This window comes from Erigeron canadensis, chromosome 6 (assembly GCF_010389155.1).
Source record: "Erigeron canadensis isolate Cc75 chromosome 6, C_canadensis_v1, whole genome shotgun sequence".
NCBI classification, from domain to species: domain Eukaryota; kingdom Viridiplantae; phylum Streptophyta; class Magnoliopsida; order Asterales; family Asteraceae; genus Erigeron; species Erigeron canadensis.
In genome coordinates, this window is record NC_057766.1 from 41,392,248 (window position 1) to 41,461,587 (window position 69,340).

Here is a 69,340-nt window from a genome sequence, read left to right on the forward strand (position 1 = left end):
TCTTACATACAATAAACATTATTTTTGAGTTATTTACATACAATACACATAACTTTAGTTATTTCCTAATATAAACATTCGTTCAAAGTTTGTTACATTCCAAGATATTTATCCTTAAATAAAAAGAGTTCACAACTTTGCATACTATAAAGTTGTTCTCATGAAAAAGAAAAAAACATATCATGCTGTACTTGTATAACGTTAGAAATTTTTTTAACGGTTTTCAAATATTTGTCGTTTTGCATATATGTTCAAAACTCAAAAGTCAGTTTAAGTTCTAGTTGATTATTATTGTGTTCGGGACCACTCCCTTGTCCCTCTATCATATATTCATATTTGTCTAAAACTCTACCGTCATTTGACAACAACCCAATAACCCAATTTTAAAATCATATACGAGTATTTTTTTTCTTATTTTAATTGTCCTATTTTAACTGGTTTAGTCTTTTTCTTTTAACTTTAATCGTAAATATCTTTGTTTGTGTTATATATATTACTTGATAAAAGTTATATAAATGAAAAGTACATTTAAAACTCAATCAATTTATATATGTTATATTAAGTGTTATATAACACAAACACAAATATTTACGGTCAAAGTTAAAAGAAAATATTCAAAAAGTCAAACTATGACACTTAATATGGGACGGAGGGAGTAATTAGGAGGATTAATCATTTTCTAATTATTATAATTAATTAATAAATTCTATAAGTGAAGGTGAACCACACATTTAAGTTTAATTAGGCATTTCATCTATGCAATTTTAAAAGAAGTTTCTAGCGGTCATCGAGTATAATGGATTTATATAGAGCCAGACCATAGAAATGTATAAATTTAAAATGCCAATACAACACCATCCGAAGCACATCTACTTACTTGCCTACTTGGCGAAGGATCAGACTAGAGAGAGAAAGAGGAGTCCCTGAATATGTAGGCCGAGAGTAAATAAAGACTCATAAGCTAAACGTAATAAATTATATTATATAAATTTATCTTTAAAAATGACAACAAATGTTATCCGTAAATAAAATATAAAGCCCAAAGACAAATAAAATTTCAATAGTTTTAAAACAACATAGAAAAACCTAAAGAAATAACAAATAACAAACAACAAACAACTATGTCATTATTTTTTAAATAACAATAATGATTTATATATCATTTAATAATAATAAATTATTTATATGCATACATATTACAATAAATAATAAACAAAAATAAATACTTGTCATGTCAAATAAATAAAAAGTGAAACAATAAAATATTGAAAAGGCGCTTCTTGATCCATTCCGAGTTTCCGATAAGTAATGATAACTCTTTTTTTAATCTAATAAAAGGTATATACGTGGGCTTTTTATGGGTTAAATTATATGTTTTAGTTTTTAAATAATTGTTAGAGTTTACAATAAGCTTAGATAATTACACACGTATATACATAATAATAAAACTATAAAAAATCGGCCCTCGGCCCGTCAGCCACTTTGGCCACCTTCTAAACCGTCCCTGATTAGATACAACAGGTTTAACCAAGCGCGGAAAAAATTCAGATCGGAGGTTGTTTGATCTAAAGAGGATCAATCCGGTTTTGGGTCCGATCGGCTTGTATGCACAGATGTATGTACAAACATCTTATATGTATTCTGTTGTTTAATAATTTTGGATTTGTCTCTTAGTAATGTGTGGACAATTAAACCTTGTTACAATACAATCAAATAACAATATAACTATCGGCATCTCTAAAAACCAAAAATATGGAAAATGCTTTTTTTTTTCCTGCTTTTAGCACTAACCACAAAATTATGATCAACCTTTGTTTTATATGTTATGCCTTTTTATTTTAGAACCTTGTATACTACTTGTGACAGTTTTACTTGGTGTAGTCAATGTCGTAGCATATACATTTGTTAATTTATTTACTTAATTAATTATAAGGTTTTTGTTTTTTAGAACGGGGTTTAATATTACAAGAAAGTTGATAGACGAAAAAGTGGTGTATTTTTTGGAGGAAAATGCCAAAAAGCCAGAGCAACTGCTGGATAAAGCTAAAATGAATACTCTATTACATTATTAATTAGACCATAAAGTTTGATGGTGATTACACGTCTTTTAAACTTTAATTTTAAATATTAGGAAATCTGGTACGGAGTATCTTATTTAGTTAGCTTTATTTCTATTTTTTCTAGCCATAAGAATTTGATTATATATACAATATTTTTTCACGCCATGTGTAGTGAGTATTGACTATCGACTATTGAGTGATTTGGTTTTGATTATTTTTACATTAATGGGTATCTCTTTTCACCGAGCTTGTGACAACGAAACATAATGTAACATCTTAGTTATCGTCAGGCGAGAAAAGTTGCCTGAAGTTTTATGAAAAAGTGTATATCCTTAATCAGTGGTTAGTGTAAGAAAAGTGGATCGTAGATTTGATTCCTAATTTACAATCAGAGTTACTTCAATTTGTAGAATCCAATTAATTAAGTGCAAGATATAAGTGATAAAATGATATGACTCGGGGAATAAAAGATGTTCAATACGATTTAGGACTATAATCTAATTAATGTCACGTCAGAATCACAATATTTTTCCAATACCTCATGAACACTTATTTTTATCGTTGTTATCATCATATCAATCGCAAACGATCATGGATTCCACTTATCTAATTATATATGAGAATGAAAAGGAAGTGTTGAGATCGCTACCATGGTTTTCCCCGTAACACATCAACCTTCTTGATGTTGCCTCGTATTTCAAAACATGCACTTGATTGTTAATTTATATATTAATAAACTAGGTTTTTAGCTAGTGCGTTGCACGTGATATAGATTTTGTGACCTAAAATAACTCGCTATAAAGTCATAATTTTTATTGAAGAACATGCATGGTTTTTGGTGAAATTCTTGTAACCTAGTGACGATCTAGATAAGAGTTGTTAAATCTGTAGTGAAAGCAGTGTGTTAAGAAGAAACTTATACCTACACACCATATGCTTACAATGATATTCATTATCGTAATCTTCTAAAATATATTTCTTATCACTTTTACATCAATTACAATTACATTAACATACAAGACTATATGTCGCCGCTGCCACCAACAAGAGTCGCCGCTATCGCAACTGTCGTCGTCACCACCAGATCGTAGTTGTCACCATTGTCGCTTCAACGCGTAGCTACCGTGGTAGCTGGTATAAATTTTATAAGCAACTCATGTTAATACAAAGGGGTTAAATCAAGTTATAAATTTAAATAAAAACTCATATTACTTACTATAATAAAGGAGTTGGATGTGAACAATGTTTTTTGTCTTTATCTGTCTTTTCAATATAAATATGAGAATTAGCAATTCTAACAAAATATGGAGTTAGTTGAGTGGTTGCTCTCTATGCCTTGGGGGTGGAGGTCACGGATTCAAACCTTCCCCTTCTTTTATTTTTATTTTTTTGGTTTTTATTTAGTAATAAAGTATTTGCACTTTGGCCCCTCCTTTTTATTATTTCAACCCCTGACTTTATATAAATTTTTTTTAATGTTTTGTGATTTGTAACATTTTTTTTTTACCTTTATTGTATTTAACATTTTTTTTTTAACTTTTTAAAATTTTTAAAAAGCTATATATTTTTTAATTTTCTATTTTTTGGTTTTTTTTTTTTTGTTGCATTTTATATCTTTTATATTCTTTTAAACATTTGGTTTTTATACCTTTTTTACATGTAACATTTGTTTTTTTATAACTTCTTCATTTGGTTTTCGTATTCTTTTTTTTTTCTTTTTTATTTTTTGGTTTAATACATTTCTTTTGTATTTTTAAACTTTTGTTTTCAATACTTTTTGTCGCCTATAAATTTGTGGGTTTTTTTTAACCTCACTCATAAACGTAAACATTATCAAAAACTTATGTCGCCCATCGGGTGGCATGAAATTCCTAGTTATATATAATTAAACAAAATATGTATTTCCATGTTAAAGATTGCCAATGTATTATGCAGTTACCAATTTATCATTAATACTATTGTGTTGAATTCTTATTAACAATGTAATTTATAAAAAAAAAACGCATAAAATAAATGAAACAAACAATAATATATTAAATTTTATATGTTCAAAGCTATCTAAGGTTTATCTTATTATTGTGGAGAATTCTTATTAGCAATTTACTTTATTAAAAAATGTATAAAAGTAACGAAACAAATAATAATATATTAATTTTTTATGTTCCAAGTTATATAAAGGTTATCTTATTGCAACAAATATGTATTGGAAAGTAAAGGAGGAATATCAATAAGAAATTTCATATCTCAAAACATATACAAAATTAAAAATTATGACTATTTTTTAGAAAGAATTGAGCAAAATCTTTTAAAAGACAAAAACTTATATGAGTTTAGAGCATGTCTTTAAGATATATTTATAGTGAATCCTTATTAACTGGTGTATATCATAACATATATATTAATATTAAATATTTTTATTTAAAAATTATTACTATATATTTTTTTTATATAAATTTTAGTATTCTGATTATTGTATATAAATAATATATCTACTTAATAAGTTTTGTGAGATATTACACTGAATATCTAACGTGTTTTGCAAATAAAAAACAAATATATATTATTTATGTTTGACATAAAAGTTAAAGGTGTATCTAATCTTGCTTATGACTTTTTAATTGGCCATTTCATTTGCTCTTTTCTTAAAGTTTTTTTATCAATCGTCATGATATATATAGCATTGTCATATTCTAATTGAAATATTTAACATATGTTTATCTAAAATTTAAGATATTATTTTTAACAGTGAAAAAAAAATTTAATAACCACGTGTAACAATTAATAAAACAAATAAAATAATAATGACATATTATGATCTTGTAATATTCAAATATCATTAAGTATGACATAGTCTACAACTTCGATAAACATATTATGATTCTGTAATATTCAAATATCTCTTAACACGTCACAATAAACAACTTCAATGAACATATTTAAAAAACAGTTCAATATAAAAAGCAAAATTTTAACATACTATTCAAATTTTTATTAGAATAATAATAATAGTCTTTTTAAACCCCAATAAATTATCAAATATTGATAATGTTGTTCGCCCCATTTATATAAATGGGTTCAAAATCTAGTTGATTATTAAAACCTTACTCAACTAAAACCACCCTTCCTACCTCACGATTTTAGTAATCCATACGTGAGTATCATATTTTTAATTAAACTTGTGAATCTACCAATATATATATAATTAGATTATTGTCTCGCGTAATACGCGAGATAACATATTTAATTAGTACAAGTTATCGTTTCATAATATCATACATTGACAACCATATATAAAAGATGTTGAAAAAAGATTAATTAGTATCATGGTGCCAAAGTTGTAAACTAATTAGTATCTTATTGTTAATGTATGTCTTTATATAGAAAAAAAAACATAAAATTTCATGATTTTATGTTTCTATAAACAATTAATAACACTTCAAATTATTGTGTCAAGTGATAGTTTGAAATTCAATATAAACAGATTTGTTTAGCGGAATATAAATAAGAGCTCTATATGGATTTGACTTCTCTTTAATTAGTGTAACTATATTAGTCATTTTTTATAATTTTCACGTAGTTTAATGTTTATATAAATATACATATAAATAAAATTTAACAAAACAAAAGTAGTTAGCATTTGAACCACGCATGTCTGAGATGAAACCCAGTATTATTGAAAACCCTCTTAATTATCCACTCATACAAACTTTGAAAGTGTGATTTATATCCTGATGGATTTCCTTAAGGTTTAAGACCTTGCCAGTAGCTCACCTTTTGAAAGTTTACTTTTTGTGTTTAAAGTTAACCTTTTAAAATTAACTTCACATCAATATATTGAGGTTTCGAAATATGTACTTATAGTTAAATTTTTATAAATTTTCATAATATTTTTTTAAAATCATGGTTGAATTTTATTATTAATATTAATAATATTTGAAACAAATATTGGATTTATGTAACAAATTTAAAAACTAAAATATTTAGGAAATTAAAATCTTAAACTTTTAATATTTACTTTAATTAACATAACTTATGTAAAAGCAAATTATAATACAATAATTAAGATTTGAAAGTTCATAATATAGTCTTATAAGAGACCCTAAATTTCAACTTCTAGATTTATTAGAAAAAACATATAATGAATAACTTATTAAAAAGTGTCAAGTAATAAGTTTTTCAATTTGATAGGATCAACAACATAAGCAAATGTTATTTAAATGAAATAAAATATTTCAGTTGGTTAATAATTATTTAAGAAAATCGTATTTTTGTATATATAAAAGTAAAATTATATTTTCTGTATATTACGCGAGACAATATAAATACGCGAAATAAACACAATAAGTTTTAAGAATAACATAATTATTAATTATAGATAAAACATGTTAAAATACAATTGTATTGTTATGTAAAGTTTTATTTGCATCAAAAATGGCTTTTTCAATTTTTTTTTCTTGTAATATTTTATCAATATATAAAAGGTAATTGTTCTTGCATTGAAATTTAAATATGCGTACGAAATTAAACTAAGTTAATAAAAAATTTAAGGCATGTAATGAAAATGTTGAGTCAAGGATTCGCTGAGAGACTCAGCGAGCTTGTTTATCAGCGAGCTCTCAGCGAGTGACTCATTCAGCGAGCGTATGCATCTGCAAGCACGATCTATCTTCAAGTCTAAAGGATATGTTCGATGACTCACCGTCCAGTATTTGTAAGTCAAATATGAGCGGAAAATTGAAGATAAGAAGGATGGTCCCAAGGACACGTGTTGCAAGATCAAGATGAAGCCATGTGACCTTGTACTATTTCTGTGCAATGGAGTTTCTCTTTCATACCGTTTTTGGAAACAAACAAGATGAAGGAAAGAGACCTCTGCAGATCTGAATGATCCACCAATAGATAGTTGACAACGTTCATGTGTCAACATCTACTAGGGTTGTCATGTGATTCCTTATCTGCCTATAAAAGGAATCACTTGACCTAGCCACCATCTTGTTGGTGTGTTCCACATTCTTTACTTTATTCTCTCTGCATATTTGTTAAGTTTTTGTGTGTTCAAAAACTCAACAAATCTTTTCTTTTTGTTTACTATTGTTGTAAAACAACAATCCATGATTTCACCGTTTAGATTGTAATACATACAACTAAACTGATTCTTTACTTCTCGTCTCAATTCTTGTTATTTCATCTTTACATTTTTGTTTAGTTAATCAAACACAAGTAGTGCATTCGTGGACTGTTAGAAAAATTCAAACTCATTATGTGTTTATAATTATATACCATGTATTCAATCTCTCTATGTAACTAAGAGATGATAGTTTCATAAGTGACATTTTTAGTTTTTTGTCACATTAGATTTTTAAATAGGTGCCATATTTTCCATTTAAATTGTTATATCTATGTTGCCATGTACAATCTTTATCATCAATTTTGATCATAATCATTAATCATAATCCTAATCATTAATATTTAATTTTCCATTTTATATATAAGTACAAAGATTATATATATTATACTACTTTTTTTTAATTAATTCAATGATAATTATCTTTTATCAAATAAGATTGTTTATTATATAATGTTTATTTTTTGAAAAGTATTTATTATATTATATTTAATAATTATATATCATGAGAAAGACTTTTATGATTTAAATATTTATGTTTCATTAGTCTTGCTTTTATACTTAGCGTATATAATATATTCATAAATTATAATTTTATTTTTTTTATCAGTCGTAATCTGATAGTTCTTTATATTACCATAACTATGAATAATAATGTAACTATCAATTATTGTTTTTATATTTTTGTTCTCAATTATCCCGCACAACATACGAGTTTAATCTAGTATCTAGTATATATAGTGAATGACATGCTTTTTCTTTTATTAATAAATTAATAGTTATCTATATTAGTTAAATAATAGTCGGATAATCTAAAAGACCTTTAATGTATATAATATAATTGTAAATGATTTGATAACTTAATAATACGGTTACAATATAAACTCATACATGCATTAGTATATATATTAGTTCATTATGTTTACACATTACACTGATCGATCTAGGGCTTCCTAGGTACATACATACTTTATTAAATATACAAAATTTAATTATTTCAAATACAAGGACTAATATTGTGTTTTCTTAATATTAGTGATTAAATATTAATGGTGGAAACTGTAAATTAGTGATGGAAAACAAAAAAGTGTAAATTATCCAAAGTAGATGGACTAATGTTATGTTTACTTAATATTAAATTTGGTAATGGTACTATTATTTAGATCTAATGGTTGTAATTAAAAGTTTGAACTCATCTAACGGTCCTTGTTTCTCCATAAAAGAATTTAGGACCTTGTTATATATATATTGGTAGACAAGGTGCTAAATTCATCCCTAAACAAACAAGAACCATTGGATGAATTCCATCTTTGATTTAGAACCATTAGATCAAATTTAATTATTTCATCTTTCTTAAATGACAATATTAATACTTATACTTTTTATGATTATACAAAAAATACCTCTTTAAATTTAAATTACACTTTTTGGTTTCCCATCATAAAGTTACACTTTTTACCCATCAATTTTAATCAAGAAATCAAAAATAGTATCTAATATATATATAGCCCTTTTAATTTAATTTACACTTTTTGGTTTTTCATCACAAATTTATACTTTTTACCCAATAATTTAAATCAAGAAATCAAAAATAATAGCTACAATATATATATATATATATAATAGAATAATAGTTAATATTATATATTCAATATATATCCTAACTAGATTAATACTCGCGTGATACGCTAGAAACATATATAATTAATGACATGCCGTTCAAAAAATAATAATTTAGTGACATGTTAAGTTTTTATAATATCATAAGTTGACAAATATTTAACCAGGTAAGAATTAAACCACTAAAAAACACATGAAGCTACATTAGTCGTCGATTAGATTCCATTTAACAGTGACCACACAGTTCGCTTTTAGGCATTAAGTTTGCTTTTGTAAAAAACCTTAGTCATTATTTCTCATATAAATTTGTGCGTTATTTAACCACAGTTTTGAAAAAAGGATACATCATCTATCAGAAGTCTCGCTAAGTAAGGTTTACATTTCTTTGGATTTATTTCACTCATCCGGATATGTCTGCATTTTCATTGCACTTTTGTTTTAACGTTTTGCTCGAATAATTTAGTCATACACTAAAATTGCTAGGCAATTTAATTATCAATCGATATATCGCATGTTGTGTTAATCTAACTTAAAATTATGCATAATATCATTGCATCCTCATTATGTGAGACACATTCGATTACTAGCTCCCTTAAGATGTTATTAGAGAATAGTTGGGAGTGAAAATAAGACAAGATTCTAGAATGATCATTAGCTTAATGGTGACAATCTTGCAACTCGGTTTAGAAGGTTGTATGCCTAGGCACCATCTAAAGAATGTGTCATGTGTAATATTTTTTATGATATAACATGAAAATCCGAATGACATCGAGATATTTGTGATGACATGAATAAGTAATAACTTTTGCGTTGAATCAGTAAGACTTAATGAACAACACAATAAATTTTTGTAAAATTATCAAGGTCAGGAAAACAAATATTAATAAAATGAAATTGAATTTTTATTAATTCGTTAATTATTACTTAAGAAAATTGTATTTTTGATATATACATATATATAAAACTATATTTTCTCGCGTATTACGTGGGACAATAATTTAGTAATTTATATACAGACTCTCAGTTATTTTTATTTATTTCACATATAACCCCCCCCCCCCCCTAGCCAGGGTTAACGACATGACATTTCACCTAACGACTCCTCATATTTAAAACGGCACTAACGGGAATACATACAACATTAAACAGCTTAAATGATAAATATTTATCAACACTTTCAATCACTCTAAATGAGAACACATACTCTTAACTACTCACATAAATGACAAACCTTACTATACTTAATCAACTCAAATATTAATCCACATAAATATATATCGCCACTTAAAGACAAGTCAACTATGACTAACGGTCAAAGTTAACGAAAATAGAATAAATGAGTACGGGATTTTACAACCTTAGTCATTGTTTCTCATATATATTTGTGTGCTATTTAACCATAATTTTGAAAAATAGATACATCATCTATTAGAGGTCTCGCTAAGTAAGATTTTTGTTTCTTTGGATGTCTTCTATTCATCCGGATATGTCTGCATTGTCATTGCACTTCTGTTTTAACGTTTAGCTTGAATAATTTAGTTATACTCTAAAATTTCTAAGCAATTTATTTATCAATCTATATATCGCATGTTGTGTTAATATAACTTGAAATTATGCATAATATCGTTGAAATTATGTTGATTACTATTATAAAAGAATTTAAAGAAAAATATAACGTTTTTATATACAACTATATTATCAATAAATATACATTTACCCAAAAAAATAACATTTTTCCAACCTCTTTTTATTTTTTATTTTCTCCTATTCTAAACTCAATACTAATGTGTTGCCTATAATGGATTCTAACTCGGCAATTCAAAGTATTTAGGATATATTATTTTTCTTTATTTCGATTGATAAAGATCACAATTTTATTTTTTTGTATGGAAGGGGTAAGGGAGGAGGGGGAGGGGGGTCGAACTCGGAAAATGAAATGTAATGGATTGACTGAAAGACAATCGTTAGGTAAAAATGTTGGTGGTTTAGGTTTTGGTGGTATGAAGGCTCAAAATTTAGCATTGATATGTACAAATAGATATGACATGTGTTTCAAAACTTGGATGTCGTGAGGTTTAAAATCATCCATGTGATTCATGGTTCTGAGTTTGCGTTCCTATCTAAAACAAATGGTAATAATATATGGGCAAATATATGTTCCTCATTCTCTGAGGCACACTCGATTGCTAGCCCCTTAAGATGTTATTAAAGATCAGTTGGTAGTGAAAATAAGACAAGATTCTGGAATGATCATTGGCTTAATGGTGACAATATTGCAACTCGGTTTAGAAGGTTGTATGCCTTAACATCATCTAAAGAATGTGTCATGTGTGATATCTTCTATGATATGACATGAAAATTTAAATGACATCGAGATATTTGTAATGACATGGATAAACAATAACTTTTGACATTGAATAATTTATTAAATTAGTAAAACTTAATGAACAACATAATAAATTTTTGTGAAATTATCAAGGTAAAAATACAAATGTTAATAAAGTGAAATTGATTTTTTTAATTCGTTAATTATTATTTAACAAAATTATATTTTTGAGATATATATATAATTAAGTATAAAAATATATTTACTCGCGTTTTACGCGGAACAATAATATAGTTTTATTAACAATTCAGAATATGTACATTAAGATCAAAGAAACTTGGACAGGCCCAAGTGTCATACAGACTCCAAAATATACCAAGACATACCAACTTATCAAACCATACTCAAGCTAATCAATACCAAAGCATACAAAACAAGAGATGAGTCTCACAAAACACAAACTCAAAGTATACTAGAAGAAGACTAAGTAGCTTCATCTTTCACAACTCACTATTCTAATTCGCACGCATACTTCAAGTTTGTGAGAACAGACATGCTCCATCCATTAATCAGTCACAAGACAGTAATTCTCCCATTTCATCTTCCATTGAGCACTTATAATTCTCACATTTTTGGTCTTCCTTACTCTAATGGATAATAATTGATTTCTGACACTATCCTTGATGATATTACAAACAGCCTCCACATTCCTTTCCTTATTTTGAAAAATTCTATAATGTCTTTCCTGCCACATAAAATGTATAGCAGCAACAAAGATAAGTTTATTCACAACACCTCCAATGTTATTCTGACCTTTTATACTTTTAATATCGTGTACAATATCTTGTAACTCAGTATAATCCTACAGCTTCCATCTCAGATTCCTTAACCTATTCCAAATCTCCTCAGTGAACTTGCAGTTGAAGAACAAGTGCTTATGACTCTCATTACCATATTAATGGTAAGTAAATATATGTGGGATTGTGTAGGGGATTATTACTATACTCAATAACAAAAATAGAAGAATTTTTAGGGAAGTTAAGGACATGACGGTAGACAAACGATTTATTATTTGTGGGTTATGAAAGAAATTAACAAAATTCAATATAGATCAATTGGGTTGCATTTATTATTATAGAAAGATAAAAAGTATGTGGTAGACTGGTAGGGGTTCAAGTCCCGTTTCATGCTTAATTTTTTAATTAGTAGAAACTAAGGCGACATGCATATGTGGCAACGAGATTTTTCTTTCGATCGGTGTTTCTATGTCAAATTGACCACAACACAAACTATATATAAAGAATAAGAGAAAATCTAGCAATTCGATGTAAACAGAACAACATAATAGTACGCCGAGATGCTGATGTACACATATCTTATTCGTTTTTAAAGAACAAAACTTTCCTGGATTCTAAAAACATGAAAGATATAGTTAACTATGTGTTTATTGTAGAACTTTTTCTAGAATAAAGTAAAATTCGAAACTATTCAAGGATATGTTGTCATGAGATTTAATCGAGAGGATAAACTATTAAAAGATGTTGTTAGGACATATCTAATGGTGTAGAATGAAAGACTTATTTTGAAGAAAAAGTTTTTAACAAAAAATTACATTATTGGATAAAAGGACTTATCTGATCAATAGGTAATTTTGTAATTTAATATGATTTATTTTCCAATTCATCTTATAAAATTTCATTGAATAGATTCCAATTCATTTTCCAATTCATTTTATAAAATTTCATCAAACTACAATTCCTTTAATAGATTCCAATTCATTAAAAAACATTCTGTGAACTAAACGCCCCCTAAAAGTTACAAAGAACCACCACGAATGATCGCCACCACAACCGTTAATTTCACCACCAATCTCCTCCGTCACCACCACCACCAATCGCCGCCGCCACCACCCCTAATCTTCTCCGCCATCTCTAGCATCACATCGCTACATCATTGGGTATCTTTCTAGTAGAATGAATTTTGAACTTTCGAAATCTATTTTCATATTGTATGGTTGTATGTTCGTTGTTACTAAACTATTATTGTGAAATGACTTTAAAATGCCCACATAATCCAATTTTCTTCTAACGTTCATGATATTTTATGATAATGTCTTCGAATGAAAAATTATTATTATTATTATTATTATTATTGTTATATTATCATTATTATTAATTATTAATATTTAAGTAATAGTGGTTGGTGAAGGTTGACATCATGAGCGTCGGAATTCATTGAATTATAAAATTAGTTGGCAGTATAGTATACTGTAGGGGTGTTGATGAGTTAGGTTATTTAAGTTTCAGGTTATTCAGATTTTGAAGAATTTTAAGTAAGGGTTACTCTGGGTATGGTTTGGATTACCCAAATAAAATGTGATTGAATTTAAGTGCAATTTAAAATGTTTTGTTAGTTAGACAACATTGTAATAATATAATTTCATTTTTAAAAACTTGAATAATTGTGATATTTATATACATTAACAAATTCTTTATATGTTAGAGATCTTGAGTCGAGACATGAGAAAGTAAAAGTAACTCCCAATGCCGTCTTTTACGGGTTTTGGGTCCCAATACCGTCTTCGACGGTGTATGGGGGAGGTTGATATGTAGACAGCCTTACCCCTACCAAAGGTAGAGAGACTGCTTCCAGGTTCTACCATAGGTAGAAAAGGACCTCCAGCCTTGCTGGGCATGAGGATCGAACCCATGACCTCTGTTTCCAGAGACATGAGCTCCAACCACTGATCCAACCCATGAGAAAGACATTTAAAGTATTTTCAGAAATAAAGTCCTCTAAGGCTGGACGGTGCACTAGGCAAGAAGTAGGCATCGAATAGGCACGGGGCACACACCGTCCCGCCTATCCGGCACCAGTGGGGTGGGGAGCAAAATAGAGATCACGCTGCCGATTCCACTGCCCACTTTTATTACCGTTTTTTTACTGTTTAAAATTATCCCCTGGTAGTTTTTTATTATTAGTAATAAACTTCCTTTCGATATATATTATATACTGTGTATATATATATGCTTGTTACAAAATGGTAATTTGAAGAAGAAGCATAAAGTCAAAGCTTAAATGACTCAATTATTGTTTTAGCCCCTAGAGTTTTACATTATTTTTAGACTGGGTTTACATTAGTTTTACATTATTTCCCCTATGCGGTACTAGGGGAAACAAGAGGGACAGGTAGTCAGCGGAAAAGGGGTAGAGAATCTTGGTGGATCAGTGAAGAGGTCCAGACTAAGGTTGCGACAAAACTTAGTTGCTTTAAAGAACTTATCAAGAGCAAGCAAAACGGGACAAATGAGGACTGGTCCTTGGCTAAGCAGAGATACTATGAAGCCAAGAAAGAGGCAAAGAAGATTGTAGCTATAGCAAAAGAAAGAGCGTACGAAGAACTATATAAGAAACTAGACTCCAAGGAAGGCAAAAACGATATATTCAGAATTGCTAAAGCAAGGGAGAGAAAACGTAAGGATTTAGGAGACGTCATCTATATTAAGGATGAAAGCGGACGGAGCATTGTGAAGGTGGAAGACATTAGGATAAGATGGGAAGAGTACTTCGCCAACCTGTTTAATAGGAGAGAGTCGGGGCGAAGTGAAGGAGGAATCGATCACGGTACTCACTCAGACATATGCTTCGACGACGACGATACTCCGAGGATCAGCCAAGAGGAAGTAAGGCTCGCCCTAAAGAAGATGGGGAGAAACAAAGCAACAGGTCCAGACCAAATTCCTATCGAGGCATGGAGATGCTTGGGAGATGTGGGGATAAGCTTGCTGACAAGCCTTTTCAACAAGATTTGGACAAGTGCAAAAATGCCAGAAGAATGGAGACTTAGCGAGGTCATACCTATCTATAAGAACAAGGGGGACGTGCAGAGTTGTAGCAACTATAGGGGCATTAAACTCCTATGTCATACCATGAAGCTATGGGAGAGAGTGATAGAGATGAGGCTTAAAAGGGTTACAAAGGTGGCAGAGAACCAATTCGGTTTTATGCCAGGTAGGTCGACAATGGAGGCTATTCACATCACCAGAAGCCTTTTGGAGAAGTATAGGGAAAGACCAAAAGCGCTACACTGTGCCTTCCTAGATTTGGAAAAGGCATACGATAGTGTACCACGACAGCTGATTTGGAGGACGCTACAAGCAAAAGGGGTTACCGGGAGATACATTAGGGTTATTAGGGATATGTACGATAGGGCGAGGACCGGTGTTCGAACCCTTGTGGGGAACACGGAACTTTTCTCGGTAGATATGGGCTTACACCAGGGTTCGGCGCTTAGCCCATACCTTTTTACGTTGATCTTAGACGAACTGTCCAGGGGCCTACAGGAGGAACTACCGTGGTGTATGATTTTTGCCGATGACATTGCGCTGATAGCGACATCGACGAGGAACTAAACCAGAGGCTAGAGAAATGAAGAGAAGCCCTTGAAGACCATGGTTTGTGCGTGAGCCGAGAGAAGACAAAATACCTTAGGTGTGACTTCGATAACCAGGAGATAAGACAAATTGGGGATGAGGCTATTAGCATTGGGATCAGTGATACACAAATCAGGGCGGGGGATAGGAGAAGACGTGACACATCGAATCCAAGCCGGATGGATGAAGTGGAGAGCAGCTACTGGAGTCATGTGCGACAAGAGGATCCCACTAAAGCTGAAAGGGAAGTTTTATAGAGTGGCTATTAGACCGGCTATGCTATACGGGTCAGAATGTTGGGCGATGACGAAAGCCCAAGCGGCTTGAGTAGAGGTGGCCGAGATGAGGATGTTAAGGTGGACTTGCGGGAAGACCTTAGCAGACAGGATCCCGACGGGAGTTTTTAGAGCACAACTTGAAGTAGGGACCATCATTAACAAGCTAAGAGAAGAGCGCTTGAGATGGTTTGGCCATGTTAAGAGAAGGGATGAAACTGCACCACTAAAGAGAGCGGAGTCTACTCACGTGGACGGCATACGAAGAAGGGGACGACCAAAGATGAGGTGGAAGGATTGATTAGCGAAGGATCTAATAGAACTTGGTCTGTCAGAGGACATGACGTCGGATAGGACGGCATGGAGAACTAGGATTAGAGTAGAATATTAGGTTAGGGTAGGACTTTTGGGCGACCTAGATAGTCTTCTTTTCCCATATTGCCTTGCCAAAGGAGGTTTGTGAGGGTTTGGCCTAGAGAAGTGGCTTAGCTACGCTACAGAGGACTTTGACGTGACAGGAAGAGTGGTAGGTAGATGGAGGTGGAAGTACGGAATTCCGAATGCGTTAGAGGAGCTTCCAGGTAGAGGTAGTGGAATGCGAGGGTAAGGCATATGGGTTTTAGATTAAGTAGACCTTTTATTTAGACTTTGGTTCTCTGTGACCTTTCGTAGGGGTTTTTGGCCTTGAGTCTCGAGAGGCCTAAACCGAGGGGGGAGGTTACTCTTGTGTTTGTTTCCCCCAAAATGGCTGTCGGAGGACATGACCAATGAGAGTTTATCTAGAGGACTAGGGGTTTAGGACTAGTTTAATGGTTTGGAAGAGCAGGTGAGAGGATTAGGATTAGGATAGCTAGGCAGCCTAAGGTCCTTTTTTTCCATAGGTCGTTTAGAAGTAGTTACTGCTTTGGCTCAATCAGGATCTTTTCAGGTTTTGTCATCTCTTATTTATATGTATGTGTGTCTTGGTTGTTTCCCACTACTTGTTCAAGTTACGTAGCAGTTTGCTACTTTTATGTTGTTTAATATGCACAATATGGTTGCTTTCGTATTGGTATTTGTATTGTCAAACATGTTTCTAAGATATCGGTAGGACGCATGATTGATAAACGTTCGACCCGCATAGTAGCCGGACCCAGTGGACAAGTATTTCTGTTTTTCAGATTCTCAGCAGACAGGTATGATTTTCTAAACATTTCTCATTTTCCGTCTTGCACTCCTTTGTGGCCAGAGGTCCCTATGGAAGCAGTCTCTCTACCTTTGTGTAGAGGTAAGACTGTCTACAGCTTACCTCCCCCATACCCCACGCAGGGATTGGGTCATGTTGTTGTTGTTGTTGTTGTTATAAAGTAATCATACAGCTCAACTTTCGTTTTAACCCCTGGAGTTTTAGGCTTATCATGTATTTGGGCTATAAAGTATTTATAAAGTGTTATTAAAAGATACAAATTTTTAGAAATTATATAGGTTAACCGTATTTATAAATTTTTTAATATTAAATATATTATTTTATCATTTATTTTGAATAAAAGTTAAAACAAAAAAATAAATAAACATGGTGGGGAAGAATAGAACGACATTCCTTGCAAGTGGGGAATAATAGACGCCTAAGTGGTGACCGGGAAAGAATAGGAAGACATACCATCCACCCTAATGAAACAGGTTTACATTTTGCAGAGGGGACAGAGTTTTACCCCAATTAAATGTTGTACCTTCGGACAATTTAGTTGGAGGTTTCTCCACCTACTAGGTATTGAGAGTGAGGGGGCTCAATAGCGCGGACCCGGCTAAGACAAAGTAAGTTAGATCCTCTGTTGCGAGCAAATGATCCACACCTTCCAAAAAAAAAAACAAATTCTTTATATCCAAACACTTTTGATTATGCATTTTTCGAATTCTTTCACTTATAGATGATTGTATTATCAAAATAAAAGTCATAAACAAAACAAATACATTACAAACTATATAAAAATAATAAAAACCATTGATATTAAATAAACAAATTTTGACAATATGTAACTTTTCTTATATTCATACTTTTATCATTTGATAGAGTTGTGTATTTTTAAACATTCATTATTATTTAACTACGCACGCTTCTAAATTTATTTATAAATTAAAAGCTAATATTTAAATAATATATATTTTAAACAAATTTGACGTGTTTATATTACTTCGTAGTATATATAAAACAAATAACTTTATTATTTGGGTTATTCGAGTTGACCTAAATTATAAAAATTTTACCCGTAAACCAAACCGATTAAGCTTTGGGTTATTTGGGTTAACTCAAATGACAACCCGTAAACCGAATAACCCAACCCATTTCACCCATACGCATTCAGGTAAGATTGAGTTATTTGGGTTTGGTTATTTTCAACACCTTTACAGTATGGCACACCAAAATTTGTGATAGAATATGTGATAGGAAGAATTTTACATATTTTTCTAAAGTTGCATCACAACTTCGACTTGGGTATAGTCAAGTTCAAGTCTAAGGGGCACAAAGTTTACTTCTTTTAATCGTCTTGCATTTGAGGGGATTAGTTGGGGGTATTCTCATCATCGGGTATTTGAAGTAGACATTTATACTTCGAAATAACTCTCTAGCGCGGATCCGATTAAAATAATGTTTTGTATTTTAAAAATATTTTAGCTGACTCAGCAGCTTGCCTGCATGCTTGAATTTATTTTTTTTTGACTTTTTGATTAGCGGTTTTGCAGCCTTTTTAACATCTTAATGTTTCACATTTTACCTATTAAATTTTAATTTTTTTTTTATCATTGAAGTTTTATCTTTGAGGGTAATTTTTTTTTCTTTAATAGGATTTATAATACCTTAGTTTTTTTACCATTCAAAGTTTTCAGGTTTTTATTTTTTATCTTCTAAAAAGTTTGTAATTATATATTTAGCCGTAAATTTTATTAAAAATTACCAAAATCTTGTGTTTAGGATTTATTGTGTATTGTTTAATTAGATGTTTTTTTTTACTCTGATGGTAACGGTTGACATGTTTATATTTATAATCTGTATTCAAGTTGATATATGAATGACCCGACATAACAATAGTTTCTACGAGTATATTTTAAAAATATTTTGTAAGGAATCATGCTACTATATTATAAAATAAATTTAATTTATATATTTATTGGCTGTAGAGCCCCCCGCCCCTTTTAAATAACTTTCCATATTTATCGGTCCCGATACAAACTCTTCCAACTGTCACCGTCAGATTGCCTTCCTTTCCAATCTCAGCCGTATATTTCCTTTTCTCTCTCTAGCCCCCCATTCGTGGATCTCATCACTTCTCAGTTCTCTCTCTTGTTTTCATCTTTTCTTTCTAAATTTCACTCTTTGTTTTCAACTATTTTTCTTATAAATATATAAAATTTAAAAAAAAAAGCTTCTTAATTTCATCTGGGTTTTTTGTTCCTTCACTAAGTTTTCATATGGGTTTTTTCTTTTCTTATCATATAAATAAAAAAAATCTTATCCTAAAAAAAAAAAGTTTATAGATTTCAACTGGGTTTTCCTTTTATATCCCCAAGCTCAAAATCTTCTTAAAAAGTTTATAAATTTGAACTGTGTTTTGTTTTTTCTTGTTAATCTGAGCTGGGTTTTTGTTTTCACATCATAAAGCATCAAACTTTACAATAAATTTTATAAATTTCTAAACTTTTTTTATATTCAAGAATGGATGATCGGAGCTACATAGCAAACCAAAGAATCCACGGCATGTCCGACGTGGTATTCGAGTGTGTATTAGCATACATACACGACTCACGTGACCGGCAGTCAATATCTTTGGTCTGCCGGCGATTATACGAACTTGAATCACTTACACGTAAGCACGTGACAATAGCTTTATGTTACACAGCTACACCTAAACAACTTTACCGGAGATTCCCTTATTTGGAATCTATAAAACTGAAAGGAAAGCCACGCGCCGCCATGTATAACTTGATACCGGAAGACTGGGGTGGGTTTGCAACGCCGTGGGTGGAGGAGCTTGGGAAGTCATTTAGTTGTTTAAAAGCGATTCACTTTAGAAGAATGATTGTTAAAGATGAAGATCTTGAATTATTGGCGCGTGAGCGTGGTCAACTTCTTCAGATTCTTAAACTTGATAAGTGTTCTGGCTTCTCAACTGATGGCCTTTTGCATATTTGTCGATCTTCCAGGTATATATATATATATATATATATGGGTATACAATATACATGTTTTGGATAAAGTTTGTTAATTGTTACATGTTAAACTTAATCAAAGAATTATGTTTGATTGAAAAAGATTCAATCTTTATACAATTTTTATATGAATCTTATAGTTTTCAATTTTGACTTTTTATTGGGAAATTGTTAGTTTCTTTATTTAGTCTTTACAGGTTTTTCTTGTTCAGGTTTTTAGTGGGTATATGTTTTCCTTTTGAGCTCTTGTAAAGTTGTAACATATGCAAATTTGTTATGAATTTGAAAAGTTTGTTCCATGTGATAGGTTCTTGTTAAACTTTATTAACCTGTTACCTCTGCTAAACTTCATACAGTATATCATATATATTATTGAATCTTATATTATTGATGCATATGGACTATGAATGTTTTTGATCTTAATGATTATGAAGTTTTTCTTGAAATGCACTCAAAGCTGAGGGCTGAATATAATAATAAAACAATAAAACCTGGCATCTTTCTCCATAGTTTTCGTGGGGTTGTGATAGATTAAATTATTTTGTTGCTCTGTTTGTAATACTTTTTCACACACATCCAAAATAGTTTCATAATTATATACTGTCATGTTCAAAGCTTTTATAATTACTAATTACTGCATTTTGTATGGGGTAATAAAGTGTTCGCTTTACAGTGAAATGCTTGTAGTACATTTAACTTTATAGGTTTGATAAATGTTGCTTTCCAAATTCACTTGATATTGATTTTCATACATATTTTATGGTATTATTTAAATTTCTTGAAAGTTGAAGAATTCATATTAGTTATGATGTCAACTATTCGAATGTTTGACTTCCAATGTCCATTGGGCTATTTGATTTCAATGTTTGACCGGTAGAGTATACTATTGCAGGAACCTAAAAATCTTGTTTTTAGAAGAGAGCCAAGTGATAGAGAAGGATGGAGACTGGCTACATGAGCTTGCTATGAACAATACTGTACTCGAAGCGTTAAACTTCTACATGACAGATCTTTCACAAGTTAATTTCAAAGATCTCGAGCTAATTGCTGTAAAATGCAAATCTTTACTATCAGTTAAGATAGGTGATTGTGAAATCTTGGACCTTGTTGATTTTTTCCGCTCTGCTGTTTCCCTTGAAGAATTTAGTGGTGGTTGCTTTAATCATCAATCTGAACAGTATGCTTCTTTGGCATACCCCAAGAAGTTGTGCCGTTTAGGTCTTAATTACATGAGCACAAATGAAATGCCCATTGTGTTTCCTTTCGCATCGCGCCTGAAAAAATTGGATCTCCTTTATGCACTCCTTGACACAGAGGATCATTGTCTCTTGCTCCAACGATGTCCTAATTTGGAAGTTCTTGAGGTACACTCACTGTTCCTGTTTTCTTTTTTGACCTTTTAAGGGGTGTTTGGAATTTTTAAACTGGCTATCTCGTTATTGCGACTTGTTCTGTTTGCATTCGATTTTAATGTTAGCAAGAACAGGTTCTGCTTTGAGTGACATGTGAAAACAGTCTGTTTTGGATAATCAGTTGCAACAAAACCGATTATCATATGGCAAAATAATGTTACGTAGTTACCTCTTATTTTACCTTAAGCTTAGTCTTTTACTCATATTTTACAAGTCTGTCTTCTTTAGTCATTTACCACCTTCCCCGTACCCCTCCTTTGATGCGATTGAGTATTGCTGTTGTCATTTTTGTTCATCTTATCTATTAATTTCTTGATATCACTATGTGCCAAGCAAGCTAACAGTTAATGATCATTACAAGCTTGTACATTTCAAATGAACTACTGTATAATCTAATATTGATGAACAGACAAGAAATGTGATCGGAGACCGGGGAATGGAAGTTCTAGCGCGTTGTTGCAAGAAAATAAAAAGACTTAGAATTGAACGAGGAGCTGATGAACAAGAGATGGAAGATGAAGAAGGTGTTGTTTCTCAAAGAGGATTGACTGCTATAGCAGAAGGCTGTCTTGATTTGGAGTACATTGCTGTGTATGTATCTGATATCACAAATGCAGCTCTAGAATCAGTGGGAATGAACTTGAAAAATCTCTGTGATTTCCGTATGGTTTTACTGGATAAAGAAGAGGTTATTACAGACTTGCCACTTGATAATGGAATCCGATCTTTACTGAGTGGTTGCCATAAACTTAGAAGATTTGCACTCTATCTTAGACCAGGAGGGCTAACTGATGTGGGTTTGACTTATATTGGTCAACACAGCCAGAATATAAGATGGATGCTGCTGGGATACCTTGGGGAGTCTGACACTGGGCTTCTAGGGTTCTCTAGAGGTTGCCCAAGCCTACAAAAACTTGAAGTAAGAGGGTGTTGTTTCAGTGAAAATGCACTCGCTATGGCGGTTCTACAGATGAGGTCTCTAAGGTACTTATGGGTACAAGGGTTTAGAGGGTCTAAAAGTGGTTTTGATCTTTTGGCAATGGCACGCCCGTTTTGGAATATTGAAATAATTTCCCCAAGAAAGGGTAATGGTGAAGGTAGAGAGACAGACCATCCTGCACATATACTTGCATACTACTCTCTTGCTGGACCAAGAACCGATTACCCCCCTTCTGTTATCCCTCTCGACCACATTGCTCAATAAGGTGTACATATATGTATTAAAAAGGTCAACTTTTTTCTTGGAAACATACAAACAGGCTGAGATAAGTTCCATGTTTCTTTTGTTCTTTTGTTTGTTGTATCATGTAGTTCTATTGTTATTGTTAATAATGTTTGGTATTGGTTTCTTTTGTAAGTTTTGGAATTACTGGCATTAAATAATTTTGTTATATTGACAGTTGTACGATTATTGAGTTATTGTCACATAAACTCCATTTATAAATAGTGAGTTCTCGAAGGAATCAAAGTTTGTTCTGCAACTTAAGTTCTTGTTGAATTTCATGGTACTAGAACAAATTCAAAGAATCATGAACCATCTGGATGCTTGAGTGAAGACTTCAATTACCCTAGCAAAACAGGTTTCATTTCGTTTGAATAGATCAAATTCCCAGATTTTGCCATATTCTTACTAGATCTTGATTCTTGCCTAAAGATTCTGCTTTTAGTCTAAGCAATTTACTTCAGATTCTTTCTTTCCCTCAACCTCATTAGTATGCATACAAAGTTATAAACAACAGAACACAATATATATTGAGGCCGAAAATGCTGTTCCTTTGATATTTGTATGCATGTTTTACTAGGATTATATGAGTTCATTAGGACATCTATACTGTAGTCATAATTAGAGATTATTTTTTGGGTAAAAGGCTTTAAGCCTGGTTAATATGATTCGAGATGATGATGTCTCTTCATAAACAGGGTTTGATAGAAGTATGGTCCCATTAAATACAATCTTATGTCATCCATTTAGAAATCCAAATCTTATATGCATCTCCTATGCAGGGTTCCATTTGTTCCAACTTTAATCTCTTTGAGAAGTAAACAATATTTTAATTTGGAGATATATTACTATTATCGTGTAGCAGTCTCTCTACCCTTGAGTAGCCTATCAACCCTTGAGTATCTACATCCCACCTTCACCACACTCCACTCAGTGCGGCATTGGGTATACTTTTGGTTGTATATATAACTGCTTACTGCTTACTGCTTACAAGTTATTTTATTCATGGGAATGTATGATTTGAGAAATAATTATATGGGAGCCATATCCACATATACTTAAAAATAGAACCAAATGGTGGAACTAAGTGCTCTATAATGCAACTTGCATTTGAAAAAATTATTTCATGAAGTGAGAGCCTTTGTCATTCTCCAAAAGAGATTCTCCATTTCTTAGTTATTAATTAAACAAAAAATTCCAAAATACAATAACCAGATAAGAAGAAACTTTTGTCGTCTGTTTATTGACTCATTATGCGTGTGCTGCACTTTCGCATGGTTTTTATATTCTAAAACTTGCTATGAACGAGTCATGAGCTGATATGCATCTGCAGTTATATACCAAGCATGGTGGTGATCTGATCTGGAAATTTGGTATGAGTGTACTATAACTCAGCCACTCAGCCGATGACATGGCAGTCGACCCACATAAAGGGCCCTGGCTCATTTTTTCTATGCATCGCATGCAGTGAACAACAAAAGGGTAATTTTGATGAGTAAAACTTAGCCAATGAGGTTTCACTTATCATTCTACATTTTTCATTATGATCTTGATCAATGATCACAGATAACACTAAAAACCTATGCTTGGAATCCGTTGTCTGGCTCAGAATTAAAACCTGGTGCAACAAACCATTCAGATTTATCGATCGAGACTTTGAGTACATAATAACATCGAGTACAAATGATTAAGATGCTGAATTCAACTACTAGCTCAAATCTTGGCCGCTTAACCCTGTATCTGATACCTTGTTGGTTGTAAATAGAGACCAGAATTGTATACTCGTATATTGATTCCACTGTTTGGTGTGTTGAGTAATGGTGAAGATTTGTCAGTGTGATCACCTGAGAAATTGGGGGCTTGTGGCAGGTGGATGGTAGTGATATCATGAATGCTAGGCCGCCTCTTTTCTTTCCCTTCTGAATGTTGCCTTGCATAGTACTTTTGAGCATGGCTTGCTACTTGTGTCGGTGTTTTTGTCACCACAAAGTTGCGAGAAATATTTCGCCAGTCTCCTTTTCCATGAACCTGAAGACCCATCAAAAATCGCCTGTAATGCATATATACACAAGTTATTATGCATTATTGTTCTGAACTTGACTCTAGAACCAGAAAGGTAATATACATAGAAGTTCACCTGTGCTCTTCTTCAGTCCAGGGTATACCTTTTCGCCTCTCGTGGTCTAAGGATCTTGACCTGAAAAACCTATTCCCAAAAGAATTGAATCCATGATCATGAACCATATCTGATTTATAGGTCAAGTAGCCCGGGTCTTCAACCAAACCAGCCTCTATATTATTAATATCAGCTTTCAATTCTTCATATTGTGCTCTCACTTCAACCTCAGATTTCCCTGGAACAAAAGCAGCCACATTTGACCACCTATCTGGCGTTTCTGTATCGAATATAGCCAGAGCACTTTCAAACCATTTGTTCTGTTCTTCTGTCCATTTTGATCCCTTGTTCTCTTTCATCATATAATTTGAGCTGAAAACATGCAAATATGGAGATGATGTTTCCATAGCTATCGTGTAAATGGAGAAAAAACTATCCAAATAAACAAGAAAAAGTTCAGAATCAAATTATAGGGAATCAGATCATCAGAATAGCATATTTCTAGATTTTTTTGAACATATTCCGTAATCTTGAAATTGACCCATCTATTCAAGAATCATGAGCTTAATACAAATACTTACTTAATAGTATCAAATCATATCATTCAAATATTATGGAGTTTTAAATAATCAAATACCCAGTAACAAAATGGATAACCGACCCATTAGCAGACAGTATACCTTCTTGTAGTAGAATCAACACTGGGATTGATGTGAATCTTGATTATGGGTGAACTGAAATGTGAATTGTGATTGGCTGCAAAGTTGTCAATGGCAGAGTGAATGTGTGATTAGCTTCTATTTATATACAAAGTGTTGGTTAATAGCGTGATTACTGTGATAGCACTTCGAGGGCTTTACTTTACAAAACCTTTAATGATTGCTTTAAAAAGTTAGCAAGATTTGGCAAGACAATGAACCATTTGGCTTTTCATTTCCTGTATTATTATGGCCCTTACAAAGCCCTTTTAGAAGAGAAAGAGAATTCTAAAACTTCTTTTTGTGAACATAGTGGCATATATCTTTCATTTTTGTAATAACATTATACTTTTTCCCATTCACTCATGTTTCTAAACAAACATTATAAGCTTAAGTGAAATAACAAGTACCTTATCAGGGTGTTTAACTTATCACTCCTGTTATTAAGTGTTTGTTTAGCTATATTTAGTAAATGATATGCAACGTAAAGTAAGATTCTTACGCCGATTTTAGCTTTTTTCAGTAGGAAACGAATCAAATTGGAATACAAGGGTGGTCCATGTTGTCGTATTCAAAAATTAACATTTCTATAAACGTATAAAACAAGGGATATTTAGCATGGCGACAACTAAATGACGAAACCCACTTCTTTGGAAGGTCGAAAGGCCAAGCAGAGACAACGATTGGACTTTAAAGCGTTTGTAATAGTATATGTAAGTGGGAACGAAAATTCGAAGAAGGGGCCAAAGCTGTTGAGCCCATGAGCAATTATTTGATGCAAATTAGTGAAAATAAAGTCACAAAAGGAAAAAGGAAAGGGTCAAGTGGAAAGAAGAACGGGTACTACTAATAAAAGTTGCATTTACATTTCTTTTTGTCACAATGAATTATACGTACATGAGATTCATATCGGCTACAAAAAGTGGCAGTCACATTTCAGTACGTATTAGCATAAAAATCATATAAAGTACGTGTGATTAGTTCGTCACTTATTCCAGTTGTGACGGAGGTCTATTCCCTCATTGAATTATTAAAGTTGTGCAAAAATGATTATGCAGTTCATCCACAGATATTTGTTCTACAGGAATAAACTGCGGAAGTTTTAACTATTACTGCTAAGTAGCCGTTAATTTCTGTTATATATCATATTTATAAAAATGACTATATAAATTAGTAACAAGTAGCGCCTGTAGCTCAGTGGATAGAGCGTCTGTTTCCTAAGCAGAAAGTCGTAGGTTCGACCCCTACCTGGCGCGGGTTACAATTTTTTTTTTTTTTCATTTTCATGCCAAAACATATATTTCTAGCAAATAATATTCCATAACTTTTAACAAAAATATTGTTACAAAAATCTTAAAAGTCCGATTTATATATATGATAAAAACTTTTCATTGAATTCTTAGCAACACATGTTTACAAAACAAACTTGAATTATCAAGTTCTAAGCTGCAACTGGCACCTTGAGCCTGGATGACCCATATAGTGTCTCTTCAAACCTGATGATCTCATTTTTAGACCCATAGGCTACTTGAGTCCGGTCATCAAGGTTCACGATAACTTTGTCTAACACGGACTTTGTTCCATCACTGCTGTAACCTCCAGCATTCTCGATCAATAGTCCTAAAGGAGCGACTTCAAATAGAAGCCTTAGCTTGGCTTTTGTAGTTGGTGATATCACATTAGTGAAAACCCCCTTTTCTTTCACAATGATCTGCAAAGAAAATAATATTAGAACACAAAAGATGATCAGAAAAATCAAATAGTTCTTCAATAAATATGCAACTAAGATATCGACCTGGTTAACATCAGGCACCATTCCACCAGTGTATCGCAAAGTGTACTTTTCTTTTACGTAGTAGTTGATCAGCTGCATTCGAAGAACAATGAGTTTTTAGACAAGTTAGTAATAGAAAAAGTAATTTCTATAACTAGTACAGGAAGAAGGGTTCTAAATAAAGACCGTGTCATATTCTGGGTTGTCAAAAGTGGCTCTCAGATTTCCTGGGGAAAACATCTTCCCTTCTGAAATTTCATATGTTTCCTTCACATGTTGCCATTTTCCTAAAGAAAGTTGACATATTTAATGTAAATGTTTGTAAAGAACAAGCATATAAATATTGAAAACAGAACGAAATATTTTATACTCATACCTTCGTCAAGAAGAAGAAACTCATGGGTTCCAGGGAAGCCCTTGATAGCAAGAACATAAGTAGTTCTCGGTCCGTAAATACCCATGGCTGCAGCCACTTGGTCTGCTCCAGTCACCCCGGTTAGCTTATCTCCCGGCCATACTCCAAATATGGTGCCCACAGTGAAATTTGTGTCAACAATGCTGGACCCGTCAAGGGGATCAAAAGCAACACTGAATCCGCCTGCTTGTTCACAATATTTTGTACAATCAAGATACAATATATGCTTACATTTAATGTATCATCTTCAAATTTTCATCCATGACTTACGGATACGACATGATCGCGAATCCAATTACTTATATATCATGCCATGTCATCAAGTCATGTCTAATAAGGTTCATAATATATATTTTAGCGAGTTTTACACATTTACTGTTCAGATATAGACTAGTAGTATATATGAAGGTGTATCGTTTCAACCTTCGACTGGACCACCCATGTCTTGAAGCTCAGGAACTTCTTCAGAGCAAGCATATTTGCAGAAATGAGAGTTCTCCAAGGCCTAATTCAGAACATAAGTTAGATAGCATTCACATTGATCAACAAAAGTTACAATTAATCTATGAGAGTAAGGACAGAAATATAGGCAAGGCTTGAAACTAACATCAAACAAAAGCTTGTCGGCAAGCATGTCTACTGCAAGCTGCTCATCACCGAATGAGTTGACACATGCGGTGCCACCACAAGAAGCAGTTCGGACTTTAAACGCAATGGTTCTGACAGCTTCACTCATGCAAGTCAACAATCTGATCAAACCCTTGTCTGGGGTTGCCTTTTTAAGAAAATCTTCCTAAATAAAAAAGATTACAACACCAATATGATGAGGTCCAATATGTTACACAACGAAAAAGGAAAAGAGTCATGAAAATGTGGAATCTTTCCATCCTAAAAACTCACCAGACTTTCACCGATCTCACATTTGGTTATGAGCGACGAATTTTGTGCCTTTGAAACCTTGAGGGAAGACCTTGGCATTATCCTCAATGCTTCTCCAAATAATGAGCTTGATTTTAAACTCTAAGATTAAGAATAGCGTTAGTTTCAAATTAGATGGATATAAATTAAGCAAAGTTTTTAAATCTTTGTTTCATGGATGAAACAAAGAGATAGTATATCACGTTTCATGACCATAATAACTTGATTTGAAGTTACATAGACGTCAATGCCAGGGCAGAACCCGACTACTCAATTAAACATATATATGGAGTATGTTTGTTTCATTGTTTGTTTGTGTACGTATCAATTTGTGATACTAGCTAGTTAATCATTGGTTGGAAGTATCATAAGTGTATATTTTTAGTTGGTTCGAACCATAAACAAAAGTTAAAACAGATTGATCAAATTATGTTCTCGCTTAGGCAATATACATGGTTTGAAGTACATGTTTTTTGAACCGGCCAGTTCAAACGGTTATCCTCTAAAACCGAACTTAACGAATCAAACTCTCTGGCTGCTAAATCTAAATCGTACGTATAACCATATTATTGCAATGCATTTTTCAGTGTGATTATTTCTTATGATAACATACACTAAAATTTTACCATGTCAACGCACATTTCTGGTCTGTAGATCAGAAAGAATTGGTGTACGAATCATAAACAAAACTCATGATTTGAAGCAAAAGAAAACAAAATGCATGTATCTTTATATTTATATCAAGTATATACCTTGGTGGTGAATGATGGAGAAATGGTCCTTGGAGATGCAAATGAAGAAGTTGTATGTTGAGAAGAAGCAACTCTTGGCATGATTGTCCCACGTGCAAAGCATGCCACCCCTGCTGTCTCCATTTTTGATATGTTCTGTTTTTAGCAGAAGCTGAAGAAAGAAGAAGAAGAAGAAGAATGTGTTTGATTCAATTACTAGTGTTTAAGTGTATGTTTTTGGAAGAATGGGTGCTTCAGCAGATAAGCAGACAACAATGGGATGACACGTGGCATTGAGTTAATGGATAGATATGGTTTGTTGATTGAAAAGTATGGGGGTGAGGTTTATTACTCATCTTTTCAAGATTTATGTGGCTCTCATCTGCATGTCACGATGATCATGTAATATAGAATGATCCTTATTTCAATTTTTTTGGTTATTAAGACTTTTAGTCTAATTAACCAACGATTATTAGTATTAATTTAATGAGATGAGATAGAGGTCATGGTTGTAACTTGAAAGTGTCACACCGGATATAAATTACGTATGATTTTATTTTAATACAAAGTTTTTCATCTTTAATTTGGTCTTATATTCGAGAAATGAAATGTGATCGGTTGAGCCTAAATTAAGACTTTAGTTAATTAAGTACTCATTAATTAAACATGCCTAGAGTTATTTGGATTTTCGTAAACCACATAATTTTTATCCTATACAATATAAAAAAGTGTAAAATAACAACAACAACAATTGTACCCAATCCCTGTGCGGGGTATGAGGGAAGTAAGCTGTAGACAGTCATACCTCTACCCAAAGGTAGAGAGACTGCTTCCATAAGGACCTCCGGCCAAGCATATGTAAAAACCGTAAAAATAGTAAAGTGTTTATACATGTCTGTCGAGAAAATGCCAAGACGATATACATGTCAAAAGTGTAAAAGTTTATAGTTAATTTTTGTCAAAAGTGATGATCCGTATACAGTCGAACCTGCTCGATAAATTAATAACTTCGATAAAATTAATAATTTTTCCGGTTTCAACTTAGGACCAGTATAAAATTGGACCTCAATCAATAAAATAATAAGGTAATAACTTTTTTGAAATCTCAATGTATTTATATTGGTCACAACAAAACTATAAATTAATAATTGTTAAGATCTTTCAAATTTTAAGACTGCTTAATAAAAAGCCACTTATTTTTTTTTTTTTTCTGAACTTCAAATATATATTGAGTTTATCTTTTAAATCTTCCTATTGTACTCAAAAGTTGCGACATTGTTTTTTTTAATTGTTACAAAAAGTTGTGAAGAGTTGTTGTCGTTTCCAATATTTTTTTTTTGTAAAGTTATTGGATCATCCTCAACTTCGTCATTAACCAGATTTTGAATGGTTTCGCCATAATTTCTCTAATGCTTTGAATCTCATAAGCTTCATTATTCACATCAAGATAAATAAGCAAGTGATTCATATCCATTTTGTGTTGATAATGCATAATCGTAATTAAGTTCTCAAGCTCACGAATGTCTTATCCACAACTTACATTGCAAAGCCTCTTTAAATTAAAATAATATTAATTTATCGATATAATAATATCTCGTTAAATTGATAAAGTACTTCGATTTCGATATTATTAATTTATAAAGGTTTCATTGTATCATTATTTTTGGAGAAATTACACTTTTGGTACCTCAAGTTGGCAGCTTTTGCACTTTTAGTCTCTAACTAAAAAAATTGCAGTTTTCATACCTAAAGTTTTGTGTTTTTTTCAGTTTTGGTACCACGTTCATACAGCGTTAAGTGTTGCCGTTAACGCCCTCACGTGACAAACACGTGAGGGGTATTTTAGTCTTTTGGCCCCTTTTTTTTGAGAAAATTACACTTTTGATACCTCAAGTTGTCAATTTTTTTACTTTTGGTACCTCAAGCTGTCAATTGTTTCACTTTTGACAAACATATTTTTATTACACTCTCCAATTTTCATCTCACATATTAGCATTTATCAAACAACACACACTCAAAAATCAACACATGATTTTTTCTTTACGGCTCTTAAAAAAACATCCAATGGTGTATATCCATTCTTGAAATATTATATGTTGTTGGTATAATTACGGGTGATGGTGTAAGAACTGAATGCATTGGTGGATCGATGGTCGGAAAAAACTCATGTCGCCGGAATACGCACCCACCATCGATCTCTTTTCACCTATTATCGAAAACCCTCTCACCCCTAAATTACCCTATTCTTCGATCGGAATATGCTACAAACGAAATTTGATTGGAATATGGTACAAACGAGATCTGAACGGAATCTGTTACAGATGAATATATTTGCCACAAACGAGATTAGATCTGAATATTTAGTTAAGGTGGAGGTCATGGTGCCTGGTGGGGAAGGAGATAGTCGTAACCCTTTCTGATGGTATATTATTCATATAAGAGATTTGAATTTATTTACGCATGTTTATGTATTGGATTTGGTATGGTATAGAGATATAGGTATACATGGATATATGGATGATCGCAATGTGTGTTGATTTTTGAGTGTGTGTTGTTTGATAGATGTTAATGTGTGAGATGAAAATTGGAGAGTATAATAAAAATATATTGTCTACTTGAGGTACCAAAAGTGAAAAAATTGACAATTTGAGGTATCAAAAGGGTAATTTTCTCAAAACGAGGGGGGTCAAAAGACTAAAATACCCCTCACGTGTATGTCACGTGAGGGTGCTAACGGAAAAAATTAACGCCGTATGTACATGGTACCAAAACTGAAAAAAACACAAAACTTTAGGTATGAAAACTATAAATTTTTTAGTTGGAGACTAAAAGTGCAAAAACTGCCAATTTAAGGTACCAAAAGTGTAATTTTAGATGTACACCATTAAACATATTAACATGTTTTAAGATGTTACGTGTAAAATCATGTGACATGTATCAAGGCTAAATCTATAATATTATTAAAAGAGAGGGTTGGGGGTACACTTGACACCCTAATCCACTTCCTTGAGTCTAATTTTCTCTCCTTATTAATCCTCTAATTTTTTTAATATTAATCTATATAATTTACACTTTTTGGTTTTCCATCACCAATTTATACTTTAACCCCAATCTAAAACAATTAATTTACACTTTTTAGTTTCCCATCATCAATTTACACTTTAACACAATTTAAATAATTAACTTACACTTTTTGATTTTCCATCACCAATTTACACTTTAACCTAATTTATATTTAATTATACTTTTATATATATAGTTATAAGAAAATGTAAATTTTTTATTTAACTAAAGTTGAAAAAAAGGGGTAAACTGAAATCAATATTTATATGGAGTTAATTTTCGTATATTTCTTCATTGGGCGGATAATTTTTGGAGAATTTTGACCGATGGAGTGACTATTCAGCTAGCAAATTTTCAAGTTAATTTCGGTATATTTATTTAATATATTTGAATTCCAATTTTTAAACTTTGATTAATATATTTTGAGACTACCCGTCCATTGGACAAGCCTGACCACTAGTACTTTATATACATTAAACTTAGTCAAACTTTTTGAGAGATGCCACACTGATTGACTACGACTAATCACTTTAGAAAACATAAAATTTTTAAAAAATATTATAACGCACTGTAGTTAAATAACATCATCATTGTATATTTGAAAAATTTTTGAAGCGAAAATTGAGCAACATCTGAAAGACAAGGGGTGCAAATTAAACCCTACTTAAATTTCCAAGGTATCTAGTGTAATTCATTCTTTCACTTAAAAAAGAAGCAAGCAAAACATCAGTCAGGTAACGCCGTCGTTGCCGCCAGTGTCTTCTCCTCCGGCGAGCATCTCCGTCCTCTCTATCTACAAAATAACAGCACCCAAAGCTTTCCCTTCATCTCTTCTCCCTCCTTCGACACCACCAGCCCACTCTTTTCACCCCACTCTTATACCTCCTCTTTACTGCCGAAGACACTAACTGCCGCCCCACCACCACCGTAGCAACCATTTCTGTAAAGGTGCAAAATTTACATCCAGGTAAGTTGAACCTGCTAGCTGAAATAAACCACCCCCCTTTTTTTTTTTTGTATAATAATTTTATTTATGGTTAGTAGCAACACCCTTGCCTCTGGAGATAGAGGTCATGGGTTCGATCCTCATCCCATGCAAAGGTTGGAGGGCCTTTTCTACCATTTAGGTAGAAACTGGAAGCAGCCTCTCTACTTAGGTAGGAGGTAAGGTCTGCCTACATCTTAACCTCCCCATACACCGTCGAGGTATTGGGGCTCAAAACACGCGGAAGGTGGCACTGAGCAGTTACTTACTTACTTACTTACTAGATAGGACTTAAGGTTTAAAGATTGATAAATTGTGATGATGGTTTTCGATTTAGGGTTTGATTTTATTTATCTGTAGGGTTTTAGGATTTCAGTAACAGACTTCATTTCTTGCGTGTTTTATAAGCAGTTATGCATGTTTAAATTGTATAACTGATATTTATTTTTTTACAAATTTCTGACTGAATTAAACGTAAAGTATAGAGCCGTGAATATAATACGATTGTTCCGTAAAGCGTTGTTTATTCTGATTGGGGAATTGTTATATTGAAGTGCTCTGTAGTGTATACGCCTTTATGGAAATCGGGTCGTGTATTAGAGTTCAGAATGGCAGCTGTCTGACATCAAACTTGACTCGTGCAAGTTGCCTCTTTGAACAATCTGTTCCTACTCAAAACTGTGCTTCGAGTGCTTCGTCTCATGTGTCCTTTTCTCGTAAATGTTGCACTGTTAAAGCAACTTTGAAGGAAGCCAGTAGTAACATCAAAACTGTCGGAAAGGTATGAGCTTTTTTTGTATTTTATTAGGTTATTTGTTTATATCGCTGGCTGCTTTTAGCGATCGTTTTTTATTGTTTTTTGATTATGAAAGTTTTAGCTTTTAGCTCACTCACCAAAATCGTCTTGTAAACAAATTTATTTTGTTAAGCACATTATGTGTTTATATATAAGATAAATACTGCTGCAATTATTTGAATTATCTTCTGCTAACAACTGTACCAGCTGTATAGAAATCTACTATTATAAAAAGTTTTGTAATTATTAAACATTTGGTTTCTTATCATATTTAGAGAGATGGATTCTTAAACCATAAAAATGTATTAGAGTACAAGTAACCTGGTGTTACTTATCTTTGGAAATCTTATATCTTGCACCGAACCGAGTTTTTTTGCAAAGAGATTACTCAACTTAATGATATTCTGTAAATCAAAGGATTTTGTGGTTGGATGGCATCTCGAGATCATCCAAAAAAAAGTTACTTTTTTAAAGTTTCAATTTCTCTTTTTTATCATCATTATCTACTTCGTTTGAGAGTTGTACTAGGTGTCCAAATAAAAAATCTGGAAAACAAAGAGTAGTTTTTTGATAAATTAAGTTTCTTCAATTTAATGAATTGTACTAGGTGTTTAAATAACTACCTGTTATGTAACCAAAAGATATTTTATAATTTCAGGCCAGATTGAAATCTTCTGAGATGGAGCTCTCCAGTTTAACAGCCATAAGTCCTTTGGATGGACGTTATCGGGATAAGGTCAAGGATTTATCCCCGTATTTGAGTGAATATGGCCTGATCTACTATCGAACCCTGGTTGAGGTACGATGTTTATTTCATCATTCATTTGTGTTTTGCATGCTATTAGTTAAACATTACTCACTTAAATGGTGTTAGTAATATTATATTTTCTTAATTTAGTTCTATCTACGAACCTCTATCATCTCTTAGAAATTTATGTAGGGACGTAAGTCTACAGTTGGTGGAAACATAATATTATGGACATGCAAGGTCAATAAAGAATTGGATATGCCATAACAATTTTGATGTTTAGTATATTCTTGTATGTGTTTCTGTAACCTCAGATCAAGTGGCTGCTAAAGCTTTCTCAAATTCCTGAAGTATCCGAGGTTCCCAGTTTCAGCACTGAAGCTCAAATAAAATTGCAAGGATTGATTGATGGATTTAGTGAAGCTGATGCAAAACAAGTGAAGAGCATCGAGAAAATAACTAATCACGATGTGAAAGCAGTGGAGTATTTTCTCAAAACAAAATGTCAGGAAGATCCCGAGATAGCTAAGGTATGTACCTGTTATTCATGCAAGTTTCCTAGAATGTGCAACTGTTACTTAAATCTTATCGGCGTACGCTATCATGTCGAATTTATCTTCGTAAACTCATTATAGGTACTTGAATTTTTTCATTTTGGCTGTACCTCTGAAGACATAAACAACCTTGCTCATGGACTGATGCTGAAAGGTGCAATTACGTCGGTCATTCTTCCGGTCATGGATGATTTAATTAATGCAATATATACTATGGCCAAGGCTAATGCATACATTCCTATGCTTTCTCGGACTCATGGACAGGTAAAATCATTTCCATTAATTATGAATTAAAACTGAATCCGTCTCTACTTTATAAAATGTTTTTAATTGCAAACAAGTAACTTAATTTATATGTGGTTATGTAGCCAGCTTCACCTACAACCTTGGGAAAGGAAATGGTAATATTCGCTGAGAGGTTGAGCAGAGAGAGGCGAGATATTTCACAAGTAGAGATATTGGGGAAGTTTGCAGGCGCAGTTGGTAATTATAATGCACATGCTGTGGCATATCCCGATGTTAATTGGCCATATGTTGCAGAGCAATTCGTAAACTCTCTTGGATTGAGCTTTAATCCACATGTTACCCAGGTGTGTTTTATGCACGCTATTACTTGCAACTGTTTTTTTGTTCAGTGATCTCACACATACATGAACTTGATCATTGATGTAGCAGCTGACATATCTGGAACAATATTTGTGTTGTAGATTGAATCTCATGACTACATGGCTAAACTTTTCCATTCATTCATCCGTTTCAATAACATTTTACTTGATTTTGATAAAGACATATGGGGCTATATCTCCGTGGGCTACTTTAAGCAGGTGCACTTAAAAGTGGTTTCTGCAATAATTATAACTATGAATAAAAAGTAATCTTCAGTTTCTTACCTATAATTAGCTGACTTGGACATGGTAAATACTTTTGCAGGTAACTAAGGCTGGTGAAATTGGGTCATCAACAATGCCGCACAAAGTGAATCCAATTGACTTTGAAAATAGTGAAGGCAATCTTGGGATAGCTAATGCATTGTTAGACCATTTAAGCATGAAGCTGCCTATTTCACGTTGGCAGGTATATATATTCTCTTTCAAATAATTTTTAATATGCACCCCTGCTTAAATTTTTATGCCTTGCACCATGCAATTATCTACTTGGTATTATTGTGTCACAATTGCAGCGTGACTTGACTGATTCTACGGTTCTGAGAAACTTTGGTTTGTGCCTGGGCCCTTCTCTTCTGGCTTACAAGAGTGCATTGGTAGGAATTGGGAAGCTTCAGGTAATAGTTTGATTGAGTTTTGGTGACTTCTCTTTAGATGCTAATCATGTAATACGAGTTAGTAGAAGCAAATTTATATCTGAACATCTACAAATATAGGAACTGTTAATGCCATCTTTTAAAGTCATACATGTGGCCTTGTAGGCATTCTTCTGTGTTTTAGCCCACAAGTATTGGTTCAAGCTTTCACATACACCTAAAGTAGTTTAGTTAAAACTCAAATCGACCTTGAATGGCTTTTTGAAAAGCAGAAGGGGTAAATGGTCTAATACTTTTATGTTTGTATGAACTTTTCTTTGTTGCTAGGTCAATGAAGCTGCCTTAAACAAAGACCTGGACAACTCGTGGGAGGTTCTTGCTGAACCAATACAAACAGTATGTATCTTGCTTTCATAGTAAATCTTCTTTGAATTGGTTCCTCTTTTTGATAATTTCAAATGAGTTCTTTTTAATTCTTTTAGATACTCAAGTAGCTTTCAAATATTGAAAAATGATTTAATTACAATGTCTTGCTTAATTACAAATGGGATCTTTTTTTCTTTCCCTTCCGGTGCCCATTTCGCCTATTCTTTTGTACCACGTAATAGATTAATATCTATAGGACTATAGACATAGGCAGAGGGCAGCCGGGAGCAGGACATTTTTAGTTGCATGATATCATAAATAACTACAGACCACTCCCAAGACAGCTAACTGGATTTAGGAATGCTTTCTAACTCAGATTTTTATCTTTCCATTGATTTAATTTATGATCCTCGTCAGTTTCACGGTTGACAAAATATTAGTAAAAGGTCCCCGAAGTCCCAGCAGAGTTGAATAATCTCATGGAATAAAGTTAATGTAATCCTTTATGTATTGATAACTAATGGGCAGCTGAAATTTATTAAAAATGAATTTATTCCTTTTATTTTTTGGACGGGATTGATATTATAAATATTGTCTATTAAATAACACATCATTCTTATCACCCTTCATGGTCTTTGGAGGCCTATGTTGGTGCATCAGCCCTGTTTGTTGCGAATCGTATTCTTACAAGAAAAGCAAATTAATCTGTACTTAGGTGATGAGAAGATATGGTGTTGAGGAACCTTACGAGAAACTGAAGGAACTTACCAGGGGAAGGACAGTTAACAAAGATAGCATTACTGAATTCATTAATGGGTTAGACATACCAGTGGAAGGGAAGACAGGACTCCTAAAGTTAACCCCCCACAACTATGTTGGAGTTGCTGCTCAGCTGGTGGAGGATGCTTGTAACAGGGTTAATAGGTCCATTTAAGGTCACAAGTATTTCTAAAGTGGTACTCCACATGAGATGGTTCCAGTACCAAATTTCTTCTCCTTTTAGGCACATGTTAAGATATGTGCATCTTTTTTGCTGCAAAGGCTGCTATTAATGAACTTTTGTCCTATGTTTTCGAGTTATATTTGTGAAGAAAGGAGAAGGTGTTTTCGAGTTATATTTGTGAAGAAAGAAGAGAAGAGAAGAGAAGAGAAGAGAAGAGAAATGAATAGAAGAGAAGGAATGTATTTTCTTTCCTTTCAAATCATCCTAAAAGTGAGGAAATGTTTTTAAACAAAATCAACTATATCATCCTTCTATTTCTTTTTATATTGGATCGGATTGTATGTCTTATGTATTTGCTAGTTTCCTGCCAGCATCTTCCTTATATTTATCTATACTATATTATAAAGCAGATTTTCCCTAGATTTTTAACATTGAACTTGAAATTTTCAATATTGATTTTAAGTACTTCCTCAAAATGCCCCTCCTATCTATTCTATGTTTATCTAAAATAACTATAATACCTTTTCTTTCTTCTCAAATCTTAACCAATCATCTTTTTTTTTCTCTCCTTCATAAATCATTTATTCTTCCAATTTATTCAAAAAAATTTATCTCAAAAACCGTACATCGATAAATTATAAAAATTGTATGGGTGTCCTTAAAATTTCATGCTCTTTCATTAGAGATGTCATTCGATATACTTTCGACAAATTTTTAAATCCGAGAGCGGAGCCCGTACGGTTAAGACATTTAACTATCATACACTATGACATATCAAGACCTATAACGTATCATACTCTATGACCTAGGTATCACCCCACCATCTCACCACCGCAACGCGCGGGTACTTGCTCTCGTATTATTAAAATGCCGTTCAAAAAAAAAAAAAAAAAACAAACTCTTTTAAAATCCTTTACACTCCTTTCTTTTCTCCCCCATATTATTCTCGGGCTTTTAAAAGTAACAAATTATGATTCCATCAAGGCATGCATGATTTATAAGGTGTGAAATGTTTTCTTCTAGGATTAATATATGAGAAACAGTCTCGTATTAAAGCAGAAGTCATGTTATGACCTTTGAAGATAAACTCCATTTTGAAGAAAGCGTGTTAAAGGGGAAATCTTATGGACGAATGGAAATCTTATGTAGTGAACGTACACGATACTTTTGGAAGCAAGACCAAGCCTTGGGTAAGTCAAATGAAGTTTCCTCGCAGTGGGTCCATGTTTCAGTTCAGTCCCTATCGGATTACAGTGTTGGCAAAGACTTACTGCTCACTGTCAATTCATTCTTTAGCAATGGTATTTAGTGGAACATCAGAATCTCAAATCCCAGAAACAAATGTGTCAAATAATAGTAAGAAAGTTTTTCATGGCATTCCTTTCTCTGTTCCTGCATGTATTAACATTGCTCTCATGGCTACCAACACTTGCAACCGCTTCACTTGCAAGAAACCATACTGAAATCCTTGGACTTCTGGCTATCAAGTCGTGCATCACTGATGACCCACAAGGTGTTCTTGTCTCATGGAACACCTCCTTCGGTTTCTGTCAATGGCAAGGTGTTACATGTGGTCGCCGACATCCCAGAGTCACCAAATTAGACCTTGGATCTAGAGGCATCGTGGGTTCTCTGTCCCCTCATATAGGAAACTTAAGTTTTCTTAGAGTGATAAACCTAGAAAGCAACACCTTTGAAGGTGTAATTCCACCTCAATTAGGAAATTTGTTTAGGTTGCAGATTCTAAATCTCGGCAACAATTCTTTTGAAGGAGAAGTTCCAGCCAGTTTATCAAATTGTACTAGGCTAAACGTTCTTTGGTTGGGTCGTAATGATCTAGTTGGCAAGCTTCCACAAAAGCTTAGTGCACTGGTGAACCTGATGACCATAAACATTCATACGAATGGTTTTACAGGAGAGATACCATCTTTCTTGGGAAACTTCACTTCTCTGAAAGTCTTATCGGCCAGAGCCAATCATTTAAGTGGAATCATTCCACATACTTTAGGTCAGTTGTACAACTTGTAAGGATTTGGTTTTGGTCTTAACCGTCTCTTTGGTACCATCCCTCAATCCTTCTACAATTGAACGCATTTAGCTTTTTTTAGCATACCTGGGAATCAAATCAGCGGAACTTTACCAATAGATATAGGCTTGCAGCTACCCAATCTTGAGATTTTTCAGATATGGGGTAACAAATTTACAGGAATCATTCCCTTCTCATTTTCTAACTGTTCAAACTTGGTAGAGCTCAACATGGCCGAAAATGGTTTTACTGGGAAGGTTAACATAGATTTCAGACATATGCCAAATCTATGGTATCTCGCTTTATTTAATAACAGTTTAGGGAGTTTGGAACCTGATGATATGAAGTTCATTGATTCCATGGTCAATTGTAGCAAACTTGAACAGTTATCTGTTCATATAAACCAATTGAATGGAGTTCTTCCTAGCTCTATAGGCAACCTCTCATCTCGACTAACATCTCTAGCATTTGGGGGAAACTTCATTTATGGGACCTTGCCTCCTGGGATTGGGAATCTTTTTAAGTTAGAGCGACTGATTATGTTAGCCAATCAGTTCACGGGCGTAATTCCGTGTGAACTTGGTAATCTACAAAACCTAAAACTTATATACTTAGGTTACAACAACTTCACCGGGAACATTCCAAAATTTATAGGAATCCTGTCATTGTTAGAAAAGTTGCACTTACAAAAAAATAGATTAGAAGGACATATACCTCCCAATCTTGGTAACTGCAAGAATTTGGTATCATTGGACTTATCCGTTAACAATCTTAGTGGCTCCATACCGTTTGAGCTTTTTCAACTACGAGCCTTGTCAAGCACTCTAAACCTTTCTCAAAACCGTTTAGGAGGTTCGGTTCCCGAAGAGATAGGTAGGCTCATAAGCTTGACGAAACTCGACCTGTTACAAAATGATCTGGTTGGAGCAATCCCAAATGCCATCGAGGGCTGCACAAGCCTTGAGTACCTATACCTGGGTGCTAATTTCTTTGAAGGTCCGATACCTCCCTCAATTAGTACTTTAAAAGGTATCATGAGCCTTAATCTTTCCAAAAACAACTTTTCCGGTCAAATTCCGAACTTCTTAGTGCAACTAAACTTGTCTTCATTGGATTTGTCGTTCAACAATCTTGATGGTGAGGTACCATCGGAAGGTATTTTCAAGAATGCGAGTTTGATCTCGATCGAGGGGAACGATAGGCTTTGTGGAGGCCTTCCTGAACTTCACCTGACCAATTGTGCCATAGCATCAAGAAGGTCAAAGACAGGTTCTCGAACATCACGTCTTATTCTAATTGTCATTCCAATTTGCGCGCTTTTAGTTGTAGGAGTGGTGTTGTCTTTTTTCTTTTATTGGAAAAAAAGGAAGGCACAAGCAAAACCATCAGCAGAAGCTTCATACGTGCAACCGTTTTCAAAAGTATCTTATGAAAAAATACTCAGAGCTACCAGTGAATTCTCTCAACAAAACTTGATTGGGACAGGGACTTTTAGTGCTGTTTATAAGGGTATTCTTGCACCAGATAATGGAATGGTCGCTATCAAGGTTCTAAAGCTTGGAAACCAAGGAGCTTTGAAGAGTTTCATGACGGAGTGTGAGGCTTTGAAAAACATAAGGCATCGTAATCTTGTAAAAGTCATTACTTCTTGTTCATCCATTGATTTTCATGGTAATGATTTTAAAGCTCTTATTTACGAGTTCATGCCAAATGGGAATCTTGAAAGGTGGCTACATCCAAGTTCAGAACAAGAGATTGAGATCGAAGAAGCTCCTCCACAAAAATTGACCCTTCGCCAAAGAGTAATGATTGCAACAGATGTAGCTCACGCCATGCACTACCTCCACCAAGAGTGTGCGGTATCCATAATTCACTGTGATCTGAAGCCAAGCAACATCTTACTTGACAGTGACATGGTTGCTCACATTGGTGATTTCGGGTTGGCAAAGTTTCTGCCATTAAAACCACACGAAAGCAGTTCAGTTGGATTAAGAGGGACTATTGGGTATGCACCTCCTGGTAATTGCTTAACCAGAATTTTCAAAGAAATTTTTGAATATATTTTGACAATTGCTAACTAAATTTCTTTTGGTTTAGAGTATGGCCTCGGAGGTGAGATGACAAAAGAAGGGGATATTTACAGCTTTGGGATATTATTATTAGAGATGATAACAGGAAAGAGACCAACCGATCACGTTTTCCAAGAAGGATTGAATCTCCATAGCTATGTGACTATGGCTTTGCCTGATCGTCTAATGGAGATAATTGAACTGACGCTATTGTCTATCACTCAGGAAGAAATGGAAGTTGCAAATGTCAACCATGAGGATTTAGCTAAAGAGGGGGAGAGGTTGGAGGAAAGCATGATTTTATTGGCAAGAATTGGCTTGGCATGCTCCTTGGAATCTCCGAAACAGAGAATGTACACAAGCAAAATCATCCAAGAGTTGCATCACATCAATAGTCTCTTATGAAGTTATCTAAAATATGATAGTAAGATTTAACATAAAGACAGGTGGCGCAGACGGCTAGCGCTCAGGTCTCACAACTATAACCAATATTGCTACTCTCTCTTTTTATGGAATTTAATAAATTTTACAAATCTTTAATTGTGTGCTACGATTACAAGATATGCAAGCCGAGTCTTCAGTGGTTTTGAACAAATTATGGATATGAATTATTAAATAAAGAGTGCATAAGTTGATAGTAACACCTAATGCCTTCTTCCACATATTTCGGGTCTCAATCCCACGATGGTCTATGAGGGAAGTTGAGATGTAACAACCTTAACCCTACCTAGAGTAAAGAGGTTGCTTTTAAGTTCTATTTAAGATAGAAAAGGACCTCCGATCAATTTGATCAAGATCGAAGAAATCTGTTTGGAAAACCGGGGTCATATTCCAGGTCATAAATAGGACGTTCCATCAAAGCAGACTTTGGCCACAGAAAATTTAAGATATGAACTGGAATTAGAAAGAGAAAATTAAAAGCTTTAGAAGAACAAGTTTCACTAAATAAAGAAGCGCTAGTCAAATATCAAAATTGGTTATCTAAATTTACGATATGAACTGCAAGAGCTTACCTCTTATATTAAGTCTAAAATTGAACTTACCAATAATTAATATACGAATGTTTATTACTCATCTCGCAATGAGCACATTTTAGGAGAAGCTGAACGTGAGACACAGGTTTTGTTTTTAACTGGAGGAGGATACTATTATACATTTCTATATCTTCAACCATTTCACATTTCTTTATTTCCCCCTTCAAATCACCATATCTCATCAACAAAGAAAACACTTGTTTTAACTAGTTAGAATACTAGAATCTAATGGGGCTGTTAGGTGGTTGAACTGATTTCTTTTTGCTCCTTTTAATTATAGATTTTAAATAACAGAACAACTCTGAGATAATGTGTGAATAATTTCACAAAATATATAGATAGATTCAACATAAGAAATGTTCCAACATTAGTTACACTACTAACATAAGCATCAACCTATATCTAACGCATCTAAGGTTTCATTCAACAACTAATCTATACTACGATTGCACTTCAATCTCCATAATTCTTGCTCATTTGCTTGCCTGCTCCAAAACAGATGTCCACACTTTGTGATGCTGCAATTATCACTGATCAAGCAAAAGTAGTGTTTCCACGTACGAACTTGCAAAGCATGAAAATCCAACTCCTGAAATCCCAATATTACTGATGTTTCCCGAGGAGGGTTCATAAACAACGATCGGATTCTGGTTAAAATCATCTTCGTTTACAAGTTCAATCATAGCTTCACGACTCATCCTAAATCCAAGTACATTTCTTATTGATCCATCCGGTCTGTTAATAGTGTATAGCTTAGTAAACGATTCTGAAACACCACGCTCCATCATCATCCAAACACCATAAACTCGTTTCTTAGCCTCTTTATTATATTCAAGCACAACAAGACACTCCCTCAACTTAGATATAGACAAATTAATGTCGGTTTTAAGTGCTAAACTTTCCGGAAGGCAAACTTGTGAGAATTCTTCACTAGTCATATCAAACGCCATAACCATATCACACGATAAGAACTTATCATTCACAAAAATCTTACCAATATAAAGCCAATACATAATCCCATTTACATCCACCTGATTTTGGGTCAACGCCATCACTGATATACGAGGTAGATTAATAAACAGACTCCGCCATTCCCCTGAACTTAACGGAAAAAAACTCAGCTTCCCAAGCGTAGTCAAATACCAAATCCAACGAACCACGAACAAATGTGAACTTAACAAGCTTAGGATCATTAGTATAAGGACAGACTCCAAAACCGACAACAGTTTCATACGGTGAACCCAACACATTAGGAACCTCAATAGCAACAGATTTTCTAATAGCGGGGTTCCAAATAACAGCAATTTTTGTAGCAGAATCAACATAAAAATTATACAAACAAAAAAGGCCTTGAGAGCTACCGAGAATAACTGTCGATTGAAGTAGTTTAACGGGTACGGGAACAGTAGGGGATATTTTGCATTGAGGAAAAGTATGATTATCAATAATGGAAACAAATTGTTCTTCAGAAAGTTGTGGATCATCGTACCTTACAAGTATATGATGCTGCTGTTGTTGTTTGTTGTTGTATCCATGAATAAATTCGGCGCTATCGATGAAAGATTTCCATTTCTTGGAAACTGTTCGGAATTGGAGTAATGATTTCACCGGAAGTTTTTTCATGATTTTCTGTTGAATTTCGAAAGGTATGTTGTCCGACATTCTTAATGTTCTTTTTTTTTTACTGATGATTTTGGGGGTTTGGAATTTTTTTTACTGATGATTTTAGGGTTTGCTAGTGTTTGAAATAAATTTTGTTTATTTTGATTTTAACATAAAAATGCTGCTTTTAATATAAAACTGCTACTTTTAAAAGGTGCCTTTTGGGTTGGGCTTTGGCCTTTCATCTTACTCTGCCATTACATATTTACATCATTACATGACATCAATTCTTTTTTCCTACACACTAGGGCCCACACAACGCGGCAGCGGTGACCAAGATGGGTGGTGGTGGCTGCAAGGGTCGGCTGTGGTGGTGGTAACGGTTTGGTTATTAATGTAAAGGTAGTTGATGTAAAAAGGGTAATGTAATTATTTTAAGAGTTGAGAGATATAATTTGTAAATAAATCCATTACGTGTATTATAGGTTATATTAGGTTGAAACATAAAAATTAGTGAATAAAGAAGATGGTTAGTTTGGGCAGATAAAACTTGAAAATATTTTTGGGGTATTTTGGTTAGGGAAATAATAAATCCTCTTACAATAATATTCTAAAAATTCTCCTAACTATTATTGAGAAAATATAAAAAGTTAAGGGTATTTTGAGTATTTTTAAGATAAAATGTTTAAAAAGAAGACGTGGTACTTTGTTTTACAAAGGAATAAAGATAAGGATATTTTGTTTTATTAAATAATGCAAATTATATCTAAGAATCTGTTTGGGAATGATCTTCCAAAACCCGAGCTAAGGTTTTGATAACAGATGTAGTCGTGTGGTATCTATACTTTCTCGGAGAAATAGTAGATTTACATGTTAATGCTCTGGGTTTCTTCACTCATCACGGGCTAGAAAAGATCTAGATCGCCGTAACATTCAAGAACCTACATTCTGCAGTCCTCTGTGGCCATTACTTCTGTGGACCAGGCACCGTGTACAGAGCAGGGGAAGTCAGGGCTCATTACCTCCCCCACAAAGAATAAGTTATCCACAAGGATCCTCAGCTTGTCATACAGACTGTTGGAGTCGGTGTTTGAAGTCAGATCAAGTTTAGAAAGTTGGGACATAATTTTGTATTACCATTCGATAATTAGATATGACCAAAAAATCATTCGTCATCTTTCCAATGTCTTTTGCTAGCTGACCCGTATTGTTTTGCTAGATCGTCTTATGGGTATGTTGGTTGGTTGAACCGTTTTCATTTTGTTCCTTTTAATTTTGGTTTTATAAATAACAAGACAAGTCGGATCATGTGTGAATAATTTCACAAAATATGTAAAAATTAAACATAATAGGTGTTTGAACATCAGTTCCGCTATAACAAAAGCATCTAAGGTTTAACTCTAACTTAATCTATACTACCATGACTGCACTTTAATCTTCACAACTCTTGCTCAGTTGCTTGCCTGCTCCAAACCTTATGTTTTAAGCACGACACTTGGTGATGCTGCAATTATCTTTGACCCTAAATAGTTACTACAATAGTCTCACTGATCAAGCAAAAGTAGTGATTCCATGTACGAACTTGCAAAGCATGAGTACCCAACTCCGGAAATCCCTATATTACTGATGTGTCCTGAAGAGGGATCATAAACAACAATCGGATCCTGATCAGTATCATCTAAATTTACAAGTTCAATTAGAGCTTCACCGCTCTTCCTAAATCCAAGAACATTTCTTATTGATGCATCTGGTATGTTGATAGTGTATAGCTTTGTAAATGATTCCGGAACACCATGCTCCATCATCATCCAGACACCATAAACTCGTTTCTCGGCCTTTGTATTACATTCAAGCACAACAAGACACTCCCTCAACTTAGATATAGACAAATTAATGTCGGTTTTGAGAGCTAAAGTAGCCGGCAGGCATACTTGTGTAACTTCTTCACCAGCCATATCAACCGACATAATCATATCAACCTCATCCTCAGAAATCTTACCAATATAACGCCAATAAATAAACCCATTTACATCCACCTGATTTTGGGTCACCGCCATTATTGAGTTAGAAGGTAGATTAAGAACTAGACGTCTCCATTCCCCTGAACTTAGCGTAAAAACGTCAGCTTGCCAAGAAGGGTTCTCAAAATTTAAATCCAACGAATCAAAAACATATGCGAACTTCACAAGCTTAAGATCACTAGTATTTGGACAAACCCCAAAACCGATAACAGTTACATTCGGTGGATCCAAGATATTAGGAACCGCAATAGCAACAGATTTTCTAATTGCGGGGTTCCAAATAACAGCCATTTTTTTAGCATAATCAGAATAAAAATTATACAAGCAGAATAAGCCTCGAGAGCAACCCACGATAATTGTGCATTTAAGTAACTTAAGGGGTATGGGAACGGTTGGGGAGGACTTACATTGAGGGAAAGTATGATCATCAATAATGGAAACAAATTGTTCTTCTCCGGGAATTTGTGAATCATCGTACCTGACAAGTATATGATGATGCTGCTGCTGTTGTTCGTTGTTGTATCCAAGGATAAAGTCGGCGCTATCGATGAGAGACTTCCATTCCTTAGAAACTGTTCGGAATTGAAGTAATGATTTCACCGGAAGTTTTTTCATGATTTTCTGTTGGATTTCGAAAGGTATGTGGTCCGACATTATTGATTTTGGGGGTGATGGATATGGTTTGGATTAGTTTTTTTTAAAACTTTTTATATTTAGGGTTTGGTGATTTTATGGGTGCAAGTGTAACTGAAATGAATTTTGTTCTGCTACTTAACTTTATAAAGACCCGTTTGGTTTCAAACCTGGTGGGTTTTTAATCCGAAAGGTGCCCATTGGGTTGCTTTTGGCCTTTAGACCAGTTCTTTTTTGCCTATGACATATTTTATTTGTTTTACAAACCAATTGTAATCTCATTAAGGGCGACGCCAATGAACAGTGTCACGTGTCACGTGGTGTTGTTTTATTGGTTCACCTGTAACCGCATTTTTTTTCTAGATTTTGCCATATCGAATTTCGTTAAGGTTATTTTTTGTTCGGTTGTTTCTTGGTTTCCTACATAGTTTTTTTGCTTTTGTGTTTTCTTTCTATTGGTCCACCTATACCTCGCGTTTTTTCGGATTTTGCCATATCGGATCCGTTAAGGTTATTTTTCTTTCGGTTTTTGTTGGTTTATTACATAGTTTTTTTGCTTTTGTGTTTTCTTTCTATTGGTTCATCGTATACCTCACATCACTATTTAGATTTTGCCATTTTGGATCCCGTTTGGGGTTTTTTCTTGGTGTTTATCATAGTTTTTGGCTTTTGTGTTCTCAAATAATATATTGAAAACTTTTACTTAACATTTTATTTTTCCTTTGTTATTTCTATTTTCTTTAAGGTTATTTATCTTTCGGTTTTTCATGGTTTTTTGATACCTTTTTTTTTTTTGCTTATATGATCTCTTTTATTGGTTCATCATATACCCCGCATCACTATTTAGATTATCACATTACGGATCCCGTTTGGAGTTTTTTCTTTCGGTTTTTTTTGGCATGGTTATCAATAGTAACCATGCTTATTAAAACTTGACACGTAGCACCGGTTATAAAGTGACACATCGCACGTTTCTTATAGTTTGGATTTTGTCACATTGCATTCTGTTTGAATTTTGTCACGTCTTTTTCTTTTTTAGTTTTGTTTTTCCTTTTCGGATTTTTTATTACGAGTTACTTCTTTTGTTTTTTTCACACTTTTTATTTGTCATTCAACCTTATTGTGATACACCCCGTACCACTACTTGCATTTTGCTATATCACATACACTTGATATCTGAATTAATATATTGATATTTTTGTCATATCACATCCCGTTCAGGTTTCAACTACGGGTTACGTTTTGGTTTCTTGCATACTTTTAAACAAACATATTAATGACAAAATTATTTCTAATTAAGCTGTCGAAAATTCACGACATATATACTAAAATAACAAACCGTTTCAACAAAAGAATTAAGATTCCAAAAATACGGGGTCCAAAATTTTCTAGTTAATACTATATATAATGTCTATGATTTCCATTTGTCCAGCCGCCGAAACCAAGGGATATATATTTTAAAATAGTAAATATGTCATCAACTTAGTATTGGTGGAATGTTGACAGGCTGTCCCTTCTTCACCATCTTCGCTAGTTATACAAGAAAGAAAATGGTCCGCTATCACTTTACTTATTTTGAATATTGTCATGTTAAAAAAATTATAGGTTAACCTTTAAATTTGAAAAACATATATAACTCTTCATGAATTTTATATTATTTCTCTTAAAATACACATATTTTACCTAAGGTAAATACTGCATATTTTACCTAAGTTTTCCTTTATATAAAATTCACATCAAATGATTATATATTGTCTATCATTTTAAATAAACCTATAACTTATTGGTTGATTGGTTGATGAGTTATAAAAGAAATACTGCTGAAAGGCCAATGGGTTCAAGACATATTATATTAACTTTAATACAGACAAACAAGTACGAGTAGTATAAATTAAAAGTTTATGGGAAAATACGTGTGCATCGGAGATAATCACTGTTAGAAAATCGGTGGTCTGATCTATTAGATTATCCTTATCAGTGTACAAATCCAATTCAACTTTTAAATAAATACTAATTTCTCTCTTTTCCACTTATACAAACCAATCCCACTTAAATTTTCACTCACATTCACAACCGAACCCAAACCATTTTTTTTATTATTAATAATATAATTTATAATTATTTTTATCGAATTAAAATAATTATTTTACTTTAAATATATAAATGATTTTTACAATAATCTTATATATATATAAGAATGACAAAAGGAAATTACAAAATTATTAAAAGTGTTTAAAAAATTATTTATAAAATAACTCCATTTTTAATAAAACTTATGTCAAAATGTTTGTAGAAAAGAAATATAAATTATTTGTCTTTCTATAATTTTATAAACTTTTGTAAAATATTAAAGAAAAATTAGTAAGGTTTATAAATAATAGTATATATTAAAAAACTAATAAAAACTTAGCCAATGAAATACTACCACGTGCCACGCAAAACTCAACAATCTTAGTTTGTTTTGGAGGCTTGGTTCGTAGGAGATCGAACATCTTTCATTAGATTAATAATATTATATTGCACGATTCTTTTGAGAAATCACTAATAAAGCTAGTCTTAACACCTCATCAATTTGTACAATAACATGTATAAATTAATGTGAGCATTATAGCTTTCTCTCCTAATGAGCTCTTGTAATTTCAATTAGAACTAAACAACAAATTTCACCTATGAATCCAATTGTAAAATCTATTGACCAATACTTTTGATTATGGATACACATGGGAATCAATGAAAAGAGTCTGATTTCATTAGTGAAATTGCTTTATCAAGTCTCTAGGAGATCTAATGGATATTGTGATCGTCTTACATGAGCATTTCACATTAACAATTACACTTCATGATATTGTTAGACACGTTGCTCTATGAGATGATAAACAACACATATATCTATTTAATTTATTATCGCATAAAACAAGCAGACTAATGTCACTAGGTAGTTAAACCACATTTTTAACACAAATAGCAAAGTAAAGCGTATTTAACAAAGCATATGTCAACAAAAGTTTATTTAATCCTTACTAGGCTTGATTGGTCTCCTTGCTATTATTCCCTCTTAGATTTCTCAACCTACCTATAATACTTCATTACTCTAGACATTTTTAAATCCGTCTTACATCAATTACCTTTTGAAAGGAAAAGAAAAATAAAAAGAAAGAAGTCTAGCCTTCATGAGCTAAAAGTTCTGCTATGGATATATATCTAGACGAGAAGCTCTTCATCTACCATTGCAAGCTTGATATCAGATCTGAAATGGTGCATATATGGAGCAAATTAAACCACGTTACTTAAAAGGTTTTTCTTAAGTAATAAGTTAAAATAGAGAACACGGTACCTCAAAGTTTTGAAGGGAATCCCGAACATGCAACAACTCATGGGCAACGTTGTTAATATTCATCCGTTTAGATGGGGAATATACAGAGCATGATAATCCAATCTTGATAACCGAAACCAAACATTCTTCCATTTTTTGTGCATTTGCTTTGGTACTTTGCATGACCACATCACCATCAATAACATCCATTACTTGGTGTGGCAATGCCATATAAGAATACTTATGAAGGTTAAGGTCTTCATTGAATATGTCATCTGTTGGCCTTTTCCCAGTCATAGCCTCTAGTAATAATATTCCAAAGCTATAGACATCCCCACTGGTTGTCATTGTACTCCCTAAGCCATACTCTATGATTTACAATAAGTAGTGAGTTTATAAAAAGGTAATATTGAAAAGTAAAACTGAGCTTATGAGAATTGATTAGGCTTACCAGGAGGTACATATCCAATTGTTCCTTTAACTCCAGTTGAGCTGTTTTGGTTTGAATTTGTTCCAAGAAATTTAGCTAAACCAAAGTCTCCAACATGAGCCACCATATCATCATCCAGTAAAATATTGCTGGGTTTCATGTCTCCATGAACAACGGTTGGTAAACATTGGTTATGAAGATAATCAAGTGCAGATGCAACATCGATGAGAATATTAATTCTTTGAAATAGGTCTAGTCTAGATTTATTTGCATTTGAATGCAACCAATCATGTAAACTCCCGTTGGGCATGAACTCGTAAACTAAAGCTTTGAAACTTTTCCCCTGAAAGTCAACACTTGAACACAAAGTTATTATCCTCAATAGATTCCGGTGTCGAATACTTCTCCATGCTTCGCATTCCGCTATAAAGCTTTTGTCAGTTCCTCGAATTTGAAGATGCAAAACTTTTACTGCAATAAATTTGTCATCATGATCAAGGATTCCTTTATAAACGGAGCTTGAGCCACCCTGGCCAATCAAGTTCGTTTCAGAGAAGCCGTTGGTAGCCTTGAGAAGTTGATCGTATGAAACCTTTAAGAACCTTTCATTTCTGGGTGATTGAGATGGTTGGCCATTTTGTTTCTTTTTGAACCAAGCATAGACAAAACATAGTATAAAAATTATCGCACAAGAAATTAAAATGACTATAATGAACAATGGGAACCTTTTGTTATGTTTCTTTGTCATTTTGCATTTGGGTAACCTAAGTTCAACCATGCCACCACAAAGCCTATTGTTCCCCAAAATAGAGAATGCACTTGCATTGACAAACACTCCTTTCACTGGCACTTCCCCCTGAAAATCGTTAAAGGATAGGTTCAAATACTCTAAGGAGAAACGTTCTAAGAACCGAGGAATCTGGCCAGATAAACTGTTATGAGAAAGATCGAGCTCTATAAGTCCTCTCACAGAACTTAATGATGGTGGTATTATGCCTTCAAATAAGTTATCATTGATGTATAAGTAAGTAAGGCTGGTACAACCACCAAGGCTACTAGGAATGTTACCTAATAGATGATTATGAGATAAATCTAACTCGTTCAAAGATTTGAGATTTTCAACCTCAGTTGGAAGTGAACCAGAGAGGCTATTATTTGAAAGATGTAAAAAGAACAAAGAAGTAAGTTGAAAAAGTTGTTTAGGTATTTTGCCACTTAGTTTATTGTTCTGGAGGTCTAATTGTTCGAGCCCATGACAATTCCCCATATTCGGTGGGATATCCCCTTCCAATCTGTTGGAACTTAAGCTAATCAAATTCAACATTGATAAATTCCCTATTGCATATGGTATTGGCCCTGAAAATTGATTTTCATATAGATAAGCCCGTTGTAACTTTTGAAGCATGCCAATAGTAAAAGGAATTTTTCCTGTGAATCGGTTTGTGTATAAAACTAAACGGGTCAAACCAACTAGATTACCTATACTTGAAGGGAGTTCACCATATAGTTTATTTTCTCCTAAATCTAGATAACTAAGTTGATGAGATAGATTACCGATTGATGTTGGGACCACTACTTGAAAGTTGCAATTACCAAGACCCAATTTCTTTAACTTGCTGCAGTTTCCTAAGGAATCAATAAACTTCATTTCATCTGCTTCTCCGCCACCATTGAAGTTGTTATTATACAAATATATCTTTGAAATATCTTTTAGGTTTGCAAAGTCAATTGTCAACTTCCCAGTAAAACCGGCGGTAGACATATCAAGAAGAAGTAGTTTCGAACAATTAGATATTGACGGGGGAAGAAGCCCTGAAAATTGGTTGTCTCGTAATTGTAATAACAAAAGATTTGGGAGCATTAACCCAATAGTTGGAGGAAGAGTGCCTATAAGATGGTTCGTAGACAAAGAAAGATTAGTTAGAAGTGAGAGGTTATAGATGGAGTTGGGGATGGTTCCATGTAAGTTACATCTACCGGCGTCAAATCTCCTTGAGCTTTTCAAGCGACCTAACGTGTCTGGAATGCTCCCACATAATGGATTGCTTGTAAAAGAGAATATTTTTAACGATGTAAGATTCCCCAAGAAACGTGGGATTCCTCCGGTTAAATTATTATAACCAAGCCGAAGAAAAGTAAGTTTGGAGAGAAAACCGATCTCCAATGGTATGCTTCCAATTAGATTATTAAAAGCGAGCCAGAGCACTTCAAGGTTATTACAACCAGACATATTAGTAGGAATGACTCCTTTGAATTTGTTTCTGGTCAAGTCAAGAGTACGTAGCCTGGAAAGAAACCCAAGTTCATGAGGGATGGTTCCTTGAAAGCTGTTGTTCCCAAGTGATAACACCCGGAGGAAGCTCAAGTTTCCTATGTGAGGAGACAATAAGCCTTGTAGGCCTTCCGACTCTAGTTGTATAACAATCACTCTTCTATGCCGCTTCCCACATGAAACACCATCCCAGATACAGAAATGGGAGGAAGAGTTCCATGAGGTTAGAGCTCCATATGGATCATTGATGATCATTGACTTGAAGGACAACAACGCCATATGATCGCTCTCATTTCCGCCATAGGAACCAGAGATGGTGTCAAAGCGAGTTAGAAATATAACAAGAGTATAAACGAGGATGGAAATAGGATGGGAAGTTGATAAGGAAATCATTAGTTGTTTTAATTTTGGAACTTAATATCACTGGATAGTCGTTGCTCGTTGGCATTTTATACTACCTTTTCACATGTTAACGTGTAAGGACATGCAATTAGTAAAGCAAATGCCATCCATGTATTCCTTGTTTCCTTATCATCTTCAGTTCACCCAGACAAATTGCATTGACTAATATATTCTATATGTATTGAATTTTGTCGACTCAATTCACATTTGTTGACTTACTTGACAACTTTTTGGCCAGCTGGATATTGTTGCCTTCTGTTAAATTTACTTTAGTTAACTAAGTTCATGACAATTAGTTCTAACTCTTTATTTGTGTGTACGGTTATGTTTTCAAATGATTACATGCGCTTTAATGGGGCAAATCTTTATACTTTTGTTGCTTTCCTTTACACCCTCACAATTACTTGCTATGTTGTTGACACATATGGTCGAATTTTGCTGTGGAAATTAGTCTTAAACTCGCCTATTTCATGAATAATTTTGTTAAATAACTCTTTCAAAGCTCAGTATGTGTGAATGCCAAAAAGAAAAAAAAAAAACTACCGATACGTTAATTCGGTAAGAGAAATGGTTTGGACGTTTTCCGGTTTCAAAGCTAGGCGGTAGGCTATGGGTACCCCATACCATCCCTCGTAAAGTCGTAATAGTGAGATTGCCATCCCCATGTGAGCCGAATCTAAAAGGTTTGAAATTTGTAGATTAAATGGGCCCTTTTTTATATCTATCCCCTCCCCTATGTTTATTCCATATAATCCCCACCTTTCCTTTTTCTTACCAATAATTGTCCATATCACCAAACAATAATTCGGGATTTTCCCAATCATTATCAATAATTCATGATTTAATAGAATATATTTGGTATGGCTACAATGTGATTAACTTAAAGACAATTAAAAAAGATTGTGCTACTTGAATAAAAACAAGGGAACAAGATTGGTGTAAGATGATACCAAATTGGTTATTTATATGTTGAGTAGGTGGATTGATTTACATACAAAACATGTAATCTAGATAAGAAGAGATTATGAGCTAATGCCATTCACCTGCCGCGGATGCTAGCAGGGGAATGAACACCCTTTTCACTGTTACTCTCGTCGTCTATATTTTCATCAAGTGGATGGTTATTATTGTTGACGCTCATTTCAGAGCTTGCATTGCTGCTTGTTGCTAAAGGAGAATCAGAAACACTAATTACCCGACTTCGTGTGGGCCCAGGTCTCACGCTGTACATAGATGATGCCGGAATTTTTGTCATCAATGGCCTCAAATTACTTGGAACTGTACGCCTTATATCCTGCTCCGCCAAAATAAACAAAACTTAATAACATTAATAAGTCAATAATACCCGGACTAGAAATGGTTGAATTGAAACATACCATATGCCTCATAGCCATATCTAGGGATTTCTTTGAGAATGATCTTCCAAAACCCGAGCTGTCAGGAGATGACGACTTCCCAGATAAATTACTGTTTGGTGAGGGCTTCTCATCTTGCTTTGGTGGCATCAGTTTCCGCATATTTATTACCCTTTCAACCATCTTAGTCCCATATGATCCTGGGCTCACATTGTCATTAGCTTTAGCATATGCACGATTCAATGCAGAAATTGGTACAGAGTTGCCACTCTTACGAGTCACACCAGTAGGAAGCCGCCCTCTTGAAGGTGAACACGATTGCCTTCTTACCCTTCCGTTTGGAGCTGGCTCAATTGATGAAGACCTGCTACTGGGTGCACCAGCCCGACCTCTAATGGAGGTGGGTCTATCTGTGAGCGAGGTCCGTAGATTGGGTGGTGCATCAAGGGTATAACCAGGCATTTCTTGGGGTTTCCATGGTCTAGGTCTTGCAATGGGAGTACTAGCTGGATTTGTGACGGTAGAATGAGACCTAACTGGCGGGGCAGATGTTTTTGCAACAGTGGACAATGAGACGGGCCTTCGAGGTGGTGGTGTTGGTGCCCGTGGTGCAGGTTTGGCCGTAGATAAAGATGGTCTATTTGTTGGGGTTGAAGATCTTGCAGTAGACCTTGATGTAGGAGTAGAAGATCTGGCCGGAACATCAGACTTAGACGAAGAAGACAAGACTGTACGTGAAGTGGGTGTTGAAGACCTTGTAGGCCTGACAGATGTAGTAGAAGTAGTTTTGCTTTTAGAGACCGAATTCGACGTGGCTCTAGATTGTGTACCTAAAGCCGGCCTACTGCCAGTTGGAGGAGTAGAAGGCCTTGAACCTGAACCGGAACCAGCTGAGGAAGATGATCTACGGTGTCCTGCACTTGGTCCTGGAGATACAGCACGTGGTCTTGACGCCAAGTTACTCCTTCCCGTAGCCTCTGGTTGGGTATTTGATAACTATACCAAAAATTTCACCAAAACTAACAGAACTGAAACAACAAAGATTATAGCATAAAAACAATGACCATGAAACCAATAATTTCACTTACTCTAGACTTTAGTGTACTTGGATGAGCTTTAGGACCTCCATTCTGGTTCATGACGGTGTTTTGAGAATCCATTTCCAGTGAAGGAAAAAGAGGAGTACCAGGAGGCGTCAAAAGCCTGAATAAAATATATATAAAGCTTAAATCTTTTACTTTCAGCAACAACAACAACAAAAAAAAAAAAACAGAATTCTATCCAACGATTCACGAAATAAGAACTTAATTATATATGGTAGATACGGCACAACGACATTTCACTATAACAAAGTTCAAACAAGAATAATAAACCACATTCTACAAATATGACCACTAGCTTTAACCCCACAGAATAACACAAGTCTAAAAAGATTACTCTAAAATGCCAAAACATAATAAAATAGAGAGAGAAAAAAAAAGTGAGACAAAATTACCATTCATAATCATTCTTATCGTTTTCGGAATTGAGAAACTCATCAGCACCGGTCTTTCGCATAGTAGCAGGTGCAGACGGCGTACTAAATTTAGGAGAATTCCCTGTTTTTGACCCTGCAACATCAATAGACAAATATCCAACAAAACTTTACTCGTACATAAAAGCAAGAAACCAATATCATCTCAAGTAATTACATACAGGCCATCATAACATATCCTAATTTAAAGGGTACTTTCCAAGATTATGCAGCAAATCATATATAGGATATATCCTATATACACACACACAAACTATGGTAGCAAAATAATAAAATTTTAGTGGAAAAAATGTATACCAAGCGACGAATCAAATTCAGTTTCAGAGTTATGAAGAAGAAGATGATGACGTTCTGTTTCACGTTTTCTCATTTCCAAAAACAACCCCAATTCTTCTTCTTTCTCTCTTAAACCCGAATTCCTTAAACTTCCCGTCATTTGCCGTTGCTTCACCGGTACCGTCATTTCTTTCTCCGGTGCCCGGTAACTCCGATTCATATCAACAGTCAATATATATATAAATATACCAAAACAAAGTAGTTTTCTTTCTTCCGAGGTGACAGTGACACACCTAATTTAACCTCGGAATTTTACAGAACAATAATGAATGAACAAGACCATACAAATAGTCAACAAATAAGTGTGAATTGGATTTGATGCCAACAAATGTTTGAAATTAGGTAAGAATGAATAATAATAATAATAATAGTGTTTTTTGAGTCCATAGGAACAAGACAGAAATGGGTGAGACTGGGTGTGTTTTTTTGGAGGGTAAATAGCTAAAGAGCGGGAATGGTTGGTGTGATGAGTTGTACTTTGTGTAATGAAATTTGTGAATTTGTTTGGACATAAGATTTTTCGATCTGGATAAAAGGATAAACCATTAATAAAGGAATGTTGAATTGCTGATATGAGAAGGCGTTTTATTTATTTATTATTATTTCGTTTAGACGTTTCGTGTTTATAAGATATGAGATATTTCTGCCTTACGGTTTTGGTTTTTGTCACTTTACGTCCTTTAAGTGTGTATATGGTTCAATAAAAGTTTGTGAAGTTTATATATTGATGTAATCAAAACATTTCCAAATCTCAATGTTGTACAAAGAATTGTTGAGGATGGACTCTACATAGGAAGCATGAGTATATATCTATACTATTTTATAAAACATTTTATCTATAAATCTCAATCACTTATTTTTTTTCTTTCTACTCAAATCTTAATCATTCATTTTTTTCTCTCTTCTCCATAAATCATTTTATTCATCTAATTCATTAAAAATCTTTTATCTCAAAAATGATAAATTATAAAAATTGTATGGATATTCTTAAAATTTCATGCTCTTTCATCAGAGATGTCATTTGATATACTTTCAACGAATTTTTAAATGCGAGGGCAGAACCCGTACGGATAAAGCATTTGGTTATCACACTTTATGACTTATCAACTCCCATGACCTATCACCCCTACAATCTCACCATCGCAATGCGCGGGTACCTTCCCTCATATATATAAATGGGGATGGTAATATAAGGCTGTTAGGTACATAAGTATAGGTGTCGAATAACCTTATATTCACTTTTTCATATATATATATATATATATATAGTTTTGTTAATTATGAGTTGTTGTATTGATTAGTGTTTATAACCTTTTATCCATATTTCAAAATTGTTCAAAGATTGATAACTATAAACAGAATAATGAATTTTGAGATGTAAACCAAAAATTATATGTTGAATTTCTGCTTAATTGATTTTAAGAAAATATTTTAATAGTATGAGATGGCTGGACGTCTTATTGGGTATACTTGCTACCCGTTGTGTCGTAGATTACAAAGGGTAAGCACGACATCATACGTGTAATATTGCAAGGGTACTTCAATTACTTGGTTTAAAATCTATTGATATTATATGTATTTAGACTTTAGAAGGCATGAAGGTGCAATTCACCCTTGATTTGATCTTGATTTACTTATATATATTTTTGAGTCATGTTTTATTCCAAATTCATACAATATACAATCACGAGATGTTCTATTTAGACCTAACTTGTTTTAAGGATTTGACCAACTAGTTGTCAAAACTGATACCATTAATTTTGAGGTATTCTTCACAATATTAGTTTCATTAGAATTTTTTAATATATAAACATCATAAATTCTCGCCATTCGTTGTTCATAATACATGTTATATCCCAAACTAGTTAGTGTATATAGCCTATAGATTGTCAATTGTACTTAGCTCAATATCCTAAAGATCAGAGTTTGCTCCTAAGGTAAACTGATTTTATCAAGAACTTTTCGTCGTGCTTGTGAACGGGCTGGTTATTGGGGTTTTTTTAAAATACGAAAGAACATGAGTGCTTAAGGACTCCTTGGTCATGGATTGGCCAGCTAAGCGATAACTTTTTGCCAAAGAGACACTCCGTACAAACTATATGGGTGATTTGACTGTATTTATAAAATAATAATAAAAAAAATTATAGGCTTTTAAATATTAACTAGCTAAAAACTCCATGTTGAGTAAATATTTAAATTTAAGAAAATGACAAATGGTCCAAGGATGGCTGAAGCCTGAAATAGAGTGTGTAGTTGCGGGATGGAAGGGTGGTTGATTACAATATGAGGGGCCCTATGGAGCATAGTAATAATGTGAAGGGCCTATACTGGAGTTTTTCTCACTTCAAAGTTACGTTATGACAACGAAAAGGTTTGGGTTCAACTTTTCCTTTCCTTTGCAGACAGTTGGGTTCAACTCGTTCGTATGATTTTCACTGTCACCATGTATGTATTCATGATATTAATTTGCAAAATGAATTATTAATTATCACTATCATATCATAATTTTATATATTTGTCCGTCTCTTTAATTAATATGCCAAAACAGATATGGCTCGACTTTGGTTTGACAAGTTATATACGAGTACTATATTTGTTGGTTATAGAAAGAAAAAAAAGAAGCCTTTTCCAATAATTTAGCAATACGGAGTAAGAACAAAGTTTAGGTACTCTTATGAAATGGATGAGACATCATAAAGAAGAAAGAGACATTATAAAGTGATCAATAATTATTTTAGTTTATAGTTGAGTATCGATCGTGTTGGTATCAACCTTACCTACGTTGAAGATAGAGATAATGTGTATATTTGTATGTAATTATCTAAAACATTTTATCATGGACCTATCATTATTATAAATTCGTATGATTTTTTTTCAAAGAAAAAGTCATCCAAACAAATTCACACAAATTTCATGAGATTTAAATCTATAGATTGATTATATCACTCATCATACATATCAAAAGAGTCAAGCTCAAGGAATGTTGTAACTAAAAGTCATAAGTGTTGTAAATAGGCTCCACCGACTTCACGAAGATGCGATCAGATTTTGCAATTGTTAACGGCAATACGACAAGCCTTCTCACATGTACATTTTTTTTATTCCTTACGAGCCGAACTCTATTCAACCTGCTTCTTTTTTACATCCATGATTAAACATGTACTTACAATTAACATTGGATCCATAACTAGTTATATTTATCACATTCCTTGGTATCATGTATAGATGATCCTTCCATCATCTAATTAACACAAGAATTTACCAACGTAAGGCTTATATAAGTTAATGAATGTGTTATTAACATCATTTAACTCATAATCAAACATTTCCGATAATGAAATTAATAACACTCCGATACTCAAACACATAAAGTTTAGTTTGAGTATTGTTCCTGTTATTCACCTAAAGAATACTATTTTCAGATACTTTTATATTTCAACGCATATTAACTTATTTAAGCTTGAATTGCCAAGAGTTTTAGCTTCTGAAATATTAGAGGCTGTCGATTTTACTTTTATTATTGTCTGCACAAGGTTATATTGTCAAAACCTTTTTAATTCTGGAAATTAAAAGTATTGTGTTTCTTGATATTAATAAGCATATCATGGACTCAATATATTATATATGTGATTTTATTGTATGGTGAATCCATCCATCAATGTCTAAATGATCCATTGAGATAATGTTGGATAGACTAGAAACCATATGAAGGCTACTTTAACAGAAATATAATGGTCAAATGTATAGGTCGAAAATGGATTTAGTTGTTGGTTGGGTTTATTTCATGTGATATTGTTTTTTTTTTTACTAACATTATATTCAAGTATCTTGGGTTGAGAATGATGATGATGTTTTGTTACGCAATGTTTGAATTATGTAATGTTAATCGTGACGGATTGTTTTTTTGATAGGAAGTTAATAATTAACATTCGAGACAACGGAGGAGTAACATCTAATTGGTCAGTATATGAAGCTTGAACTACACATGGTTCGGATGAAACCAATGACTGTCGAAGACACTCCCTTAATCCATTCTTACAACTATATGAAGTGAGATTTGAATCAGAATGGATTTCTCTATGATCCAAGACCTTACTAATAAGACACTAACCCATTGGCCTATATGCCAGATTATTATTTAGCCACATTATATTCTGTTTTATTATGTAGATTTATGACATCTCCTAAGTTTTGAACGTGTTTTTAAAATTTACGAGAGTAAGTACTCGCGTATTACGACAGTGAGATAGTGGGGTGATAGGTCATAGAGTGTAATAGCCAAATGCCTTAACCGTACGAGTTCCAACCCGGGATTTAAAAAATCGTCGAAAGTATATCGAATGACATCTCTAATAAGAGAGCATGAAATTTTAAGAACACCCATATAATTTTTATAATTTATCGATGTATGCTTTTTGTGATTAAATATTTTGAATGAATTGAAGGAATAAATGATTTATGAAGGAGAGAGAAAAAATTGATTGGTTAAGATTTAAGGAGAGCAAAAATGATATTGTAGTGATTTTAGGTAAATATAGAATAGATATGAAGCCTTTTGAAAAGAAAAAAAATGTTAAAATTTAAAATTTAGACAAAGGAATTTGATTTATATATATAGTGTAAATATAAATATATATATTGTTGTGAAGTTATTTTAATTTATGGAAAGAGTTAAAATTGAAAAACTAAAAACAGAACAACTAAACTCACCCTAAATAAATAATAAAGAGGCGTGTACCACTACCACCTATGGTTTTGGTTTGGTGATCTTATTTCGACCCATTTATCATCATCATCTCATCATCATCAACATCATCATCATCGACAATTAACTGTCACACAAACACACACTCCATTAAATTCCGACCTCTTTAAATCATGCGAATGAAATGGAAAAAGGCCCATTGATTGATTGATTTGTGTAGATACGTATAATTAATAAATTATTATGGCGGATAAGAAGATCAAGAACGAAGCTAGCAGTAGTAACAGCAATAATAATAACAATGATATGAATATGAATAATAATAATAATAATAAGGGCGAAAGTGTGGTTGTTGACGTCGGTCGCCGGAGAAGCTCTTGCGGTTATTGCAAATCCGGTTCCAATACTAGCATCACTCATGGTCAGTAATTAGTCACTCACTTACCTCTTTTTTTTGTTTCTTACTTTTATTTACCGATTAGCTCTATCTACATAAATTATATTTTATTTTTACTCTGAATTCTACTATCTGATGATGTGTTAGGGTTTCCCAAAGATAACTCTAGGTTTGACCTTAAGGATAAATTAAGTTACTTTCTACACTATTAAGCTGATATGTGTCAGGGTTTCCCAAAAAAAAAAAAAAAAAAAAAAAAACCCATTGATATGGAGCTTTTGACTCATACTCTCCGCCTACGTCGTAGGCGATTCTTGGAACGTAGATCAAAATAGCAAGTTAATTAATTCAAATAGGAATATATCTTCCCTGGTATCTGTTACAAATTCATATCAATCTGGATGCTGATCCTAAGCAGACATGGTTAGCATTTTACGTCAAGTTTCATTCTTGTAAGGAAGGGAGTGGCCGAGTGGGTATGAATTTGAGAAAAAGCTGCAAAAAAAGTTATGTCTGTTCTTAATAACTCCGGGTTTGAGGAACGTTATTGGTATTGCCATAGGTGTCTGACCTTTTTTTCTCCTTTGTCTTCCAACACACCAACACAACAAATCAATAAGCATGAAAAATAATTTTTTTTGGGATTGGAAGTGGTTTTACACTCGGCATATTTGAAAGCTGGGGCAAACTGCTGCAAATGGGTTACAAATTTTATACATTAGATGTCTCAAAAGCACACAATTAAGGGCCTGTTCTAGGTTTGAGTACATGTTATTTTAAATATTGAATTTAGATGATTTAGTCCAAGTAGAGATAAAACGGCTTAACAGTAACTATATTGAAAGCACCAATGACAACTGCATCCTTGTATTAAGTTTTTAATTGCTTCAGAAAGTTGTTTGATCCACCACTCAAAAGAGGCGGTGCTCTCTTGTTGTCACAGTCACACCAAAATAGAGTTCCTACAAAAAGTTACAGCGTTGTAAATAGGGGTTTACTATTATGCTGTTTTCATAAATGACAAGCACGAGGTTTATATTTTGACTTAGGTTGCAAATAAAAGATCTGTAAAATTTCTTTCGCTGTTGCAAAAAATCATATAAAATGTTTTAACTTTTTTGGCAAAGGGATCACTGAAGTGGACAGAGGTTTATATGCATCTTTCCCTTGTTAATTTCCAGTTTCTTCATTTTGCAGGTTTATGGGCACACAGTTTAACTGTTCATGACTACCAAGGTTAGTGTGTGATGGTGTGTGTGTGTGTGTGCACGCGAAAAAAATTCATGTATTTATTTATGATTTATCGAGAAAATAGGCAAATCTGGAATAGTTTTTTGGGGAATAGGAAATGCTATATTTTATTTTTTTTATAGATATTAAGGGAGCATAACAAGTTTTTTGAATTTATTATAATATCTTTTATTCTTTTGATAGCTCTTCTTGACAGAGGCTGGAGGAGATCTGGATGTTTCCTTTACAAACCTGAGATGGATAAGACTTGTTGTCCGTCTTATACAATTCGTTTGAAGGCGAGTGACTTTGTTCCTTCCAAGGAGCAAGGTCGAGTATCTAAACGAATGCAAAGGTGTTTTCAAGCCCCCCTTCTCATAGTTTAGTTTAGATTCCATTTCTTTCTGAAACATGCAATGAATAATTGTTATATTGCTTCCTTTTGTACTTGTCATATATTTATGCACTTCAAGAAAAAACTCGATACCTGATGTTATTCTGATATGATTCATATGAAATAATCTACTTCACTGCAGGTTTCTAGATGGTTCATTGAATGCTAAGAAATCAGATGAAGTAGATGAGAAACCAACCGATTCAACCCTCATCTCCAATAGTGACACTCTCAATTCACTACATAGCAAATTTATGGTAGATTGTGGGTCACAAATGAACAGCCCTGACCAAGTGATGCACTATTTGTCTGATCAAATTGATTCTGTAGTACTCGCATGCATTGAAAGTGGGGAACTTCCAAGTGACATTCAATTCACTAAAGCATCTGTCAAAAGTGTTGCACCAGCCAAAAGAAAGTTACAAGCCGAAGAAGCTCAAGATCTTCTGTATTCCAGCAATATCTCCTTTCAGATTGCTGCTTCGTTAAGGCGAGCCAATAAAAGTGTTGGCACAGAAAAAGGTGATCCGAGTCCAAAATATATTGCAGATATACTGTCAAGCTATCTAAACAATTTGGCATCAGCCATTGGTTTGTCTGTAAAAGCTTGCAATGGGCATATAAACTTCTATTCTACAGAAACACAACCTGTTGTTTCTAAAGACTCTTCCACAAGCAGTATGAGAAAAACGAGTTCTCCAAATAACCTCAGAAACTATCATTCCAAAAGACAAGTTCTTGAGATTCGTTTGAAAAGATCAAGTTTTGATCCAGAAGAGTATGCATTATACAGAAAATACCAGATCATTGTGCATAATGATACACCAGATCATGTCAACGAGAGTTCTTACAAGAGGTTCTTGATTGACAGTCCCTTAATTTTTATTCCATCAAGCCGAGATAGTACTGTTCCGCCTTGTGGACTTGGTTCTTTTCACCAACAATATCTGATTAATGGGAAACTAGTTGCAGTTGGTGTGATAGATATTCTCCCTAAATGTTTGTCGAGTAAATATTTGTTTTGGGATCCCGATCTTGCCTTTTTGTCACTTGGTAAGTACTCGGCACTGCAAGAAATTAATTGGGTGAAAGAAAATCAAAAACATTGTCCTAGCTTGCAGTATTATTATCTTGGCTACTATATACACTCATGCAACAAGATGAGATATAAAGCAGCATATCGTCCATCTGAGCTTCTTTGTCCTCTTCGTTACCAGTAAGTTCTTGTTATGTCTAGTTCAAAGTAAAAATGGGTCAATTCCGGTTGTAGTTTGTTAATAACAGGTCAAACCAGTAACATAGAAAACAGTTAACTATTACCTGTACTTGTAGGTGGGTTTCCTTTGATACAGCAAAGCCGTTACTTGATAGGAAACGGTATGTTGTACTCTCTGATTTCACCAACTTGCAACATGACGGTGGTTCGTCAACTGTTCCCATTGACGATCAAATAGAACAAGACGAGCCTTTTCCCGAATCATCAAATGACATTCCTATTGATGCGGATGAAGAAATGTCTGAACTTGCTTTTGAAGACTCGGATGATGAATCAGAACCAGAAACCAGTAGTGTGATACCTGCAGAAATGCGAAAAGATGTCAGTAATATTGTCATTGGTTTGAAAGGAATGCATCTGAAATATAAGGTTTACTTCTGCCAAACTAATCATCATTTTTGTTCTTTTTTGCTTATATCATTAACTTGTCGTTAGATTAGTATTTTACAGTTAAATAACCTTTCTATACCATTAAAGATAAGACCGTTGCATACTAATAAAAAAATTTTTTTGCTAATTGAAAGGATATACGACAAGCTTTTGGACCCAGTGAGAGAGACTACTTGGAAACTCAGTTGGATAAATATGCGACGGCCGTGGGTGCCGATTTGTCAGAGAGAATGATTTACTCGATTGGCTGATTCCATTGCCATTTGGATCCTGAGATGCATTCTTGGTAGATCAGAAGTACAAGTTCGAATGGTTTTTAGAACTTGAAAAATGCTTCAGAAAAGGCTGTTATTTCTTGAAGATTGTATGTTTTCATCTTATGGTATCACTAGACGGCCTGGCTACATTGAACAGACTCGGTTCTTAGTTGCGTGAATTTTTTATCTAACTTATACTTGCGACGCCCATATCACAAATATCATATTACAAATATAAACATGTGTTTTTTTCCCTTCAACCTCTCAGGCTCTCAGCCAAATTTGGACCCGTGATCTTATGGATTACTGTACAAGTGGAGTTGGACTTGATAAGCCACATTTGAAGCATTTACGAGTAGTATTTAAGTATCTAGTTTGTAAGGTTAGTGTGAGAATGTGAGATGGCTAAATCTAAAAGGTCTGATGCTTTAGTACCAGTTATGTTTCAAACCAGGGTTTCATAGTCCATGCTTTTTACATAAGAACTTTTAAAAATTGAAAATAAAACTATTGTATTTGTTTTATAGGGTAAGGTTAACGTGAAAACCACAAATATGAAGAGAAACCGTGAAAACCACTAGTTTCCCTCCCTCCTTTTTGGTATAGTTTTTTATTTTTCATTTTTTGAAACTTTTTTTTGTTTTTTCTTTTCTTTTAACGAAAACCCTTTTTTTTTTTGTAAAAAATCATATGAGGTACGTGTTAAGAAAACGTATGAATACGGTACGGGTGTTGCCCTACATCCGTTCTAAAGGGGTTGTTACCGGACGCATATGGGAATGATATGAATTTGATAGGCAGCGATCCAAGAGATGGTGACGGTTGTTACGGTACGAACGTAGCCCTTAAACCTAAGGGCAAGAGATGATTTTTCAATGGTTCTCACTATATATGTGGTTCTCACCAGACCCTTTCACTTGTTTTATATTTATCTTTGATATTAATTTTATCAGAATGCAAGATCGAAAATATAATCTCTTTTATATACGTGTTATGCAAAATTATCCTCTTATTAAACAAAATACACATTAATAAAAGATAAATAAATTGTTTTTCATCGGTTTTCTAATCATCGACATTAATATAAGTTTTGATATACTCTTAATATCTATATCTATAATCCCTTATAAAGCATATTGGATTAAGAAATTAAGCATTTTTTCATTATTTTCAAGATACTCTTAATTACTTTTAACACTTTTCACATTTTTCTTTTATTCTAATACACATTATAATGCATCATGTACCATACATCATAGCCACATTACATCAATAACTTCTACTATTCACCGATGCCGACGCCACCACCGCCGCTCACCACCACCACCCGTTCCCACCGCCGCCATTTCATCACCGTCGCAATGCACGGGTACCTTTTTCTCGTGTTTGATCAAGATGTTACTCGTATATAATTAAGGTCGCTAAGTTGCTGGTGCTTGTTTTTTTTTTTTTCCCTTTGTGCTGCTTTTTGAAGTGGATGTCGCACACACACACTACTCGCAACTTATCCAAGAAATCCATAAAAAGTTGACGTAAGTTATCTTGATGTTGACTCAAAAAACAGGTTGCTTTAAATCTAAGGCCCATCTCCAGTTACATTTTGAACCCTTTTTAAGACGGAGTTACAATTACTATATCATTAATGGCCACGGCTTATGAACAGTGACACGTGCCACGTGGCGCTGTTCTATTGGTCTCGTATGTATCCCGTGTTTTTCCCAGATTTTGCCATATCGGATTCCGTTAAGGTTATTTTTTGTTCGATTTTTCTTGGTTTTCTACATAGTTTTTTTTGCTTTTGTATTTTCTTTCTATTGATCCACTTATACCCCGCTTTTTTCGGATTTTGTTATATCGGATCCTGTTAAGGTTATTTTTCTTTCGGTTTTTGTTGGTTTATTACATAGTTTTTTTGCTTTTGTGTTTTCTTTCTATTGGTTCATCGTATACCCCCCAACACTATTTAGATTTTGTCATTTTTGATCCCGTTTGGAGTTTTCTCTTGGTGTTCATCATAGTTTTTTGGCTTTTGTGTTTTGAATTAATATGTTGGAAACTTTTACACAATATTTAATTTTTCCTTTGTTATTTCTATTTTCGTTAAGGTTATTTATCTTTTGGTTTTTCTTGGTTTTTTGATACCTTTTTTTTTGCTTATATGATCTCTTTTATTGGTTCATCATATACCCCGCATCACTATTTAGATTCTGACATTACAGATCCGATTTTGAGTTTTTTTTTTCGTTTTTTTTTTTGGCATGGTTATCAATAGTCACCATGCTTATTAAAACTTGACACGTCGCATCGGCTATAAAGTGACACATCGCACGTTTCCTATAGTTTGGATTTTGCCACATTGCATCCTGTTCGGATTTTGTCACGTCTTTTTCTTTTTTTAGTTTTGTTTTTCCTTTTCGGATTTTTTTATTACGGATTACTTCTTTTGTTTTTTTCACACTTTCTAATTGTCATTCAACCTTATTGTGATACACCCCGTACCACTACTTGCATTTTGCTATATCGCATCCACCTGATATCTGAATTAATATATTAATATTTTTGTCATATCACATCCCGTTCAGGTTTCTACTACGGGTTACGTTTTTTTTTCTTGCATACTTTTAAATAAACATATTAATGGCAAAATTATTTCTAATTAAGCTGTCGAAAATTCACGACATATATACTAAAATAACGAACCGTTTTAACAAAGGAATTGAGACCCCGCAACGCGAGGTCCAAAATTTTCTAGTTTGAAGTATAACACAACATGAAATTTATTTATTTTTTGTCTATGTTTTTTCCAGAATATAACACGACATATATCAAATATTGACATGTAGACAGACATATAATAATATATCCTTAAACATCTGAATTTACCACTTTTCAGTATCATTTATTGACCTGTAAATCTGGATGAAGTGATGAACATCTGACAATCAGGTAACAATTCATGAGCTTAAACTTATAACATCTGAAAGTACATAATATAGGTTTCAACTGCAAATAAATCATCATTCTTCAAACGCCATCTTGACCACTTCCACAAATATTTGCTTCATACTAGTCACTAGCTCAATCATCGATTTCATCAGGACCAGAAATCATAAACCTGCATCCAGAAAGATTTTTTAAACTTCAACTTTTTGTCGTCTTTTTCTTCCTTTTTTTTTAAATAAATATTTATAACACAATTCAAGTATTAATTTGTGGGCACTAACAATTCAAGTATTGATTTCCCTTCCTTGAACTTTTGGCGTTTTTCATGTGCGATTTCCTGAAAGTCATCAATCAATGAAACATTAAGGATACGTGTATGGATCAAACAATAATATATCTTAAAATTTGGATTCGGTCATGTCATCTTACATATGTCCATCCAACAATTGATCCACATTTGACACATGAAATGTCGGCAACTGTGTGCATCCCGGTTAACATGAGTCTATCTTCCTTGATCCCAACAGTCACATTTACTCTGAAAAACATATGCAGCTGACTCTCAATAAACTCAAGAAAATAGTATTACATAACTCTAAAGATTATTAACCTCGTTATCCAAATTCGACTATCTTGCATGATTCAAAATGCTTAAGAAAATCAGAATCGCATCGAAGTTACCCATTAACCAAATA

General features: G+C 33.5%; 12 protein-coding genes and 1 non-coding gene across 16 annotated transcripts in view; 5 read left to right on the forward strand and 8 right to left on the reverse strand.

Moving 5' to 3' along the window:
• Positions 1–19,412: 19,412 nt before the first annotated feature.
• LOC122602646 (coronatine-insensitive protein 1) lies at positions 19,413–22,847 on the forward strand. The gene is made up of 3 exons (XM_043775244.1): positions 19,413–20,018; positions 20,917–21,388; positions 21,846–22,847. Exons 1-3 carry the CDS (start codon positions 19,531–19,533, stop codon positions 22,638–22,640), a joined length of 1,755 nt encoding a protein of 584 aa, XP_043631179.1. The 5' UTR covers positions 19,413–19,530; the 3' UTR covers positions 22,641–22,847.
• A 1,294-nt stretch (positions 22,848–24,141) lies between these two features.
• LOC122602647 (transcription factor DIVARICATA-like) lies at positions 24,142–25,634 on the reverse strand. 2 transcript variants are annotated; one of them, XM_043775245.1, is made up of 3 exons: positions 25,455–25,634; positions 24,796–25,206; positions 24,142–24,708 (listed from the first exon to the last, which is right to left on the reverse strand). In XM_043775245.1, the coding sequence occupies exons 2-3, from the start codon at positions 25,179–25,181 to the stop codon at positions 24,387–24,389; spliced, it is 708 nt and encodes a 235-aa protein (XP_043631180.1). In that variant the 5' UTR covers positions 25,182–25,206; positions 25,455–25,634; the 3' UTR covers positions 24,142–24,386. The 2 variants fall into 2 exon arrangements, with proteins under 2 accessions (XP_043631180.1, XP_043631181.1); XM_043775246.1 differs by having other exon boundaries at positions 24,796–25,146; positions 25,455–25,628.
• Positions 25,635–26,655: 1,021 nt separating this feature from the next.
• On the forward strand, positions 26,656–26,728 carry TRNAR-CCU. Its single transcript has one exon. It is a non-coding gene; the product is annotated as a tRNA-Arg (tRNA).
• Positions 26,729–26,772: 44 nt separating this feature from the next.
• On the reverse strand, positions 26,773–29,533 carry LOC122603114 (sedoheptulose-1,7-bisphosphatase, chloroplastic). Its single transcript, XM_043775733.1, has 8 exons — positions 29,332–29,533; positions 28,562–28,681; positions 28,269–28,454; positions 28,085–28,166; positions 27,623–27,844; positions 27,433–27,533; positions 27,268–27,339; positions 26,773–27,183 (listed from the first exon to the last, which is right to left on the reverse strand). The coding sequence occupies exons 1-8, from the start codon at positions 29,452–29,454 to the stop codon at positions 26,914–26,916; spliced, it is 1,176 nt and encodes a 391-aa protein (XP_043631668.1). The 5' UTR covers positions 29,455–29,533; the 3' UTR covers positions 26,773–26,913.
• Positions 29,534–33,084: 3,551 nt separating this feature from the next.
• On the forward strand, positions 33,085–38,435 carry LOC122603275 (adenylosuccinate lyase-like). 2 transcript variants are annotated; one of them, XM_043775944.1, is made up of 11 exons: positions 33,085–33,340; positions 33,913–34,139; positions 34,813–34,953; positions 35,217–35,432; positions 35,538–35,720; positions 35,825–36,046; positions 36,164–36,280; positions 36,387–36,530; positions 36,637–36,738; positions 37,045–37,113; positions 37,799–38,435. In XM_043775944.1, the coding sequence occupies exons 2-11, from the start codon at positions 33,936–33,938 to the stop codon at positions 38,015–38,017; spliced, it is 1,617 nt and encodes a 538-aa protein (XP_043631879.1). In that variant the 5' UTR covers positions 33,085–33,340; positions 33,913–33,935; the 3' UTR covers positions 38,018–38,435. The 2 variants fall into 2 exon arrangements, with proteins under 2 accessions (XP_043631879.1, XP_043631880.1); XM_043775945.1 differs by having other exon boundaries at positions 33,923–34,139.
• A 962-nt stretch (positions 38,436–39,397) lies between these two features.
• LOC122604919 (putative receptor-like protein kinase At3g47110) lies at positions 39,398–42,526 on the forward strand. The gene is made up of 3 exons (XM_043777777.1): positions 39,398–40,034; positions 40,125–42,071; positions 42,150–42,526. The coding sequence occupies exons 1-3, from the start codon at positions 39,398–39,400 to the stop codon at positions 42,524–42,526; spliced, it is 2,961 nt and encodes a 986-aa protein (XP_043633712.1).
• Positions 42,527–43,465: 939 nt separating this feature from the next.
• LOC122605763 (F-box protein CPR1-like) lies at positions 43,466–44,210 on the reverse strand. The gene has a single exon (XM_043778719.1). It carries the CDS (start codon positions 44,205–44,207, stop codon positions 43,683–43,685), a length of 525 nt encoding a protein of 174 aa, XP_043634654.1. The 5' UTR covers positions 44,208–44,210; the 3' UTR covers positions 43,466–43,682.
• On the reverse strand, positions 44,210–44,885 carry LOC122605762 (putative F-box protein At1g47790). The gene has a single exon (XM_043778716.1). The coding sequence runs from the start codon at positions 44,815–44,817 to the stop codon at positions 44,227–44,229; it is 591 nt and encodes a 196-aa protein (XP_043634651.1). The 5' UTR covers positions 44,818–44,885; the 3' UTR covers positions 44,210–44,226.
• A 1,180-nt stretch (positions 44,886–46,065) lies between these two features.
• On the reverse strand, positions 46,066–47,514 carry LOC122605591 (putative F-box only protein 10). Of its 2 annotated transcripts, XM_043778552.1 has the most exons (2): positions 47,186–47,514; positions 46,066–46,858 (listed from the first exon to the last, which is right to left on the reverse strand). In XM_043778552.1, exons 1-2 carry the CDS (start codon positions 47,430–47,432, stop codon positions 46,302–46,304), a joined length of 804 nt encoding a protein of 267 aa, XP_043634487.1. In that variant the 5' UTR covers positions 47,433–47,514; the 3' UTR covers positions 46,066–46,301. The 2 variants fall into 2 exon arrangements, with proteins under 2 accessions (XP_043634487.1, XP_043634486.1); XM_043778551.1 differs by having other exon boundaries at positions 46,066–47,514.
• A 2,890-nt stretch (positions 47,515–50,404) lies between these two features.
• LOC122604920 (receptor kinase-like protein Xa21) lies at positions 50,405–53,705 on the reverse strand. The gene is made up of 3 exons (XM_043777778.1): positions 51,176–53,705; positions 50,746–51,092; positions 50,405–50,658 (listed from the first exon to the last, which is right to left on the reverse strand). Exons 1-3 carry the CDS (start codon positions 53,703–53,705, stop codon positions 50,653–50,655), a joined length of 2,883 nt encoding a protein of 960 aa, XP_043633713.1. The 3' UTR covers positions 50,405–50,652.
• A 1,056-nt stretch (positions 53,706–54,761) lies between these two features.
• LOC122605127 (mucin-5AC-like) lies at positions 54,762–57,601 on the reverse strand. The gene is made up of 5 exons (XM_043778008.1): positions 57,015–57,601; positions 56,679–56,793; positions 56,272–56,386; positions 55,205–56,179; positions 54,762–55,122 (listed from the first exon to the last, which is right to left on the reverse strand). Exons 1-5 carry the CDS (start codon positions 57,211–57,213, stop codon positions 54,868–54,870), a joined length of 1,659 nt encoding a protein of 552 aa, XP_043633943.1. The 5' UTR covers positions 57,214–57,601; the 3' UTR covers positions 54,762–54,867.
• A 4,192-nt stretch (positions 57,602–61,793) lies between these two features.
• On the forward strand, positions 61,794–65,956 carry LOC122604015 (arginyl-tRNA--protein transferase 2-like). The gene is made up of 6 exons (XM_043776900.1): positions 61,794–62,179; positions 63,353–63,391; positions 63,590–63,740; positions 63,922–64,995; positions 65,112–65,424; positions 65,580–65,956. The coding sequence occupies exons 1-6, from the start codon at positions 62,002–62,004 to the stop codon at positions 65,694–65,696; spliced, it is 1,872 nt and encodes a 623-aa protein (XP_043632835.1). The 5' UTR covers positions 61,794–62,001; the 3' UTR covers positions 65,697–65,956.
• A 2,596-nt stretch (positions 65,957–68,552) lies between these two features.
• The window catches only part of LOC122605247 (protein yippee-like At3g55890), a 1,762-nt gene continuing 974 nt past the window's right edge, over positions 68,553–69,340 (reverse strand). The window contains exons 3-5 of the mRNA XM_043778158.1: positions 69,075–69,183; positions 68,927–68,982; positions 68,553–68,817 (exon numbers count right to left, since the gene is read on the reverse strand). Of these exons, the coding sequence (XP_043634093.1) occupies positions 68,781–68,817; positions 68,927–68,982; positions 69,075–69,183 (202 nt within the window). The 3' untranslated portion in view covers positions 68,553–68,780. The remainder of the gene's footprint in view (positions 68,818–68,926; positions 68,983–69,074; positions 69,184–69,340) is intronic.

Coding starts and splice junctions, on each gene's coding strand:
- LOC122602646 (XM_043775244.1), top strand. CDS start 19,531: ATGGATGATCGGAGCTACATAGCAAACCAAAGAATCCACGGCATGTCC. Junction 20,019..20,916: donor CATATTTGTCGATCTTCCAG/GTATATATATAT, acceptor ATACTATTGCAG/GAACCTAAAAATCTTGTTTT. Junction 21,389..21,845: donor CTAATTTGGAAGTTCTTGAG/GTACACTCACTG, acceptor ATTGATGAACAG/ACAAGAAATGTGATCGGAGA.
- LOC122605591 (XM_043778551.1), bottom strand. CDS start 47,432: ATGTCGGACCACATACCTTTCGAAATCCAACAGAAAATCATGAAAAAA.
- LOC122604919 (XM_043777777.1), top strand. CDS start 39,398: ATGGCATTCCTTTCTCTGTTCCTGCATGTATTAACATTGCTCTCATGG. Junction 40,035..40,124: donor AATCATTCCACATACTTTAG/GTCAGTTGTACA, acceptor GAACGCATTTAG/CTTTTTTTAGCATACCTGGG. Junction 42,072..42,149: donor TATTGGGTATGCACCTCCTG/GTAATTGCTTAA, acceptor CTTTTGGTTTAG/AGTATGGCCTCGGAGGTGAG.
- LOC122605127 (XM_043778008.1), bottom strand. CDS start 57,213: ATGAATCGGAGTTACCGGGCACCGGAGAAAGAAATGACGGTACCGGTG. Junction 56,794..57,014: donor TGAATTTGATTCGTCGCTTG/GTATACATTTTT, acceptor TTGATGTTGCAG/GGTCAAAAACAGGGAATTCT. Junction 56,180..56,271: donor CAAGTACACTAAAGTCTAGA/GTAAGTGAAATT, acceptor TTTTTGGTATAG/TTATCAAATACCCAACCAGA.
- LOC122605763 (XM_043778719.1), bottom strand. CDS start 44,207: ATGGCGTTGACCCAAAATCAGGTGGATGTAAATGGGATTATGTATTGG.
- LOC122603114 (XM_043775733.1), bottom strand. CDS start 29,454: ATGGAGACAGCAGGGGTGGCATGCTTTGCACGTGGGACAATCATGCCA. Junction 28,682..29,331: donor CTCCATCATTCACCACCAAG/GTATATACTTGA, acceptor TCTTAATCTTAG/AGTTTAAAATCAAGCTCATT. Junction 28,167..28,268: donor CCGACAAGCTTTTGTTTGAT/GTTAGTTTCAAG, acceptor GTTCTGAATTAG/GCCTTGGAGAACTCTCATTT.
- LOC122603275 (XM_043775944.1), top strand. CDS start 33,936: ATGGAAATCGGGTCGTGTATTAGAGTTCAGAATGGCAGCTGTCTGACA. Junction 35,433..35,537: donor AAGATCCCGAGATAGCTAAG/GTATGTACCTGT, acceptor AACTCATTATAG/GTACTTGAATTTTTTCATTT. Junction 36,047..36,163: donor TTAATCCACATGTTACCCAG/GTGTGTTTTATG, acceptor TTTGTGTTGTAG/ATTGAATCTCATGACTACAT.
- LOC122602647 (XM_043775245.1), bottom strand. CDS start 25,181: ATGGAAACATCATCTCCATATTTGCATGTTTTCAGCTCAAATTATATG. Junction 24,709..24,795: donor TGGACTGAAGAAGAGCACAG/GTGAACTTCTAT, acceptor TATGCATTACAG/GCGATTTTTGATGGGTCTTC.
- LOC122605762 (XM_043778716.1), bottom strand. CDS start 44,817: ATGTCGGACAACATACCTTTCGAAATTCAACAGAAAATCATGAAAAAA.
- LOC122604920 (XM_043777778.1), bottom strand. CDS start 53,705: ATGGCGTTGTTGTCCTTCAAGTCAATGATCATCAATGATCCATATGGA. Junction 51,093..51,175: donor AATTGGATATGTACCTCCTG/GTAAGCCTAATC, acceptor TGTAAATCATAG/AGTATGGCTTAGGGAGTACA.
- LOC122604015 (XM_043776900.1), top strand. CDS start 62,002: ATGGCGGATAAGAAGATCAAGAACGAAGCTAGCAGTAGTAACAGCAAT. Junction 63,392..63,589: donor AACTGTTCATGACTACCAAG/GTTAGTGTGTGA, acceptor TTCTTTTGATAG/CTCTTCTTGACAGAGGCTGG. Junction 63,741..63,921: donor GTATCTAAACGAATGCAAAG/GTGTTTTCAAGC, acceptor ACTTCACTGCAG/GTTTCTAGATGGTTCATTGA.